This window comes from Mya arenaria, chromosome 5, assembly GCF_026914265.1.
Source record: "Mya arenaria isolate MELC-2E11 chromosome 5, ASM2691426v1".
In the NCBI taxonomy this organism is placed as follows: Eukaryota; Metazoa; Mollusca; class Bivalvia; order Myida; family Myidae; genus Mya; species Mya arenaria.
In genome coordinates this window covers 63562940-63613541 of record NC_069126.1, presented here as the reverse complement: position 1 = coordinate 63613541, position 50602 = coordinate 63562940, and the positions used below count along the sequence as shown (strand labels likewise).

At 36.2% G+C, this 50602-nt stretch overlaps 1 protein-coding gene across 1 annotated transcript; it reads right to left on the bottom strand.

The window, feature by feature from the left end:
- Positions 1-24530: 24530 nt before the first annotated feature.
- Positions 24531-50380, bottom strand: LOC128236195 (uncharacterized). Its single transcript, XM_052951085.1, has 2 exons — positions 49455-50380; positions 24531-27798 (listed from the first exon to the last, which is right to left on the bottom strand). The coding sequence occupies exons 1-2, from the start codon at positions 49630-49632 to the stop codon at positions 27167-27169; spliced, it is 810 nt and encodes a 269-aa protein (XP_052807045.1). The 5' UTR covers positions 49633-50380; the 3' UTR covers positions 24531-27166.
- Between the last annotated feature and the right edge of the window lie 222 nt (positions 50381-50602).

Here is a 50602-nt window from a genome sequence, read left to right as displayed (position 1 = left end):
ATTATTACATACACATGTATAACAAACTTAAATTTTGAGTGACTAATCTTGAACTACTTAATAAATAATGCATTTTTGAAAAATATTAATTACTAATAACAGGATTGTAACAGTATATTTAATAAGTCAAAACCAAGTAAATATTAAATGATTGGTGAATGTTAAAAGATTTACAGTGATCTTCTATAGTCTCATAAGGTAGAAATATCGTGTTTCCGCACATTTCTTTCAAATTCAACCCAGAATCCTTCATAAGAACCATTAATTTCGACAGTTATTCATCCTTTCTGGTATATTTAAACAATTGTATTAATTGTGGTAAATCTTATTTAGGAGTAATAGTGCATCTTTAAAAGTATGTAGAACATAATAATGTATAACATATGTTGTTCTTGCATTAAAGGCATTGTTCTTGGTGCAAATGTATCTCTTTTCCATGACCCAAATGACGAAAACAGAAATGTTGTACTTGTTTTTCCCAACACGTTTAAGTAGGTTATGCCACGTAGGGAGATTTAAATGTAGCCTCTTAAAATAAACTTTGTATGTAAGCGTCGAAATATGTATCGTCGACGTATTAGTTCTGTCATTGCATTGTTACCATAACCTATTGGTACATAACTTAATTTTGGCCTCTGTGTGCTGTACACTCTCAGGCAACTCGTGGCTGGTGGTTTGTAAGCTTATTTATACTCGCACTCGCCTTGCCCATTCGATAAGATTGTTAGTCATTTTAGGTTGTTTGACAGAATGTTACCCTGGTTAGAGCTATCCTGGTTCAATGTATAGCACTGTCACACGAGACCCCCATTAAACGTCCCTCTCGGAAGACGTTTAGTACTTTAAGTGGTGCGGCGGGGAATCGAACCTCCGACCCCTGGATTGACAATCAAGTGTGTTACCACTAAACCACGGATCCGCCAACTCGTGCGATCTTTTAATCTTCATTTACAGTCGTAACACGTTGAGCTCGATATCGCATTGCTCGATATCCTCGTTGGCTCGAACCGGATTAAAAGGACCGATTTGTTTCTACTATATGTTCAAATAAAATGCAATCGGATGGCTCGATATCTTGAGGGTCGATATTTCTCAACGCTCGATGTCATTTTCGAAGTCCCTAGTAAGAATTTCACCCTGTGCATGCATTTGCAGAATGATATCGTGTAAAATACAGGAACAAGCCCAGAAGCCAAACAAGACAAATGGCCAGAGCCTCATAGGCAATTAACGAGGGACTAACAACGCAGGCACAACACAGACGGACAGAGCACATGCATTCTATTATCTTTACCACTACATGTTGGGGTCCCCGCCTATGAATTGGGGCATAGAGCTGCACTCTCACAGATTGACAATTCTGACAACTATTTTGTCTTAAAATCAACCAAATTTTAAGAAATGTCTAAAACCGATAATTTCAGACTGCTTATAAAAGTTCAGATCGCAGTTTTTGATATTTACAATTGAAAATTAATTATTTAAAACTAACGCTTTAAGAAAAATAGATTTTTCGGCAGTTTTCAAAAGTAATTGAGATCTGTTATCTTATATGAGTGAATTGAAAGCATTGATGCCCAAATCAGTTGATTCTGAGACAAGCAATACAAAAGGTTGTCCAATTGGTCACTCTGTGAGAGTGCAGCTTTAAACCAGTGTATGAGTAATCAACCTCACACGTGTAAAAATATTGGTAAATCATTCCATATAAACAAAATCGGAAAAAACGTATTTACTTGACGGTAATGAAGAATAAAGTAAAACAAAACATGCATTAAATACTAACTTTCTTCAAGTGATCGACCACCAAATACAGACATCACTTGATTACGAATGAATCCAGCCAGAGCAACAGTGCCAACTTTTCAAAAGTACGATACATTCATACGGAGGGAGACAGCTATCCGACATCGCTCGCCAATCTATAAATCAACACCATTGACCGCGTCAATTGCCACTTTGATCAAACGCCAAAGCCAATCAGACACTCAACAAGAGACGCTAGCCAATACACAAAAAATAAAATAAATATAAACATATAATGTATCAATAAATGTTTGGGATACCGCCTTGGAGCTGTCAGCGGAAACGAAATAGTTCAAAAATTCGAGGGGTGAATGCGAAAAGGTTCTAAGTTATATTAAATAAAGAAGAAGATAGAACCTTTTCGCTTTCACCCCTCGAGGGGTTATTTACCCCAAATTTAGTTGCAAAGATATTGTTTTTCTCGTGTTTTTTTTTTAAATTATGAAATACAATGCTTTATTAATGTTAACAATGCAATTGTAGCTACAGGGACAGACCAAGCATCATGGTATTCGGAACACCTCGGCCATTTTCTTTCGAAACAGCCTCGGATGTATATGAACAGTTTACAATGTCAGAATTTTTACATTAAACTACGCTGCAAGTAGATCGCGTAGTAATTTTAATTAAGCAGTTAAGCCTAAGGAAGTTACTCTTAAGAATCTTAATGATTTATGCAATGATACACTGCACTGGAAATCAAATTGTACTTCGAAATACAAATACACGTTAAAACAATACAATCAATTAAAATTAAAATAATTAGTTATTATTAATTTTGTGAACTACTTTTACTAATGCACCGACATACATCCGACGCTCGCCGTATGGCGGAGATGGTCGAGGTGTTCCGATTGGCTTTGGGATTCTTTGATCCATGTATGGTATGTATGTGTTGTTTCCATGGTACTAAAATACAGTTATTGGTACTGCATTTTGATCCGGGAGGGTGTATTCGACTCGATTGGATCTTTGCTGGGTCGGATTTCACGACAAACAAGTCAATTATTTTAGTACACACATTACTGGTTAAATCACTTAAAAGACACATGTTTTCATAATACATGTAAATGTCATTTTACTGCGCACTATTTTGTTTTATGACGTCATTTTAACACTGCGCAATGATACGTTGATAATGTGACGTCAGCAGAGTGGAATACGGTCGTACTGCAACGGACTACCGTATTTTGCGACGTGTATTGCGTGTGGATTTATGATTGGTATATAAGAATAGTTTTAACCTTGTTTATGTTATTACCTGCGCTTTACAATATGTTATGGTCACGTTAAACGTTAAACTTGTATTTAGCATCTTCCAACGGTGACACAATTAAACTCATTAAAAATTGCACACGTTTGAACGATTTATAGTCATGATAGTTCACCTATAAGTGTATCTTTAAAATAGCAAAACAGGTATATTCAGCATTTGTTGTAGTTCGTCTACACTCCCACAGAGCCACGTTAGACATTTTTATAAACACGTTCATTGTTATTTGAAATGGCGCGTGGTCAAAATATTTGGCTGAACTATTTGCAAAAGAATTTGGCAGCTACCTGCGGTGGACATCAGTTAATGCGAGTGTCTATTGTTCGGCGACTGTAACAATGTTTGTTGTTCTCTGCACGCCACACCTGATACTATCTCCTGCAAACCGAGCTCTATACTTGTGTATTCATTATCTTGTGGTCTCTTCTTTGAAACTTGATACCCGAAATCAACGTGTGCACGTCTTCAGTCTATCTTACCTTGACAAGCAAATGTCTACAAGGGTCGATACCTATCTAAAGTGATCATTTAGTGTAATGAAAAGGTGATTCTTTGGGTGAAATATGTCTTTTTAGTACCAACAATTACTTTTCTATCTTTGGGCGTGGTCTAATGTAATGTGTGTTTGAATGCAAAGCGTTTTTGCTTATTATCAGGTTTATTGAATGTACAAGATTATCACAATGCGTGTTTTGATAGCCCGATTGATCCTGAAAATCTGAAAAGTGGAGAGAACCTTTGTGTTTGATAATTGATTGGCCTTTATAGTTTCCGTACCATTTCTCTAATGTAATTGATCATATAGACTTGAGAGTTGCTTGAATACAAGGCCTTTTTACGGAGTTTAGTAAGGACGTATGTTAATTTATGACTTTGAATACAATCAAAGTTCCATGTTGTCCAAAGCTTAAGTTTATAAACGACGTTTGGTCCTTGTTTTCCAAAGAAATGGTACACGTATATGAATACATTAGAGCAGTTGATATTTGTATGTACATGTACTATATTATAGAATACTGGTAAGCAGTGGAATATACATATTAGAGATCAGTAGCAAAGCTGACCTATTAAAAGGTGGCATGTTAGCGCAGTGGTTAGTGCACTGGTTTCTCAAGATGTCTCCGGTTCGATTCCCGGCCTAGGTGCATGCTAGTTCGGTTTTTGGTCACCAAGCCGAAAAGTGATACCGGGTACTCCGGTACCCCCACAACACAATATCACACTAACGCAAAACATCGTGCAAATGAAAGCGACTATGTTTAAGTTTACATAACTTTCATTAATGTAAAACTAAATATAGTTAAATGTTAAAACGCTAAAACACACTAATATAAGTTTGTTTAAATGATTACAGGACAAATAGGCAAATACACACACGCACACGCACGCACACACGCACAAAGTTCATCACTATAAAAATAGGGTGAAGAATCACGTGATTTTAACGGGGTTCTCACATGGGTCAGCACGGGTGAAAACCGATGTAAACAAGCACGTAAGTGACGTTATTTTCATTTCTTTTCTGTCAAAGAGATTATTTAGAAATCAAAGCTACTTACTTGTATGTTTACATCGGGTTTTGTCCGTGGTGACCCATGTGAGAACCCCGTTGAAACCACGTGATTCCTCACCTTGAACAAGTGAATAACGTTGAGGTAACCACATTTGACCGGTCAGTGGAACATATAGGAGCCCAATGTGGGCATAAGAATGGGGATTGAAGTCAAGACAGTTTTTGCTGACAGTTCTAAGGTGATCAAATCAATGTTTATTGCTGCGTTCAGTGATTCCTATTGAGAACTTCTTTTGTTACTTTGCGCTTCTCATTTTTTGAGCCAAACCTAATTGATTCGAAGTTTCTCATCAGTTACACATTTCAAAACTTACTAGTCTATCACACAAAAATAACAAAAAAAACAAACGTCATTAAATAACACAAACACATTATCGTTGATTTAATTTCTTTGAAATAAGAAAAACAGGCGCTTGGAAAAGCATTTACGGCAAAAGTCAAACAGAAAAAACAAAGCTATTTACTTTCAGAGTCATTGATTTCAAGTGCAAAAAATGATCTTGTTAGTAAATTAAGACTTCACTTTTTTACATTTATGTATCAGCTTTATAAATAAATGCAGTTTTATTTTTTGTTTTGTTGTTTTGTAATGCGGTTAACATGCCAGCCAATTTCAATAAAGCGTTTTTAAGTCGTAAGATCAACCATCTTAATTCTGAATAAATGTCAGAAAAAATGCAACACATCGATTTGTTTTATTTCTCCAACTGCGTGTTTGCTAGTTGTTAGCTGGCGCTAAAATTTAATTCATACACATATGCAGCAAAAAATGATTCGTTGACATTAATTTCAATTTACAGCTAAAATCGACTAAGATATTTATTAAAATGGCCGCCAGATGTCGCTCAACATAAAATCAATTTGTCATGGCCGTGTCTTTCACTTGGTGTTTGAACTTTGTTTTGTCTATGTGACCCGGAAATTTGCATGATGTTTGCAATTAAAATATGCGCTTTTTTGGAAATAAATGTAAGATATATATATTTTTGGTCGGTCCCTGGTTTCTATTTCTTATACATATGTTCATTCGAAACCCGTTAACTCGAAAACCCCGGTACCGACGAAAATACTTCGAGCCTCGCGAATATCGAGCCAAGCGGGAATTCTTACAAAGAGATAAACAAAATCGGTCCTTTATATCAAGTTCGAGCCAACGAGGAAATCGAGCCAAGCGATTTCGAGCCAACGGGTGTATATATTTATATATGGACGATTTGATAAGACAACAATTAACTGTGAAATAAATACCTCTACTGGTCTACTTATCAGACACAAGGATATTATGTTTTCACAAAGAAATCACATTTATTTGGTTAATTTGTTTATAGAATATGTAATTTATACAGTAATGAATGCGTTAATAGTCTGATTGATCATCGCCGATATCCGTGAAACAATGACTAAATGTGATGTACAGTATAACAGGTGCATATAATATTAACATTGCGTGTAGAAAGCCATAAAGCAGCTCTCAGTAGTTATTTCTTTTTGTAACGTACTAAGGGTAACACACATTTTTTTCAATGACTGGTCGGTACGACTTTCGTCAAACATATTCAATTACTATAGGTCCGCTGCTCCCTTTCATTGTGGCACATAATGCCATTACTGCAATTGTTACCAAATGGCAGGGTTGTGATTTATGCAAACAAAAAAGCAATATCATATTTTCAATTTCTAAATTACTGTTTCAATAATGTAAAAATAATGTCCTTTTGTTTTGACTTATGCCATGTGGGTGGATATATTCCTTTGACATTTCTTGTTTCTAAATGTGTATCAATGAGTGAAAGCGAAAAGTATGTCAGTGACAGTAAATACAGAAGCAGATATTACCATTAAACTTTGATCGTTCGGTGTGCTTTGTCCTCCCCCACTCCGTATCTACCCCCATGTCCTCGCTGTCCTAAAACTGTCAAAGGTAGCGAGGGGGTGTACTGACGCAAGAGTGATATTGTCAAATGTATCAATGCCGCCAGAAATGTATTGTCTATTTCTAGGAAATAAGGAGCCAGAGCGGCAGTCCTATATCTAAGTACATGTCTTTTAATCTTAGCTTTGTATACCCGCTCGAGTAGCCATTTGACCATTGCGCAATAATTTAGATTTTTAGGGTGTACTGAAAAATACAGTGTCTATTCCAGTAACACCAAACCATATTGCACTCATTTTAATGACGTAGTTTACATAAATATCAATACATCGTTTGTAAATAAGCGATCTGCACAAACAGAGGAGACCTTGGAATTACGAGCGCTAAATCTCACATTCGTCTCAACATGGATGGGTTCTCTGGATGTAGGAACGCGATGTAACAAGTCGCTTCATGAAGCATATACTGTGAAGTTTTTATTTTCCGGTCCCTTTTAAGAAAAAATAGCGCTGATACCGCTGAAATGGGGCGCCAGTGTTATGCTATTTCAATCGAACGACGATTGACCGGGGCTCCAACTCAGGATGTAATTTCTTGCAATTTGATGCAAGACATTTGATTGAAACTTATATTCTTCTTCTTCTTCTTCTTCTTCTTCTTCTTCTTCTTCTTCTTCTTCTTCTTCTTTCTTTCTTTCTTTCTTTCTTTCTTTCTTTCTTTCTTTCTTTCTTTCTTTCTTTCTTTCTTTCTTTCTTTCTTTCTTTCTTTCTTTCTTTTATTTCTCTTCCTATTCTTCTTTTTTTTCTTCTTCTTCCTTCTTCTTCTTCTTTTTCTTCTTCATCTGTAAGATATATCATTCGGACGCACACAAACGACCATCTATAAACACCACTACCATTCCTATTTGGATTTATAAGGACAAGGAATAAACATATTTATGTATTGTTTTTGAAACATGAATAATTAAAGCAGCGTAACCAGGAAATTGTGACAATAATACTAATAATGACTTTATTACAAGTGTTACATCATACTTTGAAAGCGCAGACCGCGTTTGATACACAAATGAACGTGAACACTTTCATCAGGGTTTTTTTTCTGTTTACGCTTTAAATCCAGAAAACATCGTTCACATCTGCGTAATGATTAATACAAATTAAGTTTTTGTGTCAATCATCGGTAAATAAATCGTCTCTACAGACTGAATATGAATCACTGACTGCCTTTTCAGTCATAAAATTGATGTTTCGTTTAAATAATCACATCACATGTGAGTCATATCTATAATATTATGAAAAAAGTAAAGAGTGCAAATTGTTGTTGCTTAATGGACTTGCTGCTCATTCATAAATATTAAACATGGTGTGATAAAGAAGTTATTGCCTTTTAGTCATAAATGGTGCAATAACATGTTATTGTAATGGCCCGGAGAAAGTAGTTGGATGAGTCAATTCACCTGAGCCAGATCTATCAAATCAGTTGGATGCCATGAATTACCCGGGGCTCAGTTGAGTAATATTGTTCCTGTCATCATTTGAGAGTTACAAGTCACTTTTATGGATACATGTTTGGACTCTTGTGATGTTCATATTCCGTAACCGTTTAATATTACCCGGGTCTTAGTTGAGTAATAGTGTTGCTGTCATAACTTGATAGTTACATATTGAAATGTTATTGTTATGGATACAAGTTTGGACTCTCTTGTGATGTTCAAACTCCGTAACCTATTTACACCCCATTTGGACTCGTGTTTTCACTGGCCGACCGAAGGTGATAACCCCAACTTCTAGTGATAACGATATTTTGGTCCATATGTATTTTGAGCTTTTTTCACTGACCGTTCGAAGGTGATAAAGGCGAGGACCAAAACTTTACTTCTTTTCTTGTGCAACATGATGTTATTATTTTGACTGAATCATGGACATGTAAATCCAGTAAAATTGATCTTTCAGGATTCAATTGTTTTAACTATTATAGGAAATATAGGCATAGGCACGCCAAACGCAATAGTGGTGGCATTGTCATTTATGTACGAAATAACATTAAGAAAGGCATATCTATAGTTAAAAATACACATGATACTATTATATGGCTAAAAATGGATAAACATTTTTTTTTAATAATGATAACGTCATATATCTTGCAGCAGTGTATATGTGGGCTGACTCATCGCCTATCGCAAATTTGATTGACGTTGATCTCTTCGAATGCCTCGGTGATGATATAAATTATTATAATTCATTAGGCACTGTTATGATTGCTGGGGATTTTAATGCCAGAACTTCAAGTAAAAGCGATAGTATTATTTGTGACACTTATGTACCGGATATTGATGATGAAAATTATGTATGCGATATTCCGATACCGAGATACTCGATGGACAAGGGCAGTAACTCTCACGGTAATAAATTATAAATTATTGGACTTATGTAAAGCCACTGCATTAAGAATCGTAAATGGCGGCCTTGGTTTAGACTGTGGCGTAGGTAAATATACATGTTTCAATACTAAAGGTTCCAGTGTTATTGACTATTTGATAATCAATGAAAATAACTTTAATTTTGTTCAAAATTCACTGTTTGCCATTTTAATGATTTCAGTGACCATGCCCCATTGTCTTTTGATATTGTTTGTAACACACATGTATTGAAAGAAGAACCATATATGGGTGAATTTTTGAAATGGAATGACGAGGAGAAGGATACCTTTAGAAATAATTTGATTACTAGAGTAAATGATTTTAACAATTTAGTCCAAAATAGTGATGCACAAAATGTTGACCATATTGTAAATAAGTTCACTGACATTGTACGTGAGGTAGCAGACCCTTTATTTGTTAAGCATATCATAAATTTTCCATGTGGTATGCTTTGTTAACATGTGTAACCACTGGTTACTATTTATGTTGATATATACTATGTGAGTCTGTTTTATTGTTAGAAATTGATCAATTGATATCATTTGTTCCAACATATACTAGTATATAAAAAGCAAACTATTGGTTATTGTATTGTATACTATTATAGTTTGATTGATTCGTGTTTTCTATTCCAGTTCATCCTTAAAAATAGATTAATTATAATATTTATTTAATATTTCACACTACATTGTATAATTGTAATTGTAATTTATAAAATATGTATATGAAACACAAAAAAAAAACTATATAGTTTACGTGTAATAAAATTCTGTTCTGTTCTGTTCTGTTCTGATAACCCAAACTTCTAGTGATAACGATATTTTGGTTCCTGTGTATTTTGAGCTCGTTTTGTTCACTGACCATCCCAGGTGATAGCCTCAACTTCTAGTGACAACGACATTTTGGTCCATGTGCATTTTGAGCTCGTTTTTTTTCACTGACCTTCCCAAGTGATAACTACAACTTAAAGTGATAACAATATTGTTTATATTTTGAAATAATAAGATGGCACGAAGCAATATCTTAATTATTTAGATATAACTTCAGGTCTTCTGACTAAGAATACAACTTCATCGGCCGACACATAGTAAACGCAAAATCTGACGCAGTGAGTGTGACTCGGATGAGTGGCAATAGGCGGACTTTTAAACACTTGCGAAAGTTGAAATTCTTGATTATTGAGCCAAAAACTTTATGATTGCCTATATGCAATTTCATTGGTTAAAAACTAGGCTGTATTGTAATTAATCATGTCACGGTGAGTATCTCTAATTGAGTGTAAGCCTTTGGTCCTCGTGCACTTAGACATAGGCATAGTAACACATTTGGTTAGTGGGCTCGTCCCTGTTATTTGCATTGTGTTATTAACACTAATTAATGCAATTTATGATAAACACACGAGACACGTGCAGAAGTGAAACACTATTATCCTGTTGTACCGTTCAGTTAACGCTTACAGTCGCTCACGTTAGCTAACTGTTTTGTTGTGTATCCCTGTTGCATCACAGCGCATACACTACAAGCGGGGAAACAAAATCGCAAATGTTAGCCAACAATACCTTTAGTAAGCATTATCTGACCTCATGGCTGATAAGCAGAACCGAAGTTAACGGGGCAAACTACATACGTATGGTTACACTCACGCAATTAATACTTTCGTTTGTCAATGAAATATGGAGTTTCCGCCAATAAACGGTCAGCGAACTTACTAAATAATGCATTTATGGAAAATATTAATTACTGATAACAACATTGTAACCGTGCATATAATAGCTGAAAACGCACAAATATTACGACTGCTTAGTCATAAAAGTAAGAGTGCATCTTTAAAAAAATCCTATTCAAAGATATTAAGAACAACAATTCCACAGTGTAAGTGTGTAATCGGTATGGTATAGGGGGACTCAACCAAGCAATTTTGATGGCACGGATATGAAATTCTTAAGCCAAACAGGCGATAAAAGACACACAAAAACAACACACACGTACAGTCCTAATGAATAATACAACATCGTTTGGGATACCAATTTGAAACGATCAGCAAAACAAAGGATTCAATTCGAGGATTTAACCGATTTTCGAGCGCATTACTTCTCGAAAACACGGAACAACATTTCCAAAGCATAGCACAATATTAAGTAACATAAATTAACACATATAAAAAAACGATGTACTAACCGCGTGGTTAAAATATCACACCATGTCGGAAAATAGCTCATTGAGCGTATGCTATTTGTTAACATGTACTCGACTTACAATAAAGATTCTTCTATCTTGTATGTTATATCGCATGTAAACAAAAACTTGAAGCGTAGTTCGGACAATTTTCCGCCGGACAATATAATTATGACTTTTTTTTCTTATCACTCTTCCTCACCTGAGCAACAGGATGGTTTTCGTACACATACTTAATCCTTTCTCAGTCATCTTGCGCTTGGTTTTTTCAGCATGAGCCATTTTTGGGAAATAAACACAATTGAAAAACACTCATGTCCGACTGAAACATGTCAGCTATATACATCAACTTTGTGTGTACATATGACGTCAAATCACGTGGTTTATTCACCGTGTTCCAATTCAGAGTTTTTGTTTACATGAAAAAGTAAAAAGGTTGGTTAGTGCGTTGTGTTTACTGTTTATAAGAGGACTGTAGCGTTGTTTTTTATACGAAATCAGTTTGTAGTGGCTCTAATGAGTTTTTAATAAGTATTGTAAATAAAAATCCATAAATATAATGGATTAATATGTCATTCTGAGTGGGGCATGGTGTTTCAGCGAGGCAGACGACTTCTGTCCTGCTTCATAGTCTAGCTGATTTGGGATTAGTTCAAGATATATTGTTCACAGCATGTTTATTTAAAGTCTGCTGTGAAGATAATATTGTACCATGATTAATCAGAGTACAAAAAAACTCAAGGAAAAAGAAAACAAGCTGACATAGATAAAAGCAAAATTACTCATTCTCTATTACTCATTTCCTTTAACTTCAAAGCACTTTAGGGGGATAATTAAATATCTATATTACAGAAGAATATCATTACGTAAGCTGTGGTCATATCATATTTAGACTTTGTGCAAATTGTATGCATGTTATTGTTTCAAAACTTTCGGTCTTGGTGCAATTCAATTAAAGTTTCGTTTATGTGATTATTTTTTTTGCATCGAGGCCAAATGTCGAATGGATTTATTTTCTCAAAAACAACAAAGGTTTAAACAAAAAGATTGCTGATGTAATTTGGTTTTAAACGATTTCGTTAATTATTTTGGAATAATTAGGGGAACACTCAAAATGTAATCTGATATTTCCAGCCATTTCGCAAATTACCTCAAATGGAATATCTTTCATTTTAATTCAACATGTTCTTCCCTTTGTCGTTTATTTGGTAATAAAACCGAATGCATAGTGCATCAACGAATTTGGTGACTTACATACCCGTCTGGCCGGGGGAAACCTTTTGTAGATATGATGTACATGTAATTATGTTTTGTTTCAATTGCACATATCACAATAATAAACAACTTACTGACTCTACTCTACTCTACTCTACTCTACTCTACTCTACTCTACTCTACTCTACTCTACTCTCATTACTTACTTACTGGCGGATCCGTGGTCTAGTGGTAACACACTTGACTATCAATCCAGGGGTCGCAGGTTCGATTCCCCGCTGCATCACTAAAATATTAATTGTCTTCCGGGAGCGACGTTAAATTGGAGTCCCGTGTGACAGTGCCATACACTGGTGCACGTTAAAGAACCAGGGTAGCTCTAACCAGGGTTAGATTCTGTCTGTGCACTATGCTCCAAAAACCTATTATGACTAACACTCTTAACGGAGCACTCGCCAAATGGGCAAGGCCCGAGTGCGAGTATAAATAAACTTACACACCCACAACTTACTTACTTACTTGTATTCAAAACTCATACCATACCGTCGTGTCAAAATCATTCACACTGTTGTGTAAACAATACGACAATAACTTGATAAACGTCTGTTTTATTCTCTATTTTTACTGACATCCAGATCCCCCTGTGTCCCGTGTGGCTAGCGACAACGCCTATCTACTGTGTCCCTGTATGGAGCAATGGTGTCTCATTTATATTTACATCAAAACAAGTCGAAGGTAGCCGAAATAAGCTTATTTGGCAAAAAATCTGCGTAATTGGGGGATCACTGTCACAAAAATGTTAATCCTACGTTTGAATACAGTTTATTTAGGTGCCTAATCCTTTACGTTGACTCCAGTGTATAAATATTTACGCAGGCACACATTTAGGTCTTAGCATATTGTATTGAAGGCATTGTCAGTCCAGCTCATGTATCATTTGTATCATTTTCTTACGATGACGATGTCAGAAAAGCGGTATAAATCATTGATAAAGTTTGTAGGGGGTCGTGCGAGCTAACATTGGCCGCCCCCGAGTGAAAAGACATCTAGATATTGTAGTGATATGTGCGAGTTCGTTATTATGTACCATGCATGTGTTTCTTTAAACATCTGTCGGAAGTGATTTTGCTGTGTCACGCAAACTTTACTCACTTGGAGTTAAATGTCCTAAATAAAATGCATCAAACAGGATCGTGACCAGTACCCATGGACAGACCGAGGATTTGACGTAAGAAGGGGGCGTAACTTAAGGGCGTAACCCTTTGACTTGCACACCTCCATCAGCACCAAGATTTATTTGATTTAAACTGTTGACATGGGGATTTGGGTGTACTCCAACTTTTTAAAAACAATTTCTAGTCCGAAATGGTGCATTTTGTGCGTGTATTTTTCTCCTGTATTGAAATAAAACGTAAACTTGGACGATTTTAGGGGAGGCGGCGCCAGTTGCGTCCCCCTCCTGGATCTTCTTGTGGTACCAATTCAAGAATACTGGTTGAAATGGCAGCGGCAAAAGTTCTCGATTGAAAATCATGATCTTCTTACGAATATAATGGAGCAGGTGTAGTCAAATTCGAGAAGACAAATGAGTATTTGAATAAAACAAAGAAAAAACAAATTTTAAATATCTTAACAAATATGATACGCACGGAATGCATGCGCTGTGAAATGTTTCATAAGGTTCTAAAAGTCGAAAAAGTTTCTGGACTATCGGTTCGTGAATTGAACTCCTTCAATTTGTCAATACCAAGACACCCTTTTCGACTTTCAGGACCTCACGACGCTATTCTCAGTAAAAAAAGAATACAGATTGAAATGTTTTATTGACGCTCATAAATATTTTCTCAAAAACAATCCATTATATTCGCAAATACTAACGCTCGATTCTCCATCGCGAAGTGGCAAACGACAAACATTCCGCCAGAAAAACCCTATAAGTCATTCGGAACTCCTCGGCAAATTTCCATCGAAAACATTCTCAGATGTATGCCAGTAGAAGTAGTTCGTTATATTTAAATAATAGTATAAATTAAGTGTAGTGTTTTAACGCGTACTTTGCATATTTAAGTTTAAATTGATTGTCAGTGAAGTGTATTATTGCATAATAATTAAGATTCAAATGAGTAAAGTCATTAAATTTAACTTCTTAATTGAAATTACTACGCGATCTTCTTGCACCGCAGTTAAATGTAAAGATCTCTGACTTTGTAAACCGTCTATATACATCCGAGGTTGTTTTCGTTGGAAAATGGCCGAGGTGTTCCGAATGCCCCGAAGTACCAGTGCACTAGAATAAACCACTAATACAAAAATTGGCATAGTATCATTATGTTTTCTCCATATTTAGTAACACTATTTATAGTTCAAATGTACTTAAGAGTACACTGTTTTGTACGAGTGGCATTGAGTGTCATTAAACCGGTTTAACACTTACTGTAAAGCTTTGTTATTGCTGGCCGTTCCAAGACGGCATCCCCACTATTCATCGTTAATTATTGCTATTATTGTTCACTGAATGTGTGTTCTTATTTGTTTGTCTCTTTGAGTCGTTGGGCTATGGTTTCGTTCCCGACAAACAATATCATGAAATGGTTATGGCTACTGGATATGGCTAAGCTTATGGGTGTGGCTTTGGGATAGTGGATGTGTGTTTTAGCTACTGGATATGGTATTTAGCTTCTGGGTGTGGCTTTAGGCTAATGGATGTGTGTTTTAGCTACTGGATATGGTATTTAGCTGCTGGGTGTGGCTTTAGGCTAATGGATGTGTGTTTTAGCTACTGGATATGGTATTTAGCTTCTGGGTGTGGCTTTAGGCTAATGAATGTGAGTTTTAGCTATTGGATATGGTATTTAGCTTCTGGTGTGGCTTTAGGCTAATGCATGTGTGTTTTAGCTACTGGATATGGTATTTAGCTTCTGGGTGTGGCTTTAGGCTAATGCATGTGTGTTTTAGCTATTGGATATGGTATTTAGCTTCTGGGTGTGGCTTTAGGCTAATGAATGTGTGTTTTAGCTACTGGATATGGTATTTAGCTTCTGGGTGTGGCTTTAGGCTAATGCATGTGTGTTTTAGCTACTGGATATGGTATTTAGCTTCTGGGTGTGGCTTTAGGCTAATGAATGTGTGTTTTAGCTATTGGATATGGTATTTAGCTTCTGGGTGTGGCTTTCGGCTAATGAATGTGTGTTTTAGCTACTGGATATGGTATTTAGCTTCTGGGTGTGGCTTTAGGCTAGTGAATGCGGTTTTAGCTACTGTATATGGTCGTTAGCTTCTATGTGTGGTTTTTGGCGTCTGGATGTGTTCTTGGACGTGGGTTTAAGCTAACGATGTGGTTTTTAGACACCTGGATCTGGATATTGGATGTGGGTGTTAACGTCTTGGTATGGATTAGGTTACTAGATGTGGTTTAAGGCTACTATGTGTGGTTTTAGCTTACTAGATGTTGTTTTAAGCTCCCGTGTGTGGTTGCAGCCTGTTAGATGTGTTCTACCCTTCAGAATGTGGTTTAACGTGACTGGATGTAAATTTACGTTCCCGTTTGTGTTTTTATGTTACTGGGTGTGGTTTAAGGTTACTGAATGTGGATTAAGGTTACTGGGTGTGGTTTAAGTTTACTGGATGCTGTTTTAGGCTACTGGATGTTGTTTTCGGCTAGTAGATGTGGTTAAAGGCTACTGAATGTGGTTTAAGCTTACTGTGTGTGGCTTTACGCTACTTGATGTAGTTTAAGGCTAGTAGATGTGGTTTAAGGTTACTGGATGTGGTTTTAGACTAGTAGATGTGTTAAGGTTACTGGATGTGGTTTAAGCTTACAGGATGTGTGTTAAGGCTACTGTATGTGGTCTTAGGCCATAACATGTGGTTAAAGGCTACTGAATGTGGTTTAAGGTTACTGGATGTCGTTTAAGTCTACTGGATATGGTTTTAGGCTAGTAGATGTGGTTTAAGGTTACTGGATATGGTTTAAGGCTTCGTGATGTGGTTTTAGGCTAGTAGATGTGGCTTCAGGTTACTGGATGTGGTTTAAGCTTACTGGATGTGGTTTAAGGCTACTGTATGTGGTTTTCGGCTAGAACATGTGGTTTAAGGTTACTGGATGTGGTTAAAACTTGCTGTGTGTTGTTTTAGGATACTGGATGTGACTTTAGGCAAGTGAATGTGGTTTAAGGTTACTAAATGTGGTTTTATGCTACTGGGTATGGTTTAGGGCTATTGAATATGAATATAGGCTACTAGGTGTGGTTTACCCTTCTGAATGTGGTTTTATGTAACTGGGTGTGGATTTAGGTTACTGGATATTTTAGGGCACTGGATGTGGTTTTATGCTACTGGGTGTGGTTTATGGGAACTTGATGTGGATTAAGGTTTGAAGCTACTTGATGTGGTTGTAGGGCATTGGATAGTATTTTACCCGACTGTGCGTGGTTTTTGCTCACCACATGTGGTTTTATTCTACTCTGTGTAGTTTTTACTTTCTATGCGTGGTTTTAGGGTATTGAATGTGGTGTTTAGCTACTAGATGTGGTTTTAGGGTACTGGATGTTGTTAAACTCGAATGTGTGTGGTTTTAGCTAGCTTGGTGTGGTTTTAGGCTACTGGATTTGGATTTAGGCTAGTGTATGTGGTAAAAGGTTATTGGATGAGGTTGTCATGGTACTGACTGTGGTGTTAAGCTACTGGGTGAGGTTTTACGGTACTGGACGTGGGTTTAGGTTACTGGATGTGGTTTTAGCCTACTGGGTGTGGTTTTAGGATACTGTTTGTTGTTTTAGGCTACTGGATGTGGTTATATGTTTCTGGATATGGATTTAGGTTACTGGATGGTAATTTATTGTAATTGATGTGGTTTTACACTACTGGATGTGGATTGAGGCTACCGGATGTGGATTTTGGTTACTGAATCTAGTTTTAGGCCACTGTGTGTGGTTTTAGCTTACTGGATGTAGTTTTAGGCTACTAGGTGTGTATTAAGGTATATGAATGTGGTCTTAGGTAACTAGATGTGGTTAAAGACTACTTGCTGTGGATTTAGGCTCCTGTATGATGTTTTAGACTACTGGATGTGGTTTTAGACTACTGTATGTTGTGGTTTCATGCCATCAGATGTGGTTTTAGGCTACTGGGTGTTATTTTAGGCTACTAGATATGGTTGTAGGCTACTGCCTGTGGTTTTAGGCTCCTGTTTGTGGCTTAGCTTACTGGTGGTGGTTTTAGGTTACTGGATGTTGTTCTAGGCTACTAGATATTTATTTAGGTTATTGAATGGGGTGTTAGGTAACTAGATGTTGTTTTACGCTAGTGGATGTGGTTTTAGGCTCCTGTATGAGGTTTTAGCTTACTGAAGGTGGTTTTAAGTTACTGGGTGTGGATTTAGTTTACTGGATGTGGTTTTAGGTAACTAGTTGTGGTTTTAGGCTCATGTATGTGGTCTTTGGATGTGGATTTTGCTACTGCATGCAGACTTTGAACGTACTTGTAGGTTATTGGATGTGGTTTCACGCTCCGGGTGTGATTTAAGGCTACTGGATTTGGATTAAGGCGACCTTATGTGGATTTTGGATGCCGTTTAACCTTACTGGATATAGTTTTAGTCTACTGGATTTGTATTTAGGCTATTGGATGTGGAGATGGATGTGACAACATTATTTGTACATCAGATACCTTAAAACAAAACTTGAATTAAGGCTTCTGTGCCTGTCACTGTACTTTCTGCCTCAAAATGTAACATCATCGCCGCTGTAGCATACATTGTCAGGAGGTCCGATTTTGACAGTTTTGCGACGTCTCGTTGTGTATATAATCTGACACTTTTCGTGACGTCCAAAATATACTTGACAGTATTGATGACGTCCCGTTGTGAACATATTGACGGCATTCAAAAAAGGGCATCTATCTATTTTGTTACGACGAGAATATTCCTAGGATAACAGCTTTGTTATAAAAAATCACGAACACTATAAAAGAGATAATGCACGTCTTTATAATTTATTATGTCTTTTTCATAAACTTGTTAAAACCTTGGGTACAAGGTTAATGCTCTTCCATAACGATCATTTATAGGTTATCTAACTATCACCACGACCATCACTTATCGTCAATTGGAAAATTAATCATTAAAATTCGATTAATGTTTGAGGATTGCGGTCCATATTTTTAAGACATTTTTATCACTAAGTATTGTATTAGGATAAGATTCTTCTTTAAAATGTTTGTTCAAAGTAGTGACAGTGACACTAAGACCGTCCTTATTATGTAAAACTAAACATTAAAGCCTTTTCTACCATCGGAATACCTCGGCCATTTTTCATCGAAATCAACCTCAGATGTATATGGACGGTTTACAACGTCAGAAATCTTTACAGTTTAACTACGCTGCAAGTAGATCGCGTAGTAATTTCAATAGAGCAAATGAACTTAATGACTTTATCTTGAGATTTTAAGTATATACGAACTTATACACTTCACTGTCAATCATTTTAAATTTAGTAATAAAAATACAAGTTAAAACACTACAATTCATTAATACTATATTTAAAGTTTTACGAACTGCTTTTACTGATGTACCGGCATACATCCAAGGTTGTTTTCGATGATAAAATGGCCGAGGTGTTCCGAATGCCTGTTCGACATTAGCGTGCATATGAACCAGCGGAAACCAGCTCGTGTTTAGACAGCAAATGTCAGACGCAGTACACACACACACACTAGCGCCTACATCAAAACAGGAAATATATATTTTTTCTGCTTATACGATTTGTTCTTACCTTTTATTCATTGTCTTAAAGTGGATTCTTGTCCCGCTTATATTTTTTAAGTTCACAACTATTTTTAGATATTGTGACAAGTTTTAGGCTGAATACTCGTAAACTAGTTTAAAGGGACTTGCTCATGTTTTGGACCGTTACAAGTTTTCCCTGTAATGCATATGGAAACACTTATTTTATCATTATTTTACTCTCTGATATCGAATTATTTTTTTAAGTATTCAAACTATCTTGCTTTTAGTGGGGTGCGAACCATCGCCGGAAAGTCAATAAAAAAATAGAGAACACAAGCCTTAACCACTAAGCCACAAAAGCAGTGATGTATAGTTTGACATTTTGAACAACAGACGGTGAGCCTTAACAACAGACGATGAGCCTGAACAACAGACGATGAGCCTGAACAACAGACGATGATCCTGAACAACAGACGATGAGCCTGAACAACAGACGATGAGACTGAACAACAGACGATGAGTCTGAACAACAGACGATGAGCCTGAACAACAGACGATGAGCCTGAACAACAGACGGTGAGCCTGAACAACAGACGATGAGACTGAACAACAGACGTTGAGCCTGAACAACAGACGATGAGCCTGAACAACAGACGATGAGCCTGAACAACAGACGATGAGCCTGAACAACAGACGATGAGTCTGAACAACAGACGATAAGCCTGAACAACAGACGATGAGTCTGAACAACAGACGATGAGTCTGAACAACAGACGATGAGTCTGAACAACCAACAATGAGTCTGAACAACAATTATTTTCGCACATTAACAAAGCGAAAGTTCTAAAGGCGAAGATGCGAAACAAATTTCATGTTGTCGCATCTTCGCTTCTTGATGACACGAACATAATTCGTTCTATATATTTCTCCTCACTAAAGGGTAAGTATTCATAAAACATAAAGTCATATCTTAACTTTACACAACGCATGCACATACACACGCACAAACGCACTCAAACACACATATAAACATCTTTTAATTTGACTATGAACATTTTAGGAAAACAATGTAAATTAGGATGTTCAATGCGGACTTGAACAGAAGGTGAAATTCAATAATCTCAAGGTAATGCTCATATGCTAATCTCAAGGTAATGCTCATATGCTAATCTCAAGGTAATGCTCATATGCTAATCTCAAGGTAATGCTCATATGTTAATCTCAAGGTAATGCTCATATGCTAATCTCAAGGTAATGCTCATATGTTAATCTCAAGTTAATGCTCATATGCTAATCTCAAGTTAATGCTCATATGCTAATCTCAAGTTAATGCTCATATGCTTATCTCAAGGTAATGCTCATATGCTAATCTCAAGGTAATGCTCATATGCTAATCTCAAGGTAATGCTCATATGCTAATCTCAAGGTAATGCTCATATGCTAATCTCAAGGTAATGCTCATATGCTAATCTCAAGGTAATGCTCATATGCTAATCTCAAGGTAATGCTCATATGCTAATCTCAAGGTAATGCTCATATGCTAATCTCAAGGTAATGCTCATATGCTAATGATTCTGAACTTTTATGTTTAAAAGAGCAATAGCCTGATCGAGTTAAGCGAAAAGTACGAATCAGGAACTGAATACTAATTTCTCTTGTTGGTTAGCAGGGGCGTAGCTAGGCCCCTTTTCATGTGGATTCATAATTGTGCTCGGGGGGTTCCGGGGGCATGCACCCTCGGAAAGTTTTGAAAACAATGGTGCAATCTGGTGCTTTCTGTGAATTCTGCTTTATTTAGTACTGGACAACGGACAGTTTAAGGAGAATGTATTCAAGTACGCATACTGCAAGTCTGGATGATTTTTTTTATTATTTCTTTTTGTCAGAATCATGTGGATTCAGCCGCGTGCTCGCTTATAGGTAGCTACGCGCCTGGTCAGTTTATGGTAATACTCGTGTTTAAGTGTTGTTTAATACATATTGCACAAAACCTTTAGTACCCTTTGTCGTCGCCTTTTCTCTGACATCTCTATAAAATATACGAAAGACTGAACTAGACCATATCGCACGTTTACAAATGTAGGCTCGTCCAAAGAAAAAAATAATAATAAATAATAATCTATTTGAGTATAAAAACGAGCTGAATTCGCATTTAAAGTTTGACAGCCTGTATTATGCAAATGAGACATATTAAAGATATGTCAAAACACTATTCAATACTGAATTATGAAAAATAGTAATCTTTTCCACTATCAGAAAGGCGTTTATAAAATATATGAATGAAAAACGCCAATATGAATGATTCTTGTCACGTGATAGTTAACATTATACACGGTACTGTCAGAACATGGCTCTCTTCCAAGGCAGTTGACTAAACAAACCGGGAATTTAAATTTTAACACTCCTCCAAACCTCCAAATTTTAAATGTCATACATATGGATTCAATCGACCGAGAAAATCTTTAATAATATTCGCTGGTCCGATGTTTCAACTTTCTTTCAGTATGAGCGTATTTTAAAAAGCCATTATTGTAAGCAAGCAACATTGACAGAAGAATACTTTGTCGGCAACTGGAAGGTTGATCTATATAGTCAAATATTGGGGTTACCGTCGAGACAAGACCATGGGCGGGGAAGGGAGGGGGTCCTGTTTTAGGTGTAACACCAGCCATCTGAAGCTGATCATCTACCATATAAAAGACAACCTTATACAGTTTATAAGAACTTTGATTGCTCATTGTACTCATACACACCAACTCGAGCGAAATCTATACAATGTATGAATGATAGAAAAAGAATGTTTATCTAAACTGATCTCGATAGTAACTTTAAATAATAGAGGCAGCAAACCTTAAACAAGTTAGTTATTCTGACGAAAAAAATATTTTACACCGGTTTTACATTGTAAACTAATAAAACACTCGCACACTGGTTTAACCGTCGGGCAACGGTTTACCCTCGAACACCGACTAACCTTCGAACATTATTTGGTTGTTCCTTGTTTGTGCATTCATTGTTTGTATGTTCCTTGTTTGTGCATTCATTGTTTGTATATTTATTGTTTGTGCGTGCCTTTTTAATGTTTTTATTATTTGTTTGTTCCTTGTTTGTGTTTTTATTGTTCGTTTTTTCTTTGTGTTTTTTATTGTCTGTGTGTTTCTTGTTTGTGTGTTCCTTATATTATTTTAATTGTGTGTATGTTCCTTGTGTGTGTGCTACCTGTTTATGTATATCTTGTTTGTGTGCTACCTGTTTATGAATATCTTGTTTGTGTGTTACCTGTTTATGTACATCTTGTTTGTGTGTTACCTGTTTGTGTTACCTGTTTATGTATATCTTGTTTGTGTGTTACCTGTTTATGTATATCTTGTTTGTGTGTTACCTGTTTGTGTATATTTTGTTTGTGTGTTACCTGTTTGTGTACATCTTGTTTGTGTGTTACCTGTTTGTGTATATCTTGTTTGTGTTTTTTAATGTTTGTGTGTTCCTTGTTTGTTTTGTTATTGTTTGTGTGTTCCTTGATAGTGTTTTTTGTATGTGTGTTACCTGTTTGTGTATATCCTTCTTGTGTTGGCTGCCATTGAACAAGGTCATAACAAGTTAACGCATACTGGGTTCGTACCTAATTTCATCATTTTTTTGCATTATTACCAGGATGTAGGTCTGCGGTGATATACAGATTCAAAATTGATACGAAGTTCTTTGGTTCGCGTTAACGCGGTACGGAATACAAATGAACTATACTACACGCAACGCAATCGTGCTCTATGGGTAATAATTCTCTTTGCATCTCACAAAACTGACATATTGATACGCAGATACCTTTTGAAGTTAAAACACTGAAACAAATTAGTAGATATGAGATCATTAAGGCTTTGATGCGTCCTCAGCTTAATCTGATAGGCGTTTTATAGTAATTTATATCCCTGATTAAATATTTAGTAACTATTTTGTTTACCCGGCTGAAAATAGTTCATATTATGCTTGTATTGTTCAAAAATAGACCACAGAAGTAAAGCGTGTGAAGTGTTATGTATCTTTGCACGCAATTCGCCAATAAAAAACGAAGGTCTAACAGGTGACGTCAGATACAATCTGCCCCTTTACTCGTCAAGGTCAAAGTTCGTTTTGATCTGCCCCAAATTGAAGAGCAGTTATGTGGCATCGGATTTCTTTCATTTGACTCTGGTTGACTGCAATACGAACCATTACGAGTTTTTTTTTGCTTACGCATTTCGTTTTTATTTGTTTTGGTACAGTTTTCTTATGTCGTTATCAAATGCTTTCAGAAAATCACAGAAAAATATTTGCATTTGTGTACATGTATTAATTGTGTATTATTTGAATATCTAGTCCACCGATAATTGGTTGTAGTTTCATCATTGTTACATGACAATGGGCCGTTTTTTTACGACCTTGTTAAGGTTAACAACGTGATAAACGACATTGTTGTTAACTGTAAAACGTGAACTATTTGATGAAATGCTCATGCATATATTCAAATATAAACAGCTGTACAGCTGAAACAGTTGTGTGTCTCCATAAAACCAGAGTAGTACATATTTGAAAGTTAACAACGATGTTGTTTACGACGTTGTTAACTTCTCAACAATTAGCTCATTGTGAGTACAAAACATCCCGAGTAACCAAACGGCTTGTTGAACCGCACTTTGATACTTCATTTCTTTGATTGCATTTAACTAATCTTCAAACTATAACCTTTGACATAGCTTGTGCCTGGCGTATGTACGTCGTGTATCTCTCGTTCAGTTTATGTTCATCGTCGGGTATCCCCGATACATTTCTACGCTATGATTTGTTGTGCTCCGTGGGCGATTTGGCAAGGAAAATCACGTTATCATGAATAATTAACGAGGCAATGTCATTGTCTCCGCAAGGTACCACATGTGGTCAGGAAATATGCACAGACACTCATACTTATTACACGTATTCCGGTAGAAAAATTCTTGCGAAAGCTGGAATTAAACCCGGTCCGCCATTTCGCTACAGAATACTGCAGGCTAGACCCATTCGAAAATTCTCGGCCATTTTTATTTTAAACTAGGATCAATAAATACATGCTAATACATAACATTTAATTAATGATATAATTCAAAAAATTACGAACTACTTCAACTGATGTACCGACATCCATCCGAGGTTGTTTTCAATAAAAATGGTCGTGGAGCTCCAAATGTTCTAGATCACTCGTCTATGGAGGCTACTGACAATACTGGGTTATTAAAAAGCAATATTTGTAACATTCATTGGAAGAAGAGTTATCCCACCTGCATCATCCATATTCAGATTTTGTCAGTCAATTGTCGTGGTTGCCGACGATGGTAAATGTTTGGCCTAAGTCTTGTGTGTCTTCTAGACTTGGCCCTGTATTTTCCTTTCTTTTGACTCTTTCGAATAATCAGGAATGATTTCTTTATCCAACACGGGTTAAAGAAGGAATATACTATCAAACGTATTTCGAGAACTTTAATTTTTGCATCATGAATATTTACAAATAAAATACATATAACATAGGTTTGTGGCCCTGATATTGTCACATGAGCAAACATAAACAAAACCGAACAGAATACAAAAAGAATGCAATGGTTAAAATGTAGACTGTTTATGAATGATTGGCAAAAAGACGTAATTGAAATGTGACATCATAGCGAGAATGAGTCATGGGGACGCATTTTGCGAGGTTTCGTGCCTGAATATTTATATTTCTTGTTTTCGAAAAAAATCTTTATTTCAATTTTACACATTGTTATAACGTTGTTTTGTAATTATAGTTCGTTGGTAAACTTTCCATTTTTGTTGTTTACGAGAATACCTAAACATGACTCATTTTGGCAGACGACGTCACCAATAGTAATGACATTAGCCAGCATTGCTATGATTATGACGACCACGAGGAGAAGAAGCAAACATGTTTTATTGGCGTCTTTACACGATGCCAATGACAACGTTTTGTCTTAATATCTCGACCTGGTCGGAGAATCAAATATACGTGTAGCATTCGGAGCTCCTCGGCCATTAATCTCGGAAACAACCTCGGATGTATATGGACGGTTTACATACTCAGAAATCGGTTTGTTTAAATCCGCTGCAAGTAGATCGCGTAGTAATTCAATTTAGCAGTTAAAGTTAATAACTTAACTCTTGGGAATCTTAATTATGTCTGCAATAATAGACTTCGCTGGCAATCAATTTAAACTTAGATCAATAAATACAAGCTAAAACACTACATTTAATTAATGATAAAATCCAAAGAAAAAAAACGAACTACTTCTACTGATGTACCGGCATACATCCGAGGTTGTTTTCGAGAAAAATGGCAGAGGAGTTCCGAATGTATTTGTAGTAGTAGTTGTTGCTGTTATTGTTGTAGACGTTCATAAATGTTGGAATTGCGGCAAAATTTTGAAGAAAAACACAGATATTTGTAAACAAATGCGGCGTAAAAGAAATATGATCATGACGTCATTACCATTCACACCCCATATTGGCTACATAAATATAATTGATGATGTTTAAACTGCATGTGAAACGCTTCATGAAATCTTTTTACACATTTACAGCATACATAGATATATTCACCGAAAATAATCTGCTTTGCCGGCTAAAGTGCGTTCAAAACCTGGATTTACCTATAAAAGGAAATCGTTCTTGTTGTTGTATTATAAAGGTTTCCTTTGACTAAGAAATTAATTAAATTCACAATTATATATATACAACACTTACACGATGACTGACAACGCATCACATGGTTTATCTTACTGGCACAAAATGATATGAAATGTTAGTTTTATATATATACTGTAACAACACGTACATTTTAATATGGTATGACAATATGAAATATGTACAGTCAAAACTCCTTATGTAGAACTCTTTTATCTCGATGTTCTGGTTATTATGATTTTTTTTATCGAATGTATGATTTAAGTTATAAACCTTTTTTACCGGTTATATCGAATATTCGTTATCTCGAATTATTCCTCAAGGACCCAACGACTTCGACATACCGAGTTTTGACTGTATAATAAAAATGCTTTGAAAAATAATGCATGTCAGAGGAAGGTAATGGTATCAACGATTGCGTCAAGAAATCCTATTTTTTTACAAATTAAAATAAGATTTTACGAGTTAATGTCGAATGTGTTTCATGCGTTCATTTTGATGTTAAATTTGATCGATTTACTAATGTTAATCTTTGTTTTCGATTGCGATGCGCTAATTAAATCCCACTTTCCCTCCATTCTAACAATATAAAACTATACTTAAATGTACAAAACAAGATATGTACTGTTATTTGTAGATTTATGGTTTTTGTATGGTTTGGTTTGTAATCTCTTATACCTATAACAAAATGAATTGTCTTTACATCAATTGTATTTAAACATAAAAACTACTAATGCTGTATGAACTGGTATAAAACGAAATACTTTATAGCAAACTTGTAATGATGTACATATATACTGACGATGGCAAAAGGCTTAGAAGTTGCAAGTATTGCTAAAATGCAACATTTTCTATTTAATAAAATAACCACATAATAATAATAACAATACTAGCAACACAACAAAGGGTTTCTGTACAAAAACACTAACAAATGAATAATAAATAGCACAGGTCAGCGCTTCTGTGGTGTGGTTCTATTGAAAATCGTCCCATGACGTACTTGTTTGAAATCTACAAGAATGTATCTGAGCTTAAACAGGAACACCTGCCCATTCGAAATGTCCATATTTGTGTCGTATACACAACCATAACGCTTTATCCATGCGGCGATAGATGTAAATTTGCAAATACAATTGTAGTTTATGCAAACGTATTCCTGAACAGGAGAGTAATACCGGTTGGAATGCGATTTATATCCAATTGAACTTCATGTGAGTGTTTATATTGTCCATATATTACCAAACCATCAGCAAAACCAGGGTAATCCCTCTCCACTTTCTCACCAGCAATGGGCTTATATCGCCATACAGAACAAAACACGCTCTACATTACATATTCTGTCAAACAGAAATGCTCCATCGTGTTTTTTGTTCACAATTCCATGAAACAAATACAACATTTCATAAGAAAACCTCCCAAAAATGCTATACGTCTGGCGACTCATTAAAAGTCAATGTTACATTGTGCCTTCGAGTAGAACCTAAATCTAGCTCACCATTACTTTGCACGTCTAAGGAATGCTTATTACTTTTATCACTTGTACTACTAGACAATTCTTTTTGCACCTGCTTTCTACATTTACGCCTTTCCTCCTTTGGAAGGTTCCGGCATTTCCTAAAGAGTTTTCTTCTTTGTTGTTTCTTTTGGTCCCTTTCACGTTTTTTTTGTAATTTGTCAGTTTTCTTTTCTGAATCTCCACTCTCTCTACTGCCACGACCTGAGCTGCCTTTTCTCAGATCAGTTCTGTTAGGCTCTCGTTCGTAACTCTTACACCTACACGATTTAACGATTTTAATCTTATATGTTCTTGTCTCGCCATTTTCACAAATTAATTGCACTTTTTTAAGTTTTGTAACTGCTTCCACACACCTCCATTCCTTAAACTTTGGCTTCGCCCAATATTTTGTGAACTCCGCCCACCATGGGAGGTTCTGCTCCTTTATCGGCATACATTGTCCCGCGCAAACTACCTCCTTGATGGCTTTTAGCGAAGTGCAGAACCCGTCCGAAATGTAGCGCTTTGCTCGGAGCTCTTTGCAGCCAAGTTGAACATCGTCTGGAAATATAAAGAGATTTTGGATGAAACAAATTTCTGTCTACATAAACTGAAAACCATTTCTAAAATGTTTGGTTGCAGACATTGACTAGTATGTGCTTTATCCCTGGTTTCCAGGCATTTACTATAAAATTGGCTCATTTAAAGACAAAAACAACAACAACAACAACAACAATAAAGCAACGTCAAAACAATCAATCTGTGAGAGTGCAGCTTTAAAGGCTTACAGCTTACGCATCACAAGCACTAAACGAGAGAAGCACAACGCACAGAACATCACAAACAGACCACACGCGCATCAATATAATTATCTGTATTACTTAATGTTGGGGGTAACCGGCGTGAAATGGCCATCTACAGGAGTTCACTGGGGATTTAAACAAGTTTATGGGTAACCACATTGAAATGGCCATCTACAGTAGCTCACTGGGGGTTTAAACTAGTTTATGGGTAACCGCATTGAAATGGCCATCTACAGTAGCTCACTGGGGGTTTAAACTAGTTTATGGGTAACCGCATTGAAATGGCCATCTACAGTAGCTCACTGGGGGTTTAAACTAGTTTATGGGTAACCGCATTGAAATGGCCATCTACAGTAGCTCACTGGGGGTTTAAACTAGTTTATGGGTAACCGCATTGAATCGGTCATCGAAACCAGCATCAACTTCAAGACAATGCGTAAAGTGACACAATATCAACAGATTAACTCATTTCATGAACTCAACGACAAGATACAGCTATCATACCTTTATCATGTGCCCCTAAATAGGGTATTCGTGACTTTATTCAATTCCATGATAACAAATATAGACTTAAATAGGGTGCATTATATATGTTACTTCGGCTTGTCCTGAGACTAAGTGTTCTTACAAAAGAGAGCATGGTTGTTTGAGCAATCGTGTGAATATATTTTCATCTAGAGCACTCAAGGGGAGACATACTGAATCCCTCCTATACCTTTAAATATAGATCAAGTATCGAGCGTAATGCACCTGTATAATTGTATATGTATTCATACGCTGTATGACACACAAATGCAAACCAAAACACTCCATGCTATACAATTAATCAAATATAACGATCCGCTTACTTAGTGACTCATTTCTGATAAGGCAAGGTGCATATGAAGCAATAGAGAACGCCGTAATTTTGCCTAAGAAGCAAAACGTATTTACAGACTTTAGAAGTATCCAACAGAGTGGAAAAGGCTGCCAGCTTTTTTTCCTCAAACTAGGTCACAAGCCGCAGTCAGTTTGCGGTTTTGAAAAAAGTTCTCTATTTGCATTACACTTCTTCTTAAAATTTGATTGATGTTTTAAAACCCCGTTAACGGGAATTCAAATAAGTTAAAATCTTGCACAGTAGTGCTTAAACCACATAGTCGATATTACTTTAATTCATGTGCTTTTAGGGTATATGAGCTTAATACTGTCAATACATGACGTACCGTCACAGATGGTGTGCATGATACAGGAATGAATGTGTTAAGTAATTTCACATATTCTCTGACAAGGATGCTTTTTTGTTTCGTTGTAAAAAACAAATCCGTCAAGAAGAGATTGGGTTACACTGAAATTTAATGATAAGGGCATTTATTGTGTATACTTAGTACATGTTATTTGTCTTGTGAGGCTGTGTGGCCTTGACCTTTGTCTTTAAATCAGGATTATAGTTAAGGTTTGGACAGCTCGGCCTGTCCCTGCAATTTCAATTGTACTGTTGTTTCCGTTCATTTAATGCGAGTTCGGACTGAAAGGCTTGTGCTTTTACTTATACCTTTGTTTACGTCCATTAAAGGCAAGTTCGGACTGAAAGGCTTGTGCTTTTACTTATACCTTTGTTAACGTCCATTAAAGGCAAGTTCAGACAGCCCAGTCTGTCCTTGTGATTTTCAATGTACTGTTGCTTACTTCTGTTTAATGCAGTCTTTCATTATAAACATGGACTTGAATCAACAGGGATATTAAAGCGGCAAAACAGATTTGGGTTCATTTTTTAGCCCAATAAAACCGGTTTAGCCTCAAAGAACGCCTCTGTTATTGCTGACCATTCAATTATTGATAAACGATCCATTACAATTTATAAAGATGTTTCTGGTCCTGCGTTCCTCTTATTGCATGGTTGTCTTTAGCCTTTGGTAGGGGCGTGCCGGAAGCATTTAGAATTGTACAACTGTATGTAAGCATGTATTGAAAGGTGTTTTCTTATTTAGGTCAGTATATGTTATATGGGGTGAGAGGGGGTGGGGGTGTCCCCTGCCACAGGACAGTTTTGAAGAATACATCTATAAAGATACCATTTTTAACACATTATTCCAGTCGAATTACGAACACATTTAACCAGTGAAAAGCTACATGAATAAACAAGGAACGAGGTTCATTAGTGTTCAGCAAGACAATAGTTATTAAAGTTACTTCAAAGGCCTTAAATTAACGGAAATCTGTATTAGATAAATTAAAATGGGTCAGTTACTATCTATGAATAATGCTGCTTTGCAAAAATGAAAAACCGACGTAGATATATCTTAAGTTTTAGTTTGACATAACGGCCTTCTAGCTGCGCATGTTGACGAGCATAGCTGGGTATCTAACCTAGAATTCATTGATAAAGATCCTTGTGGGGACGTTTAAAGAGCAATTCAGTGTAGATTATATTTTCTCAATGAAACAGCGATATGCCCTTGAAAACTAGATTTAAGCAAATAAACTTAGTCAAACACATAGAGCCATTTAAAGATAAAATCTTTAATTGTACAAACTACATTGACATGTTCATAGTCTTATACCTCGCCACACAGGTTTCATTCATAAAAACACAGGACATGATCGTGAACACAAATCCCTCAACCACAAGTCTGACTGAAAAACTGGGTATAATAAACCATTGTAAATATAATAAACTTGAAAAGAAACGGGAATACGCAGACGACTGCATGTTTAACTAGAGTCAGATATTCACGTAGATCGCTTGTATATAGTGATACCATATATTGATTCTAAAAAATTACAATACAAGTTTGTATCTGTTCCAGTAAATGCGTTATTTACTGCACATTTTTAAGACGTGGTAATCCAATCATTTATTAATAAAGCTATTCTGATGCAGGGCAGAACAGAACAGAACACCCTTTATTTCGTTTTAAACACATCAAACAAATATAGTCAATGAAATAGGTCAACAATGACCCTTGATCACTTGTTAACGTAATTTATGCATAAATACATAACGATCAGTCGCATGTCTGGTCTGTTTGTGATGTTTGTTGTTTAAGTTCAGTTGGCGACATACCAAGGTTAGCCCGCTCTTTTTTTTCTCTAGATCGTCAAAATTGGACTCTTAGCTTATATGGTGTTTGTTGGTGCATTCGCCAGAATCGACCTACGTAAAATTAATAAAAAGATAATCCATCGATTGCCATTCGCCTACACAAAAATGCAAACACCGAGTTAAATTAATGAACAGAATAATTGAAAATCCTCGGTTGTCATTGGCCCACACAAAAATGCAAACACCATATACGGCTTATACTTTGATAATTGACCATATGGTTAGTTCTAGTTTTCATTGTTTATGGTTAAACCAGACTGTGGTATTCAAATGCAACGTTCAGCGTGTAAACTTACTGAATAATCGAATGTTCAAAAAGGAAAAAAAAACACACACACTGATTCCATCCAATATAGAAGAGTAAAAGTTGCACGTACATCAAATTACTAGTAGAGCGGAGTATATTATTATTAGTTGATGTTAGCTGCGCAGTTCTGCACACAATTGTTATGAAACGTACACAAGTACCCGTGACGTCATCGTGCGTACTTTACTGTAGTTGACTAATAATGAAGCTGCGGAACAAGAGCCTTGGATCTATCTGGTTGTCCCAGGGACGTAAGAGGTGAGTCACCAATGGCTTCAATACTATTTACTACCAATAATTTGATTCTAATCGCATTGAATAACGTACCAAAAACATTGACTAACATTGATACGGAATGAGTTTGATTGGGTCAATGAGGTAAATTACACTGGTTTCAAAAAGCAAAATACTGTTCATGTTTGTCGATCAAAGAACTTTTAACGCATACATTGCACTACGAGCGGGTTTGAATCCGTTAATTTAATCGTTCTACACTCAAGACATTGTACGATGGTCTTACTTATATTCCAATCCACTTAGGGCAATTTCCTCATTAGTTCGGGTAGTACTGTCGAAATGTTTTAGATAATATCAAAATTAAACTTGCACAATAAACCATTTAAACCCACATTAACATTGGGGAAATTGGCCATGTAAAATACGTACATACCGATAATTATGACAGTTAGCGTAATATATATGAGTTCTTCAGTTACAACAGAATATGGTGAAACAATAAGCAGACACGTATTTCCGCTTTCTTTAAAACGATTCCCAGGCGCGTAGCTGCCTATACGCGAGTACCCGGCTGAATCCACATGATTCTGACAAAAAAAAAATCAGCAAAACTTGCAGTATGCGTACTTGACTATATGATCCTAAAACTGAGAAACTTTCAAGGCCCTGAAAAACTGGTTTCTTCCAATTGGAACACCTCGACCGTTTTCCAACGAAAACAACCTCGGATGTATTTAGACGGTTTACAATGTCAGAAATCTTTACATTTTACTTTAGATCGCGTAGTTATTTCAATTAAAAAATAAACTTATTGACTTTACTCTTGGAAATCTTAATGATCTTTGTAAGAACACACTACACTGGCAATAATGTTAAACTAAGATATACAGAATACACGTTATTTAAAACACTATAATTAAATGATACTCTTACTTAAAATTATACGAACTACTTATACTGATGTACTGGCATACAGTCGAGGCTATTTTTAATGGAAAATGGCACAGGAGTTCCGAATGCAGGCATGTAGCTAGGGTCAAATTGGGATTACGCAGATCCCTTAACCTCCTATCCCCCCCCCCCCCAACCTCCTTCGGTTTTCATTTCAAATTCGGGGTTTTTGATATGAAAAAAACTTCGACCTGCCAAAATTTCATTACGCAACTGCGCATTAGCGTACAGTAAGCTACGCGCCTGGAACGGGGTTCTTCTACTTCAATATATGCGTTCGTCAATAGTAAATCATAACCAACACCATATTTATTTCAGTCAAGTGAATCAGTCAGCATTCACTGAGCAGTAATGCGTTTTCCATTACATTATGATGCAAAGAAATAAACTTATTGAGCTGAGAACGCATATCGAAAATGATAAATACGATCCCCCCATTTATACTTGTCAATACAGAGAGCTCTATTATATGGAGATAAAATATATGTCACTTGTAATTTGAAATAAACTTGATCATAAGCTAGATAACATAGATTTACTCGAAAACTATATCACCCATGCGATAGTCAATCATATATTGAAATTATCTCACAGCGTGTGCGTTGGTTAGGGTTTGTAAAATTAAAACACGTCTGATATACAAATGCACTTTCAAATGTGGTTTAATATATAGTTAGATTAAATAACCCAGTGTCTGCTTAGTTTGAATATGATCATGTTAAAGGCCCAGTGGCCTTTTCAATAAAGGATCTCAGTGGTAACTTTAATAATCTTAATTTTTTATAAACGTTACAATTGAAAAAACAATCATATTGTTTGATTTCCTTAACTTTTGAGTTCATTTTTGATATTGGTTAAAGTTCCATTCACTCAAATATGTAACAAAATAACGAAAATATGACACTAAGATAATTTCAACTTCCGGCTAAAATGGACTTAGATCATTATTTATTTTCTGAAACGTCCTCATAGATGCTTAACGAAAAAAGCTCAATAATTATAAGAATGGTACGTGCCAATGTGAATGCTTATATGAGGAAATAGTGGTTTAATGAATTATGGACAGTCTATACAACAACCAATCCGCTCAGTTTATTTCGTGTCCGTCGACATGAACATTAACCAATCGCAACCAAGATGGCTTTCCACCAATCAAAATAGGTGGACATGATACAACACTCCGAGGAAATATAAAAATGACAATTATGTTGTAGAAACCGCAGATGAGGAAAACATGATACCCACTATGATCATGATCATTTGCACGAGGATCGAAAGTGAAACGACATAACAGGCACACATGAAACAAACAGGAAGACACAGACAGTTCACATACATATCAACACGTGTAGGTACCCGTATGTGGTCAAGGATGCACTACCTACATGTATATATACAGTCAATGCATTGGAAGTATGCGTCTGAGTGTCCTTTCTTGGTGTAGATATGTGTTAAATTGCTATATTATCTGAATGTTTATTTTGTTTGCTGGTATGAAACTGTGATGTAGTGATTTCACAGATGCACTGACCTTGAAATGGGCTTCAGTGATGTCATCTGTAAGGGTTAATTTAAAATCGTGTTTTCTTTCTTAGAAATGTTTATGAGCTAAAAGTCATGGGCAAACATTGCATTTTCAAAAAAAAAAGATTTCTTAAACGTTATGTCCAGAAATGCCTCTTAAATGCACTTAAGTATGTCCATGTTTATATGAAAAGATATTGGAAACGTTATTTAGTATATTGTAACCTTGATTTAAAACGCTGATTTAAAACGCATCGTTACTGGTTAGAAACATAGCATCATGTATGTGGGCTGATGTCTTTGTCTCTACCCCAATACCCAGCGTTATTTGTTTGTAATGCCCTCTAACAAACCAAAGCAGATAAATTATTCGTTGAAATTGATGTACGTGTTGTCTTGTGTTTTTTTTTGTGTTCTTGACACACGACTTCAGGGGCGTAACCGGATATGACGTCAGATAGGGTGAAGGGTGCAACATTGACGAGCACCCAATCTCATTGGACCCCACCCCCAAATAAAAATACATGGTCTAAACATAGTTTAGGGATTTGTGTGCTCTCTTTGACATATTCGCGATCCGCAAATGGAGTTATTTCTGCCGCCATAGGTTATGAGGGTAAGTTTCTACGGCGGCATGATTGGGAATCCCTAGTAAATGAATACGGTTACATTATACCCCCCCCCCACCCCTCCAAAGCTCTATCCCCCACCCACCCGCAAGGACAATAAACCAGCATAGAACATGCCGTACCTTCAAAGTTTCTAATATAGGTGCAATCTTATTCATAAGCAGGGTGGAAAGAGTTCGTATATGTATCACAGGTACAAAACGTGAGACGCTATATTTTGACCTTTGGCTTGAGGTTTTAGTTTTTAATTAGATCGCTTTGTTCTTTTTTGTTTCATTGACACGCTCAAAATCAATTCACTCAATGACTGTTTATAAATATGTTCAGTCATGTGTAGAGTGATTTATGCATTGGAAACTACCTTTTGTAAAGTTTTGGCGCCAATTTTAGCAAAATAGTTTATTGTCAAACCGGCGCCAATCCACGTCAACCGGTTCAAAATGAAAATATCAGAGACTTTTATAATGTCATTGCTAGTGTAAAAATGAGTGATATGTATGAAACTGTAAAACATTGAACCAAACTGGGCTACGAAATGGTAAAGTTCATATAAAATACAACTATTAAAACAAGATTTTGTGGACAAATCGGTACGTATGTCTAAAATGACTAAAACCTTTAAGAAACACACTGCGTTGCGCGTGTTTACCTACTTGCGTTTTTAGTCCATCTTATTTACGCGGCTAAACATTCGCCTTGAAACACACTTTCATATAATGCGATCATTTATTCAAAATTCATCTTAAAATCATTCGCGATATATTTAAATTCATCTTTATTCATCATCATTTTTCCTCCAATTTGTTGTGAAATGAGCGATTGTGTTCATTTCGAAAGCTTTGGAAGACCGCTGACTGAGATATATAATTAGTGAGTATCTATAAGCTATCGTGCGCATGCATAACCAGCGCGAAACGGCACGTTTTCTAGCTACTGGTATATCTTATTTAAGAAAAATGATTTCACGACTTCTTTTCTTTTGGAAGAGACGAGTTAAGCGAAGCTTAGATATTTAAACAGGGAATGTGTTAAATTGTCGGATACCGGGCTTGTTGTCCCCGTAGTTTCTATTGTATTTTATTTTTGTACAGATGTTATTTATTATCAAAAATTGAAAGTTCGAGTAAGCAATTATTTAATATAAGATAATCTTGGAATTGTGTGACGAGTCTTTGACTGTACAACAGTGACGAGTCTTTGACTGAACGTATAACAGTGACGAGTCTTTGACTGAACGTATAACAGTGACGAGTCTTTGTCTGAACGTTTACAGGTGACGAGTCTTTGACTGAACGTATAACAGTGACGAGTCTTGGACTAAACGTGTACAGGTGACGAGTCTTTGACTGAACGTATAACAGTGACGAGTCTTTGTCTGAACGTTTACAGGAGACGAGTCTTTGACTGAACGTATACGAGTGACGAGACTTGAACTAAACGTGTACGAGTGACGAGTCTTTGACTGAACGTATACAGGTGACGGGTCTTGGACTGAACGTGTACGAGTGACGAGTCTTGAACTGAACATGTACGAGTGACGAGTCTTTGTCTGAACGTGTACGAGTGACGAGTCTTTGTCTGAACGTATACAGGTGACGAGTATTGGACTGAACGTGTACGAGTGACGAGTCTTGGACTGAACGTGTACGAGTGACGAGTCTTTGTCTGAACGTTTACAGGTGACGAGTCTTGGACTGAACGTATACGGGTGACGAGTCTTGGACTGAACGTGTACAGGTGACGAGTCTTTGCCTGAACGTATAACAGTGACGAGTCTTGGACTGAACGGTTTCAAGTCACAAGTCATGGACTGAACGTATACGAGTGACGAGTCTTGAACTGAACGTGTACATGTGACGAGTCTTTGTCTGAACGTATAACAGTGACGAGTCTTGGACTGAACGTGTACGAGTGACGAGTCTTGGACTGAACGTGTACAGGTGACGAGTCTTTTTCTGAACGTATAACAGTGACGAGTCTTGGACTGAACGGTTTCAAGTCACAAGTCATGGACTGAACGTATACGAGTGACGAGTTATGGACTGAACGTATACGAGTGACGAGTTATGGACTGAACGTATACGAGTGACGAGTTATGGACTGAACGTATACGAGTGCCGAGTCTTGGACTGAACGTGTACAGGTGACGAGTCTCGGACTGAACGTATACGAATGACGAGTCTTGGACTGAACGTATACGAGTGACGAGTCTTTTACTGAACGTATTCAGGTGACGAGTCTTGGACTGAACGTATAACAGTGACGAGTCTTGGACTGAACATGTACAGGTGACGAGTCTTGGACTGAACGTATACAGGTGACGAGTCTTTGTCTGAACGTATAACAGTGACGAGTCTTGGACTGAACGGTTTCAAGTCACAAGCCATGGACTGAACGTATACGAGTGACGAGTTATGGACTGAACGTATACGAGTGACGAGTTATGGACTGAACGCATACGAGTGACGAGTCTTTGACTGAACGTGTACAGGTGACGAGTCTTTGTCTGAACGTATACGAGTGACGAGTTATGGACTGAACGTATACGAGTGACGAGTCTTTGACTGAACGTGTACAGGTGACGAGTCTTTGTCTGAACGTATACGAGTGACGAGTTATGGACTGAACGTATACGAGTGACGAGTCTTTTACTGAACGTATTCAGGTGACGAGTCTTGGACTGAACGTATAACAGTGACGAGTCTTGGACTGAACGTGTACAGGTGACGAGTCTTGGACTGAACGTATACGAGTAACGAGTTATTGATTGAACGTTTACGAATGACGAGTCATGGACTGAACGTATACGAGTGACGAGTTATGGACTGCACGTAAATAGGTGACGAGTCATGGATTGAACGTTTACGAATGACGAGTCATGGACTGAACGTATACGAGTGACGAGTTATGGACTGAATGTATACGAGTGACACGTTATGGACTGAACGTATACAAGTGACGAATTATACAGGTGACGAGTCAAAGGGCTTGGACTGAACGTTTACAAGTGACGAGCCTTGGACTGAATGTATTCGAGTAACGAGTCTTGGAACGAACGTATACAACTGTCGAGTCATGTATTGAACGTATACGAGTGACGAGTCAATGACTGAACGTATACAAAAGACGAGTCTTGGACTGAACGCATACGAGTCATGGACTGATCATGAACAAGTGACGAGATGGCATCAATCGTGAAAGATGATTGGTCCTCAGAGGGCATTCTATCTATGCAACACTGTCCATTGCAATTTCAAATGTAATATGTGTCTAAACAACTTGTTATGGCAGTACAATCTCCAATGTTTTGTTCCTCATGTGACACGTTGTTGATTATTACGTGTCGAATCAAAACCGTTTTCTGTGCATACCTATGAATACTGACACAAAAACAAACAACTCGTCTAGATACGTTCTGGCGGTGGTGAATCGGACATAACATCCACTGACATAATCTCACACACAGACGTATCAACAACTTTGAACGTGTAAAAGGTGTTGAGGCTCTACATGGCCGTGATGTTAAACACGCGTGTCATTTGTCCCAGCGGTTCATACGCTTAACAACTTGATTCCCATTCTCTTGTTCAAATGAAGCGAAACAAACTTAGGTCTCTTTCTTGCCGTTTATTGTTTTGAACTATTTTAAATGACCCGGGGAAAGTCCCCCTGTCATACCGTGAAGGATTAGGATACAAGATTTGGATTATAGAGCCTAAAGTTAACAGGATTATTCCACTTTGAGACTTTTTCTCAACAGTTCTTACCACGTACTTGACAATCAGATAAAGTGTTTATTAGTTTGACCGCTTAATCGACACTAATGGTTGATATATTTGGAAACTATTTTTGTTATATAATATACAGTAAGGGGTAATCGGCTTTATCTGCCTACGCTCACTGCATGGAAGAAAAACATGGTATGAGTGAATAGTAAGAAATGTAATGGTGTAAGAATGTCAAGCGTTATGTTGACTCATACAATAATACAATATAAAATTCTATGAGAAGCCAATATCCCATACCCTATGAGTCTGTTAAGTGGCTAAAATAGCTTAAGCATAGCACACACAAGGCAGAACAATCTACATTTGATTTTTTGGAACGTATAAACCACCCCCAGTAAAGAATATACACAACATCGTTCGCGGGAAGGCAGATGCACCATTCGGAACAACACGGCCATTTCCCACTGTTTTACTGCTAAATTGAAATTACTACGCGATCTACTTGCAGATCAGTTTAATGTTAAGATTTCTGACAATGTAAACCATCCAAATAAATCCGACGTTGTTTTAATGGAAATGGCGGAGGAGTTCCAAATGTGCACCCCCAGCAAAGTTGCTTTGCGTCTTCAAACTAAGCGTTGCAGGAGAATGTTTTCACATTTAGAAGTCTCCCAAAGCTGAATTTATTGCTTGAAAGACCTACATTTCATTTGATGTCAAGTGTACGAAAATGCATCTGGCAACATCAAAACCTAACAGAAACCATGAATCGAAAAAACATACTTCGAATGATGTCCACAACCTTGGCGATACCCATTCAAACAAGTCAGTAGACCAATTCATAATGCATTAATACACAATTAATGTACGGAGTTCAAAGCATTCCTGCGCTCTATCTTTATTTGCGTTCAGTTGTCATCAACTCGCGTGAACTTAGTTCGTCCATTCATAAGTATTTTGTGGGAATAACATGAAATGAAAATACAGCAATAACAGCCCCGAGGGGACCGTTTATTGCTGTCACTTCATCAGACTTTTACCACCGCCCACTGACCGCCGGTGGTGATCCGTTTTCATTGACAAATTTGTTAGCTTTCGTATTGGTTTGCACTGGTTTATATTCACATGAATGAATGAATATTTTCCCCCGATATATTTGTTTGTTTGGTAAAAAGCAGAATATATTTCGCAATTGTGGTGACAATATAATGAAATATACATGTATCAATTCGTGCTCTTTATAAAAGATGATGATAAAATCGACAATTGATTATTATGGTACTGATGTCCTGTATCTGATTATAAAGCCATTTGTTTTTATGTGATCATAAATCAAATATATGTTACAACGATTTGAAGTATTGTGTTTTTCTTTGAGTCGCTTAAAGTGGGCAAGTTTACATGATCAATTGCTATTTACTGGCCAGGCGGTCTTGACGCCATCAAATGGAAGTATGTTTGCCTGAGAGAGTCTGTCAACTTTCCATATAGTTATATAATATAGTTATGAAACTTTGAGTCGTTTCTAGTGGGCAATTTCATATGAAAAATTGCTATTTTACGCTACCTATGTATGACCAGTGACTGGCTAGGAGGTTTTGGGGCCATCAAATGGAAGTATGTTTGCCTCAGTGAGTCTGTCAACTTTCCATTTAGTTATATAATATAGTTATGAAACTTTGAGTCGTTTCTAGTGGGCAATTTCATATGGAAATTTGATATTTTACGCTACCTATGTATGACCAGTGACTGGCTAGGAGGTTTTGGGGCCATCAAATGGAAGTATGTTTGCCTCAGTGAGTCTGTCAATTGTCCCTATACTTATATACTATATTTAAATTTCAACTGTAAACAGTTTGTTAACTGTACCGATACACGAAATACATATACAGTAAATATATGTATATAATATCTCAAGGTAAATTCGTTAATAAACATCTGTATGCATAATCACTACCTACAACAGACACACTGAAATAAATATGCAAATACACATCTGTTGTAATAAATGATCATGGCAGATGCAGATTTGTTATAATAAATATGTTATAATGGTTTTCAATTTTATTTTGCAACAACAATTGTGACGTATATATCTTATATAAATCAAATAAATAAATCAACATAACCTTGGTGGGAAGAATTAAAGTTTCATTTCATTTAAATAAATGTTACAGGAACGAGATTCAAAAATGAAAACCGTTTTCTGCCACTTGTAATAGTAGATAGTTCTATGTTATGCTCTGATAGACTCAAAGGTATCGAAGACCATTCTTTAACCGTTTAACTACTTCAAAAAGAGGTCCATAACGGCCTGAAAGCTTCAGAAATATTCAAATTTGCCGCGTAAATACTGGCCGCTAGGTGGGGTAGATTACTAAATCCAAAACATAAACAAGTTCGTGCAATAATGCTAGATAATTTTAATTTAGGTAAGTTAGGGAACCCAGAAACAAATACTTTCTTTGGTACACCCCAAACATTTAAGTGATGCAATAAAACAGAGTCCCAATAAGTTTTCTGATTGCGTGCATGTACGTGCAGTTTCAATTGTAGTATTAACTTCGCTCTGTGCATCACATGTTAGTTTGTCTGTTTAGTTTCATGTAACATTTAATACAAGTGCGATATTAAGTACACCGTAACCGGTTCAACCCCCAGTTAGCTACCTAAGTAGTGTTCCAAAGCGACACTGGATGCCTTTATTAAGGAACATGTTTATCAGTATGACTGAGGTGAATGGAACTAACATTTATGGCCTTTCCCTACACTCTAGCATAAAATAAGCATACAATTAAACATATCTCATATTTGGCTGTAGTTATATTAAACTGCAAGACCCATTTTAACGCTGCACTCTCCCAGATTGACCGTTTTAAAAACGATTGTTTTAGTCTTGGAATGTGCCAACTTGTGAGTAAATATCTCGTAACTAGGCCAAAAAAAAAATGCATTGAGTTCGGGTAACCCGACCCTACCTACGGAATAGGCGCCGACCCTACCGTTTTTATAGTCTGTTTGAAAAAAAAGAAAAAGGTTTTTTGTTTTTGTTTTTGCTTTTCAATATGTAGTTTAAAACCTTAAATTCTTATAAAGAAGATAACTTTAACACCATTCTCCAATGATGAAAATGACATTCTTATATAAAGGCTAATACAAAAAGAAAAGAAAAAAAGCCTACCTACCCTACCTATTTTTGAAAAGGATGTAACCCTAACCAAACATTTTTTAGACCCTAGTGATACATGACTGCTGACATAGAGCAGATTGTTTTTCATATTTACATTCGGAATTTGAGATTTTTAGTTAAGAGCGTTTTTAACGCTTTAAGAAAAATGAAATTTTCGGCAGTTTCCTAGAAAATAAAATCTGATCCATTGATAGTTATCCTATATGACTGAGTTGATGGCATTGATACCAAAAGCAGCTGATTCTGAGACAACAACTAAAACAATGTCAAAACTCTCAATCTGTGAGGCTGCACCTTTAAGTCACCATTCTGTGATAGTAGTAGTTATTATGTTCAAATTTTGCTTGCTTGCATTTTGCCTGCAAATCTTGTTCGTATATACAATTGCACATGAACGGCGGGCTTTCTGATTTGTTTCAAAACAAGAAAAGAATGTGTTTGTATTCAATTCGTCATTACTTTTATACGTGATTAGTGTGTGAGCACTTGATCATGTGTGGTTACAATGATAGGCTTATCAAACATATTTTAATTATATAGTTTGGCAAAAAGCATTTAGATTTGTAAGTGTTTCTGTTTTGTGATAACATGAATCTAAATATAATCATTTTAATAGGTAATGCTATCAATATGTAAGAGTTTAACACAGGGGCGGATCCAGGAACTGACGTTAGAGTGGACGTAATTTAGGGACGCAGCATTTTGATATGCGCCCCTCTCTCAGAACTGAATTTAATCTGGTTTAAAGTGTTTGCAAGGGAGTTAGAGGTCTGCCCCTGAGACGTTTTAAACAATTCAAGCCCGAAATTGTGCATTTTGAGCGTTTTGTATTACGTTCTACCGCCATTGACATAGAAAGTAAACTTGGACGATTTTAAGGGGGGAGGCGCGCCGGGTACGCTATCCACTGGATCCGCTAGTGTAACCAAACGGTTTAAATTAAAAACGATATACATGGGCATATTTATTGACAGCTATATGTAGCCACACTGTCGGCTCTGATTTGATTATTCGATCAAAACCATGAATTTATTGAACTCGCTGATGAATATATACGAAACACTTATCAGCTTGCTATAATGGATGTCAGAAATGAAACTTGGATTGCAAAGCAAGAGGTACTTTTGACAGGTCAAATTCAATAATATTGAGATATTGTTCGAGAAATTTGACAGACTACACAGGGAACGGACAAGAAGGAATGACATCTACCCATAAATGAATACCATGAATAGATATTTAGAAATCTGACATGCCTCCCGCATTCATTTACGAAAATACGCCAAGGCGAAGCATCACAAATGTAAGATAACGGGGATCATAATAGTTATTGTTAGTGTTGTATTGAACGCGCGTAAGACGTACATGGTCATTTTGAAAGCAAAGCATTGTTACATCTATGCTAACAATAGTACTCCCGTAGCTTCGGAATCTATGTCATCTTCAATGAATGGGTAAAATGTTGTGCCTACCCCCTGTAGTAGGTTTTCTAATGTGAATGTGGAATTTAGTGTCGTATTGTTAAAATTTCTTTTGACTATATTGATATTTAGGCCGTAAAAATACATTTGGTTCGGGTAACACGACACTAGCTACGAAATAGGCGCCGACCCTACCGTTTTAATAGTCAGTTGGTAAAAAAATAAAAATAAATACATACACGCGTGTTTCAATTCGTAGTTCAAAACCTTAAAATCTTTATACAGAAAAATTCTTTACCAAAATTTTCCAGTTATGAATATATAGATCTTACATTAAGTCTGAAAAATAATAATTATAACATAAAAGCCTACCTACCCTTCCTGTTTTTTGAAAAGGATGTAACCCGAAACAAACCATTTTGTTTTTGGCCTTAGGTATGGTTTTGTAACATATTTTAGTACGACTAGACCTAAGATATCTTTTGCTTATGTTTAAATATCCCTTTGTAACATTTTTATTTGTCTTCTGTCCCCTACAAACATACACACAAAGTGTTGTTACCTAATTAGAATTTTGTGACAATTCACGTGCGCTCGTTTTTATGGTCTATTTTGAATAAGCAAACTTCCGTTTGTCGTCAGCAGTTTAGTGTAAAAATTTGTTCATTCCAAAAACAAAACCAATACTTATTGAATTCTGTTATACTTTGTGTACCATAACCCCACAACAGTAAACTGTAGATTCGGATCCATACAACTTAAATTTAACTCACAGTATGAAAAAACGTTGGTCTTGATCAGATAAGATATCTTTATTCAATGATAAGATTTAGATGGCGGAGGTCATCAAAGTTACAAACATGCTAATAAAATAGATTTTTGATATTGACACTGCCAACGTCTTGGCTAAGGCTGTTGAAATGACAGCTTAATGATAAATGAGCCCCACCCTACGAATTCGACCATCTTTGAGATTTAAGATTATCCATTGCATGTTTGTGTCCAACTTTGCATCCGTCTGCACTTTGCATGCTTATATTGCCTTGTTTACCGAGTTTTTGTCGGCGTATTGTTTCAAAAAATAGATATTATCAATTTTGAACTATTCCCTGGGTGTGGTCGCTAGTTAAGTTCTTTGTGTTCATTATTATTTAAGTCATAAACAGATTGAAAAGAACAAACAAACGGTTTGCTACGTTAAACGCACCTTTAAATGAGGAAAAGACAGCTTACAAATAGACGATTAAGGCATTTCGAGATGTTCTGACATTGTTAAAGTGCAGTAATTCATAGTTATGTTATGCTTGATAGTTGGTAGGAGTGACCCCTTTGATAAATCTGAAGAAAAAAATATTTTAGATTAAATGTCACTAAATTTTGTACAGGTCAAATGACACCAAAGCAGGAGTTCATTCCCATCAAATCACTGTAAATCTTTGCATACATATCTGGAAACCGGTGATACAAGATTTCTGATTAAATATCAAATCGCAGTTTTCAATATTTGAAAATTGATATTTTATGATTTAAAGCCTTACTACGCTTGAAGAAATTTTTTCGGCAGTATCCCAAACAATTGAGATCTGTCATATTGTGAGCTATCGTATATGACAACATTGAAGGTATTGATACCAAACGCAATTGATCAACAACTAAAAAATGTCATAACTGTCAATCTATGAGAGTGCAGATTTTAAAGAAATATAGAATCGATACACGTTTGCGGAAATATTTTTACATCAAACGGAAAACTAGGGCTTTTTCGTCATACATTGACTTATATAGTTAACTGTAGGTTCATTTGCAAGAACAAGTTTCTTGTTAAATATCTTTGAATGTCCATGCTTGTGCATTTTTCCTAAAATAGGTAAATTCAACATCTTTGACGTCATATAATTCAGAATGTGTCAACCCGCGTTCCATTCTGCAGGTACGATTCTACCTAGGAAACGCAAACTGTATTGACTTGCAGAACAGTCACGTTCTTTACTCGTATATTGAGACATATTGTCAGTGTGTGTATACCACGTGATAAATTGCGTCATAAATGCTACGTCGGAAGGCAATATTTTGCTTCGAATGAAGACTTTAAACAAAGATAACTTCTTCATTTCTTCACCATTTTATATGAAACATAGCGCAGTCTACGCCGCCTACGGGGCCCCGCCTTCGATCTTTTACCAGAGTTTGATTGAGAGTTAAGTTTCTTAAAACACTTAGAATTTTTTTCACAATACGGCCGTCTGACGGAGCACTGTCAAAACATTATATTGGAAACAGGTTGGTCGAAGTGATTGATGAAACTAATCACCTTATCAAACTTCGGTAACATAACGAAGGTGGGGCTCTTTAACGGCATAGACTGCCCTTTGTAGTTTTTATAAATGGTGTAGTAAAAGAAAATATATCTTTGATTTAAGTCTTTATTTTAAGCAAAATGTTGCCTTCTAACGTAGCATATATGACGTAATTTATCACGTGGTATACACACACTGATTGTGTGTTGTCCTATGTTTTGTAAGACTTCGGCATCATTGTGCCATTTAAACAATATGCGATAGTCAGTTCAGCAAAAAATGACGATTTATTTTTGCGATGTTCGTTTCTAATCAGCAGACAATGTCAGCTAGATTAACATATTAAAAAAAATCTTGATTGAAAGTATATTTTGTTGTTACATGAACGGGACTCATTATCAATTCGAGGGGTAAATTGCATTATCAGTTCGAGGGGTCAAGTGCATATTCAGTTCGAGGGGTAAATTGTATAATCAGTTCGAGGGGCGAATTGCATTATCAGTTCGAGAGGTCGATTGCATATCCAGTCCGTAGGGCGAATTTCATGATCAGTTCGAGAAGTTCATTGCAATCAGTTCGAGGGGCGGATTGCATTATCAGTTCGAGAAGTTCATTGCATTATCAGTTCGAGGGGCGAATTGCATTTTCAGTTCGAGGAGCGAATTGCATTATCGGTTTGAGAGGTGAACTGAATTATCAGTTCGAGAGATGAATTGAATGATCAGTTCGAGAGGTGAATTGAATTATGAGTACGAGAGGGGAAGGGGTAAAGCTTCTAGGCTGCTTCCTTTTGTAATGTCACTTAGAACCTTTAAATATTCACACCTCAAATTAATTGTCTGGTTTAACTGTTATTATACAATTGTTGTTTACTGTTTATGTTTGAATGATAAAAAGGTCACGAGTGTTTAATATTAACTTAACGTTTTTTGTGTAAGCGTTGTCTGTGATGGTCCTGGTGTGTTCGTGCAATACCAGCTAGATATATGACGTTTTCTGTCGTTAAAATGTTTTTACTTTGAAAAACGTGTTTTGTTAAAAATAACATACCTTACTATGTTACTTAAACTTTTTTTATTTTCCCCAAGCTTCTTACCATAACTGCAAAACATTGACAAAAGGTTGCCGCTGTGTACCGAATGTGTTAAAATGGCATGCTTTATCGCATATTGTTTGTAACCCATTTTACAGTTTATTTTCAGCAAATGTTCAAATGCCACGCGGATGTTGACAGACGCACGCATGTGTTGTTTGACACAGCCGACACACAGCTAGATGACATTTACAATACATGGATTTGGAGCTTCAGTAGCAGAATATTTACTGAAATAATATTGTTAAAATTATGCTGTTTTTGTTAAAATGTTCAACTGAATACCTCAGCAGTCCAGTTTTTTTCGTCCGTATTGTTTTATCGGTATGATTCGTTAATAGTAGAATACTTTAATGGATTATCTTTGAAGTGGATCAATTACTTTTTAAAAGGTTATGTATTACACATAGAATCTTCATGATTTTTCCTTTGTAGACCATTTTAGCACTGTATTTACCAATCGAAACACCTCGGCCATTATCCAACAGAACTGACTCTCGAAGCTTGCCTTAGATGGCCGAGTTGTTACGATTAAGTATCTACATGCACAGACAATTCTGTTTAGAAAACACCAATAGTTGTTCCTTAATGTTTAAAGCTGCACTCTCACATTTTTACCATTTTAACAACTTATGAATTTTTTGTCTTGGAAAGGGCAATTTTTTTGCGTAGATATCTGTAAACCAAAAATATAAGATTTCTGACAAAAATCAGATCGTAGATTTTCATATTTCCGTTCGAAACTTAATGTTTTATGGCTTTAAGAAAAATGCATAAAACCTTAATTTTTAAACCTAAATATAAAAATCTGTGATCTAATTGATTGCCATCAGTTTTATATCACTGGTTTCCATGGATTTTCGCAAAATTTGGCTCATTCCAAGACAAAAAAAAAGTTGTCTAAACGATCAATCTGTAAGAGTGCAGCTTTAAAGTATTTTGCCCAAATACAAGCATTATTTCTAGCATAACGGATATGTAGAGTTATATATACTGTTTTTGTTGTGTACATTGTGTAGATGGTGGCGTTGAACTCTTGAAAAGGCAGTTGCTCGTTACGTTGTATAAAGACAAATTGCTCGTTACATCTCGACAACGTGATCGTTGTTCTTAATCGTTTGGAACATCAAAACATAACACAGCCACAATGTTTTAAGAGCGTTAACTAGACTGAAAATGACGTATCCTTTTAATTACTGTTAATTCCACCGTAGCCACACGTTCAAGCTGCACTCTCACAGATGGAACGTTTTGTCAACATTTTACTTTTTTCCTCTTCTTTTTTTGTCTTTGTCTTTGAATGAGCCAATTTTTCCCGTAAAGGTCTGGTAACCTGTGATATAAGACCGCTGACAAAAGATCAGATCGCAGTTTAACATATTTGCGTTCGAAAATATATGTTTTATGCCGAAAAATTCATTTTTCTTAAAGCGTAACGCGTTTAGCCACAAAACTTCAATTTTCGAACGTATATGTTAAAAAACTTTGATCTGATATTTTGTCACCAGTATTATATCACTGGTTTCCAGATATTTACGAAAAATTTGGTTCATTCCAAAACAAAATATATATAAAAAAAGTTGTCAAAATTGTCAGTCTGTGAGAGTGCAGCTTTAACAAACGAACAATTTACTCTATGCATGCTTATGTCCTATTGACAATTGCATTTTTACACTGAAACAATTATTTCTCAAGCGTACATGAGCATTTAGTAGGATATCTATTTTCTCCACTTTCTTTTCAACTATGAATGCATAGAGCTAATCAAATCCTCTAAACATACACTGATTTCTTTTTAAAGTGTAGAAACTTTAGAGTATTAAACAATTTACGATGTCCTCGTTCCGCTTGTATGCAATTTGTTTTATTGCGAAAACATTTTAAATTGATCATCATGTTGATGCGTCGAAGTTAGTTTGGTTATCGTATTAATAATCTGATCAATTGTAAAATATAATATCGATGTCTGCATTTTTAAAAGTGATAAAGGATCATGATTGAAAATAGTAAATGATCGCGGTTCTATATAAACAAGCTCTCGGTTAGACATTAAACATATCATTATATCTCAGCAGAACAAATTTGAATGTATTTAGCCTTTATAGGCTCACGACATAAAATCAGATTTAAGATGAGTTTTATCTATTGAAAAACGAACTCAATTCAAACTTATAACAAATATTGAATTCTGGCATTAAATGAAAAATTATCTGTGAATTAAAGAAGGTCATGATAATAGTCGCTCGGTTTTTGTTTCGTTGAGACTAGCAGACAATCCAGAGGGAACAACCGCATTATATTCAGAACTACGAATATTTAAATTGAAACATCTGCAGTGTGTCGCCATACGTTTAAATGGGCTTCAAAGCTCCATGTTTTAACCTAACCATTTGAACGCATTCATAATTATGAGCTTGAGCAGGTTTTACATGATTTGTAGCAGAATTCGATTTTTCTAGTTTAAGATATTTGAAAAAAAAAACCCTCAGAGGATTGGCATATATCCTTACTGTAATAAAAAGCCTAGCCCTGACATTGTGATAAGACGGAATATTAACCGCAAAAGCACGTGGAGATATACCCACATGTAGTAATACCCTTGTTTTAACATTTACGGCCGCCCAGATGCTCCGTACAAATACGGGACTATAAATTGCAAGTTGATTGTATGATGCAACAAAATATGGTTTAAGTCGAAAGTATGTGTGTGTGTGCTAAAATATACTGATAAAAAGCGAAGCATTCTTAATACACCTTATTTAGAAATGAATATGTGTGTCTTGATTCTTAACTCTAAGTCAATAATAAATGAGAAAAAAATTGAGAACGCGTACGTGTAAGTCAATAAATGCAAAAGAGGGATGCACTGTAAACCAGTTGAAGCATAGCTTTATAAAGTCTCAATTGATTGAACCAATTTAAAGTGATTTGGAGAGATCTTTAAATTCATACCTGGCCATTCAGTTGTGTAAGTGTTTGACGAGTCTTTTCTATGGGGGTTTTGTTTACGCTGCCGTCCATTTTCACGTACATGCGTTTCCCCTGACGCTTCCGGTAGATTTGCAACCGCCGTGAACGTGAGTCGCATGTGCATGGCGACCAGAATTGGTACCGTCCAGTATAGCCGCATATTTCACCATCTGATATCCAATTAGGTATTATGCTTATGGTACATTCTCAATCTGCACTCGTTGGAAAAAAATCGCAAATAAATTCTTATAAGTATAAACCACTTTTATCTGTTTTCAAAATTGTAATTCCACTCCAGATATTATGTTATAGCATCAACTTTGCTTCACATTCTTAATTCAATAAATTCGCAAATCGAAATTATTTTATAATTTCGAACTTTATTCATCAAATGCTTCCTTCTTATTGTTGCACAAATATCGTTTCGCTTTTACCACATGGCATCGAAGACAGAATAATTCCTTAATGAAACTGTGTGTATGTTTATATGTACGTGGTTAGTCTGCTACTGCCCTGGTCTTAACGAATAGCTTTCCATATCGTATAAAGCTATGTTCATTGCGACAATCCGCGAGCTTACTAGAAGGCGGGCTTTGCCGAACGTAGCTATCAATCAATGTAGTTATTTTACCTTGCCGAAACTACAAACCTTTCAAGCGTATAGTTTTTATCTAAACCTTTGCTAAGCTCTTTTCTGAATGGGCAAACTATTTTCATTCATTCATTAAACCGCTTGTGAATCTTTTGATTCCTATCAATGTATTTTAGCCACAACTGTTTTAAAACAGTAAAAAATTGTGTGTAGTAAATTAACTTCTTTTATCTGTTATATTAGGTTAGCAAACGAACAAATAAACAACTACAGTTTTAAATCCTTATCACCTCTACTTTAAATTTAGCTTCGATATGTAGGTGACTGTCTCGTAGTTAATGTTCGCTTGCGAAAGAGAGAAAAAAGTACGCTGTGCAGAATGAATAACGAACCATGCGTACACGAACACTTTTGATAATACGATTGTGGATAACGAAAAACTTAATTATGATAAATTTGTGTAAATTTGTTTAACCATTATCAATCATGATTTAAAAAACCTCTGGTATATTCCACCGTTTTCATCAAACGAACGTAC

Excerpts from the sequence above, each read along its gene's own strand:
- LOC128236195 (XM_052951085.1), bottom strand. The coding sequence starts at position 49,632 with ATGCGGCTATACTGGACGGTACCAATTCTGGTCGCCATGCACATGCGA. Across the intron at positions 27,799-49,454 it reads TTACACAACTGAATGGCCAG|ACGATGTTCAACTTGGCTGC; the intron begins GTATGAATTTAA and ends TTATATTTCCAG.